Source organism: Brassica napus, chromosome C4 (genome assembly GCF_020379485.1).
Source record: "Brassica napus cultivar Da-Ae chromosome C4, Da-Ae, whole genome shotgun sequence".
In the NCBI taxonomy this organism is placed as follows: domain Eukaryota; kingdom Viridiplantae; phylum Streptophyta; class Magnoliopsida; order Brassicales; family Brassicaceae; genus Brassica; species Brassica napus.
This window is the reverse complement of record NC_063447.1, coordinates 46,678,759-46,750,383: the sequence shown is the minus strand read 5'-3', so window position 1 is coordinate 46,750,383 and position 71,625 is coordinate 46,678,759. Positions and strand designations below refer to the sequence as shown.

General features: G+C 39.3%; 5 protein-coding genes and 3 pseudogenes across 13 annotated transcripts; 6 read left to right on the top strand and 2 right to left on the bottom strand.

Annotated features, from left to right (window-relative positions):
* Window positions 1–471, top strand: part of LOC106393215 — a 2,942-nt pseudogene extending 2,471 nt beyond the window's left edge.
* Window positions 472–7,033: 6,562 nt separating this feature from the next.
* Window positions 7,034–7,919, top strand: LOC106392389 (annotated as a pseudogene).
* A 30-nt stretch (window positions 7,920–7,949) lies between these two features.
* Window positions 7,950–10,252, bottom strand: LOC106392388 (pentatricopeptide repeat-containing protein At5g39680-like). The gene has a single exon (XM_013833204.3). It carries the CDS (start codon window positions 10,243–10,245, stop codon window positions 8,101–8,103), a length of 2,145 nt encoding a protein of 714 aa, XP_013688658.2. The 5' UTR covers window positions 10,246–10,252; the 3' UTR covers window positions 7,950–8,100.
* Window positions 10,253–10,391: 139 nt separating this feature from the next.
* Window positions 10,392–11,934, top strand: LOC106392339. 9 transcript variants are annotated; one of them, XM_048756244.1, is made up of 5 exons: window positions 10,423–10,550; window positions 10,659–10,739; window positions 11,024–11,086; window positions 11,491–11,558; window positions 11,704–11,934. In XM_048756244.1, exons 1-5 carry the CDS (start codon window positions 10,434–10,436, stop codon window positions 11,744–11,746), a joined length of 372 nt encoding a protein of 123 aa, XP_048612201.1. In that variant the 5' UTR covers window positions 10,423–10,433; the 3' UTR covers window positions 11,747–11,934. The 9 variants fall into 9 exon arrangements, with proteins under 9 accessions (XP_013688613.2, XP_013688612.2, XP_013688614.2 ...); XM_022703659.2 differs by having other exon boundaries at window positions 11,491–11,582; XM_022703658.2 differs by having other exon boundaries at window positions 11,024–11,110.
* Window positions 11,935–16,426: 4,492 nt separating this feature from the next.
* LOC106393216 (BAHD acyltransferase At3g29680-like) lies at window positions 16,427–17,803 on the bottom strand. Its single transcript, XM_013833945.2, has 2 exons — window positions 17,291–17,803; window positions 16,427–17,242 (listed from the first exon to the last, which is right to left on the bottom strand). Exons 1-2 carry the CDS (start codon window positions 17,801–17,803, stop codon window positions 16,427–16,429), a joined length of 1,329 nt encoding a protein of 442 aa, XP_013689399.2.
* A 6,232-nt stretch (window positions 17,804–24,035) lies between these two features.
* On the top strand, window positions 24,036–28,885 carry LOC125586297 (annotated as a pseudogene).
* Window positions 28,886–35,431: 6,546 nt separating this feature from the next.
* LOC106395776 (expansin-A24-like) lies at window positions 35,432–36,912 on the top strand. Its single transcript, XM_013836137.3, has 2 exons — window positions 35,432–35,663; window positions 36,129–36,912. The coding sequence occupies exons 1-2, from the start codon at window positions 35,447–35,449 to the stop codon at window positions 36,743–36,745; spliced, it is 834 nt and encodes a 277-aa protein (XP_013691591.2). The 5' UTR covers window positions 35,432–35,446; the 3' UTR covers window positions 36,746–36,912.
* Window positions 36,913–37,653: 741 nt separating this feature from the next.
* LOC106393218 lies at window positions 37,654–41,611 on the top strand. The gene is made up of 6 exons (XM_048755936.1): window positions 37,654–38,916; window positions 38,968–39,192; window positions 39,294–39,371; window positions 39,713–40,141; window positions 40,217–40,476; window positions 40,564–41,611. The coding sequence occupies exons 1-6, from the start codon at window positions 37,654–37,656 to the stop codon at window positions 41,609–41,611; spliced, it is 3,303 nt and encodes a 1,100-aa protein (XP_048611893.1).
* The last annotated feature ends 30,014 nt before the right edge of the window (window positions 41,612–71,625 follow it).

Below are 71,625 nucleotides of genomic sequence, written 5' to 3'. Positions count from 1 at the left end.
ATATATTTGATTAAAGCAAATGGCTTTTGCTTTTCTTATTCAAAGAGATATTTCAGTGGAGCCACAAACAATCTCACGGCCTACACCAAAACCGCCAAGTTCACTGATATGCAAGTTTATCGAATCGGTGCCTTGATAGAGAAGTCAAGGTCTACTGAACCTTTGAGGATCACACCTGTGTTGATTGACAAAGATCTTGTCAATACAGTTCTGGCTATCTCATACGCTAAACAGCCTCATCACATTATCTCAAGGTAGTCATCTCCAAACTTTGTATGATTAAACCTAAGGCATGATGAAGTAGTCATTAATCCGTAATTGTGTATGAATTTTTGCAACATTGTTGCTGGATTTGTGTATATTACGGATGTTGATCTTGGTGAAGAAAGAATTACGTATCTCTGTCCATCCGCTGCTGACCTGCCTAGCAAGATATTCATCATGGGGACTTTGACATGGCACAAAACTTGAGGAAGAATATCTGTTAGTTATGAAGTTCAATCGAGATGCTCAAGTTTTATTCTTATATTATGATTTGTTGAATCAATGGAACTTTTGAAAGATGTATCTCCCACAACATTTGAAAAAGGGTTAATTTTTAGAATATCTTTTATTTTTATTTTTTTGCAGACATCTTTTAAGTATATAGTTATCTACAATACCAATTATAAGAATATTTAAATTAACTTTGTGATAAATTCGAATGTACAACTGAAAACACTTTTTAATACAAATCTGGAACGATCTAAATTTTTTATAAAATAACAAAAAAATTTAGATTTTTTGTGTAACAAAACCATTTTAAATAGATTCTACTATTTACAATTTTATTTTTCTAATTACGTTGAAAATGCCCTACTTTGGGTTTTGCTCTTAACTTTTTTTTGTTCCTCAAGCTCTCTTTTTTAGCACATATTGACCAAAACAACCAATCTAAGAAAATTTTGATTTGAGAAAGATAACAGAGTTCAAAAGAAAAGGAAGCCACTCAGTCTCAATCTTGTTCACTAGCAATTTCCTGGAAATTACGAAGGAAATTAGTTGCAACTGTGACATTAATTCGTGTTTGTCTTAGTCAACCAAGTCATGAATCATGTGACAAGAAATAAACGTCACTTTTGTATTATAAAGTTAGAAATGGAATCCAACGTTCGTAAACACCGATTCCTACTCACAGTGATGATCTTCCAACAATGGAAATCAACAAAGATGAGAATCGTCCAACAGAGAAAGATGAGAGAGAAAGTGTAACAAACTTTTACAAATTTCGAATGAATCTAAAAACGAAAAGTAAATTGATTTATATCTTTGTATTTCCCCTCTTCTTTGTGACGTGTCCCCTGTGACGTGTCTTCTTACTTCATTTACTATAACAAATCCTCCCGGTCTGCAAAACCTTGACCCAAGGTTCAAAAGCAGGAAACTTCCTCTCCACGTCAAACAGAAACTCCCATGTTGCCTCATCCTCCGGTTGGTTACGCCACTTGATCAAGACCTTCGTCGCTGCTTTACCCTGGCGTTTGACCATCTTCCTCTCAAGAATGAGCTCCGGTTCCTTGATCAACACATCAGAAACGACCGAAGGAAGAACCGTAGTTGTCTCCACATTACCCACAGCCTCCTTTAATTGTGAAACATGAAACACAGGGTGAATTTGAGAACCCGCCGGTAACTTCAACTTATAAGCTACACTCCCACACTTGTCCACTATCATGTAAGGACCAAAATACTTCGGAGAAAGTTTCTGATTAGAACGAACAACCACAGAGCGTTGACGGTAAGGTTGTAACTTCACGTATACATAATCCCCCAATTCAAAGCTCCTGTCAGTTCTGTGTTGATCCACAAACTGCTTCATCCTATGCTGAGCTCGTGAAAAATGAAACTTAAGCGTCAACAACATATCTTCCCTGTCACGCAAACATTGATCAACCACTGCTACTTTCGACTCTCCCGGTAAGTAAGGCAAGTGTTGAGGTGGTGGACGACCATAGACTGCTTCGAAAGGCGTAGTTTGAATCGTAGAGTGGAAGTTGGTATTGTACCAATACTCTGCAAGAGGCAACCACTTACTCCATAACTTCGGCCTGTCGCTACACATACAACGCAAATACGTTTCCACTCCCCTGTTCACAACCTCCGTTTGACCATCACTCTGCGGATGATACGCACTCGACATGTTCAGCGCCACTCCCTGCAAGCTGAACAATTCCTTCCAAAAGTCACTCAAGAAAACTGCGTCACGATCACTGACAATGGATTGAGGAAACCCATGGAGTTTAAAAACGTTGTCCAAGTAAACTTGAGCAACTGAAGAAGCAGAATACGGGTGAGCCAAAGCGACAAAATGAGCAGCTTTACTCAACCTATCAACCACCACTAGAATGACTGATTTACCGCAAGATAGAGGAAGGCCATCGATGTAGTCTATCAATATATCAGACCAAATTGACTCCGGAATCGGCAAAGGTTCCAATAGTCCTGGGTAAGCTGAAGTATCGTATTTGCATTGCTGACAAACACTGAAACTCCTGATGTATTGTTGTATGTCCTTCACCATTCCTTTCCAATAAAAAATGCCCTTAACTCGTTGATGAGTGACATCCCTACCCGAGTGACCCCCAAGGCCCGAACAATGTAACTATTGTAGAATCTTATCTCTGATTCCTACATCCATCGGTACCACAATCTTGCTCTTCCTCCTTAAAACATTCTGCGACCAGGAGTAATGCTTCCTCGAAAATGGTTTACTCTTTAACTCCTCAATGATTGCCTTTACACTACTATCCAACTCATACGCCTGTTTAATCTGCTGCATCAGATCACATTCAACAACCGACATAGCCATATGCAATACCTCCGATCCTTCAACTCTAGACAAGGCGTCTGCTACTACATTTTCTTTGCCTTGACGATATTGTATCTCATAATCAAATTCCAGAAGCTTTGGTAACCACTGCTGTTGAATAGGTGTATTCAAACGTTGTTCCAACAGATATTTCAAACTCTTCTGATCGGTCTTGATAATGAAGTGGTTTGGTAGCAAATAGTGGCGCCATTTCTGCACCGCAAACACCACCGCTAATAACTCTTTCTCGTAGATAGAAAGGTGAAGTTGCCTCCCTTTCAAATGGCGGCTTATGTAGGCGATTGGGTGGCCCCCCTGCATCAACACAGCCCCAATGCCATGTCCACAAGCATCAGTCTCGACAACAAACGGTTTGTCAAATTGTAGTAAAGCCAAAACAGGTGCTTCACATAAAGCTTTCTTCAGTATTCCAAAGGCAGTTTCAGCTTCTACCGACCATTCAAAGCAGTTCTTCTTGGTTAATGCAGTGAGAGGAAAGGCAATCCTTCCAAAACGCCAGCCAAATCTTCTGTAATACCCAGGAAGCCCCAAGAATCCTCTCAATGCCTTCAACGATGATGGAACGGGCCATTCTACAATTGCCCTTATCTTCTGTGGGCCAGTGGAAACTCCCTCCTTCTGAATAAAATGGCCTAGATATTCCACCTTATCAGTAGCAAAAGAGCATTTGCTACTCTTTGAAAATAACTTGTTAAGTCTCATCAACTCAAATACACTCTTCAAATGATCCACATGTGCTTCCTCTGAAGGGCTATAAACCAAAATATCGTCGAAAAAAATCAAAACACACTTCCTCAACAGCTCAGTGAACACAGTGTTCATCAAACTCTGAAAGGTGGCTGGTGCATTTGTTAAGCCAAAAGGCATAACCAAATACTCAAAGTGACCGGTATGAGTTTTGAAAGCCTCTTGTGAATATCAGTGGGATCCATTCTCACCTGATGATAGCCTGCTCTGAGATCGATCTTAGATAATACGCAAGACCCACCCAACTCATCCATAAGGTCCTCTATCAACGGAATAGGGAAGCGATCTTTAACAGTCATGTTGTTGAGACCTCTGTAATCAACACACAAACGCCAACTCCCATCTTTCTTTTTAACCAACACCACAGACGATGCATATGAACTAGAGCTCACCTGAATAGCCCCTGCCTTCAATAATTCTTTCACCATTTTGTCAATCTCATCCTTCTGATGCAAGGCATAACGATATGGTCTCTGGTTAATCGGATTAGACCCCTCCAAAAGTGGAATTTTGTGGTTGTGATTGTCTCTAAACGGAGGTAATGTTGTAGGTTCCTCAAAGATATAAGCATATGAATGAATCAATTCAGCAATAGGGCGAGAGTGATTCTCAACTGCATCTCCTTCCAAAGCACTTAGACTCCCCTGTACTGCTGAATCCTCCCGCTGAACCATGAGCATTGAGATCTGTACAATGTCATCATCCTCCAAATTCATCTTCTTTGCTCTCACTTCTCGAACAGACCCTTCCTTAAGCCCATGAAGTAACACAAACTTAGTTCCCTGTCTGAACTTCATCGTCAATTCTTGAAAATCGCAAGTGATAGGTCCCCATTGTTCCAACCATTGAACTCCCAACACCATATCACAACCTCCCAATGGAATAACCATAAAGTCAGCCGAGAAAGAATTATGGTGAAAGTTCCATTGAAAGTTATTAATTTTAGCACTCACACCCAATTTACGACCATCAGCCACTGCTACTTTAGCTGTACTCGCCGGAAGCAACTCACAACCCAACTTTGCAGCAATCTTCTCATCGATGAAGTTGTGTGTCGAACACGTATCAATGAGAACAAATAAGGTTCTTTTCCCAGACATTCCTCTGACTCTCATAGTACGATAACCTGAGATTCCAGTGACTGCATTTACTAAAATCTGAGCAATCTCTTCTTGATTCTGCTCTGCAATCATCTCTTGTTCTTCAGGTGTCAGTCCTTCCTCCTCTTCAACCTCCATAACGAACAGTTGTGTCTTTTTGTGCTTCATATAGTGGCCATGTGTGTACTTCTCATCACAAAAATAACACAGACCAGCAGCTCTACGTTTACTCATTTCTTCTTGCGTAAAGAACTTCTGAGGTTGAAATTCACGCGGTTTCTCCGGAGAAGTGATCAAGGCAGGCTTCCCATCTGGCTCCTTTTTGATAGGAAGTAAACCTTTTCCAGCAAACGCCGATTTCCCTTGAGTCCATCCGGACTGAAAAGGCTTCTTTGGATGTGCCTTCTCATACAACCTCCCCAGCATAAGACACTGACGAACTGACACTGGCTGAAACATACGAATATGCATCTGTGTGTCAGTGCGTAACCCTGCCAAATAAGCGCTTACAAGGTAATGCTCAGGTAGATTGACTCTGGTGCGAATCAACTCAAACCTCCCATGGTATTCGACGATACCATCAGTCTCCTGCAACTGTTTCAACTCCGCAAAAGGATCATCCAACAACTCCTCAAACCGTTCAGTTAACAGCATCAAATAAGTTGGCCAATCTTGTAACAAATTCCGAAGAGTCTCAGATTGTAATACAGCGCGATGCCAAGTAGCGGCGAGGCCATCAAAGTGCATCGAAGCTATACCAACTTTCAACTCCTCAGGCGTCTGTTCCATGTAAAAAATTTGATCTACCTTACAAAGCCAATCTTTCATCCCTTCTCCATTGAAACGAGGAAAATCCAGTTTCGTCAAACGCGTCATACCAGAATAGTGAGGAATCATTCCTCCGCGACCGCGACCCGGATCTGGATGCATCATCGGAGGAAAACGTTCCGGTTGACGGTTATCACTAGACGACGCGGTGTCTTTCTGAGTCACGATCAGATGAAGCGTCTCCGCGATATCGCTGATGTGTTGATCGAGCTTCGCGCTCAACTTCTCCGATTGATTCTCCAACTTGACCTCCAAAGCTTCGATTCGAGCTCCGAAAGCTCCTTCTGTTTCGCGAATCTTTGCCTCCTTCATCTGAGTCTGCGATCGAGTTTCCGTCATCGTCCTCCGTAGAATCGTCGAAGCTCTGATACCTTTGATAAGAGATAAACGTCACTTTTGTATTATAAAGATAGAAGTGGAATCCAACGTTCGTAAACACCGATTCCTACTCACAGTGATGATCTTCCAACAATGGAAATCAACAAAGATGAGAATCGTTCCACAGAGAAAGATGAGAGAGAAAGTGTAACAAACTTTTACAAATTTCGAATGAATCTAAAAACGAAAAATAAATTGGTTTATATCTTTGTATTTCCCCTCTTCCTTGTGACGTGTCCCCTGTGACGTGTCTTCTTACTTCATTTACTATATAACATCTAGTTTTTTCTGAAGAGAAGAAAATCACTATAGTTAATTGTGGAAATTAGTTATATATCTTAGAGAGACTTAACTGCTTCTATGTTTTCAGATTACGATCGTCTCAGGCTTATGTATACTTTCCGGTCCAAAGGGAAAAGTATCACGTTTGTTTGAAAATAAAATGTTTTGATGACTCTTCATTAGAAAAGGGCCTACTAAAGTGTACAAACCTGAACAAGAGAGAGTCAGAGAGAGAAAGATAGGGGGAGATAGGTGAGTATTCTTCGATGTCAAGGTTGGGATTGGGGTTTATAAACATTTTTGAAAGTCATTAAAGTTGGCTTCTCAGTTGAAAAAGGTTATTTTTTTGTCAAATTTTATTGATAACCTAAAACCAGATACATATGATCAAAACAAATTAGTTGGTGATTGCACTACTTTCATCTCAATAACACAAGCTGGCAGTTGATTGAGTACAATCTCAAAACAAAAGCTGATGGCCTAACTATTATAATCCCGAAAAGAAAAGAAAAAAACTATTACAATCCCGGAATCAAACACGCAAAATACTTACAACGACAACCTTAACTAGACAAGGCAAAAGCCGATCGAACAACATTAACTAGCTTAAGAAATAACAGTCAAAACAGTTATCTAAGCATATTCTTGCACGAAAAGGTTAAGCATAGAAAAATGATCTTGTCCCCAAGTTTGCCGTAAAAGAAAAACATGACAATTTGTAAATTTCTGAAACTAGTATTTTTAAAACTGAAATGTATCACACGGTAAGGCACGATGAAAGCGAGACGTGACATCCCTATTAACAATGATACCTTTCATATGTCCAGAATAAAATACACTTAAATCATAAAAATAGAAAACTGATCAAACTTTCCTTCAAATATGTCCAAAAGTACAACTCCCATGAAATGGTGCAGCACAAGAAATTTCCCACTCAACTTTTACTTATTCATTTCTTAGGCAAAGTTTCTTTGTGAGTTTCGTCTTTCCTAGTCTCTTCTTCCAGCTGCACCTTCCTCACTTCATGCATTTATATATAACACTCATATCTCCCACATCTCCTTCACACACATTTCATTTCATTTTCATTTGCTAAGTTTTTAGTTTCGGAACATAACCAAACTTATGACTGTAAACCACATATACTGTCTTATAACCATGGAAAAGAGTTCCTTGTCCCAATGCCAACACTCTTCTGCTTTCCCTTTGTTTGGTCTGGTGGATATCTTCCTCAACGTGTTTTCAGATGGGTTTCTTTCGCTCAGATCCTTTTCTCCAGGTGTTGCCCACTTCTTCAACACCAACAATATGTTTCCGAGAAGATGAGCAAAAATCTCGAGGTTCAGAGCTCAATCGCACACGATGATGGTCTTTGCATAGAAGATGCAGAGATGGTGATGCAAAGCTTAGGACTTATCACCGACACAGAAAGCTTAGGACTTCAGAAACGTTACACTGCTGAAGAGCTTTCTAATCTGTTTGAAGAGAAAGAGCCGAGCTTGGAGGAAGTGAAGCAAGCTTTTGACGTCTTTGATGAAAACAGAGATGTGTTTCTTGATCCAGTAGATTTACAGAGAGTTTTGACAATCCTTGGCTTAAAGCAAGGATCTAACCTTGATAACTGCAGGAGAATGATCAGCTCGTTGGACGGAAACAAAGATGGAAGAATCAATTTCCATGGATTTGTGAAGTTTATGGAAAACAATCTCTGCTAAAATTATAGTTTCTGAAGTGACAAATCTATCAACTTCTGTAAGACTTATCAAACTTTAATACCAAAAGCTACTATAGACTATTTTCACATACATGAATAGGTTAAGCCTGAAACCTATACAAAAAATTGAACTAGTAGACACTATTTACACCTATAAAATAATGACTAACAACTTTAAGTCTTCACCAGTAACCACAGCAAGAACACTGACCATTTTGGAAATGGTGGAACCGGTTGGAATCTCTGACAACTATCAACCGGTTTGAGAGCCTCGAGATAAGCTTGATCGCAGAGTGACAATCATCACATATCCTCACGTTCTTAGTCACGTACAGTGGCGAGTTCTCTGGCGTTTTCATCAGACCATACGCCACAGCTAGCTTCTCGCTGTGATAAGAGAGGTTGCTCTCACTCTGCTCTGCGTCTACATCATGGTAACCCCCGGCAACATCAGGAGAATACCCTAACGGCCTAATCTTCGACAAAACCTCCTTCACCTTTGCGTAAATCAGCACAATCTCCGAGTGTTGGTTATCCTCCGAAAGAAACGTATGCGTTTGGTTCCGTATACATATCCAGCTCACTCCAGGCTCCTTCTTAACTCGCCTCTCCTTCATCAACGAACGCACTCTCGCCACACCGTCCCACTCTTTTGACTTGGCGTGTATATTAGATAACAATATGTAAATCCCTGAGTTGTTTGGATACATCTCGATGGCGTACTCCGCAACCTTTTTCCCTAAACTGTAGTTCCGGCGAACGTAACAAGCGTTTAGCAAAGAACTCCATGCAACAACATCCCATTGGACCGGAGCTTCTCTCATGAAACTCTCAACCTCCTCAAACAATCCAGCCTTGCTCAAAATCCCAACGACGCATGTGTAATGCTGCAAATTAGGCTCAACGTTAAACCGTTTCATCAAATGGTGAAAGTAGTAACGGCCTTGCTCCACGAAACCCATATGGCTGCAAGCGTGCAAGACGCCGATGAAAGTTATGCGGTTAGGGACCTCTCCCGCTACCATCATCTCCTCAAAGACCTCAAGCGCTTCTTTCCCTAGTCCATGATGTGAGAATCCACATATCATTACGTTCCAAGTAATAACATCTCTAAAATTCATTCCTGAGAATGTTTTCCACGCGTCCTGGATGCTGCCGCTCTTGGCGTACATGTTAACCAACGCGTTGCCAACCATTACATGGCTCCTAAAACCGGATTTAACGACAAGGCCGTGTAGAAGGCCGCCGTGTTTCAGAAGACACAGCTCTGCGACTGAGTTCAACAAAACAGCAAAGGTGAACTCGTTAGGTGGGACCTCATCTCTGTTTTCCATCTTTGCAAACAGATTCAGAGCCTCCTCGTAAGACTTGTTCTGGAAGTAAGCGTCCATGATGGACGTGTTCAAGACGATGTTTTGAGCGTGCGTCGTACTACCGTCGTAAACTCTCTGAGCGTATAAGGGTTTACCACATTTGCCATACATGTTAATGAGTGCACCACTTACATTAACATCACCGCAGTGGAATCCAAGCCGTACCATTCGGCTATGAATCTGCCGAGCCATGTTTAAGTCTCTGAAGCTAGAGCAAAGCTTTAAAGAAGACATATACGTAACTTCGTCCCACACCAAATCTTCTTCAATAGCCATTTTTCTCAAAATCTCAAGGGCTTCTCCTAAAGCACCACCATGCTCTAAGTATCCACTGAGAGCGGAGTTGAAAGCAAGAAGATCACAATACGGAAGATCATCCAAAACTCTGATAGCCTCTCTTGCTCCAGAACACGAAGAATACATGTAGAGAAGAGTGTTGCGTACATACTCATGTGACGTCAAAGCGTGTTTAAGAAAACATCCGTGACACTGCTTACCTTCTTTGATTCTCCCAGAGCTTGAACAAGATTTAATAACTACAGTGGCTACGAACTCATTAGGTTTTGATTTGAAGGAAAGAAGCATGGTTTTGAAAAGCTTTAAAACTTCGGAGTCGGACCCGGAATCTTGATAGCCTTTCATCAACGTGCACCAAGAAACCACGTTTCTCTCAGGCATTGAGTCGAACAGCTTGCGTGCACGATGATGAGCTTCCCCGCGTTTAGCGTAGAGATTAATCAGAGAGTTGATCTGCCATGCGTCCTCAGGTCGAGATAATAGGTCCTTGACGATCAGATGAGCGTGAATGGATTCGCCAGTCTTCAGATAACTTGAGTTAGCACAGAGTTTCAAGAGATTATTAAGGCGTGGAAGAGCTTCGGTTGGTTTGGGTAATAAAGACGCGAGTTTATCCCATTTTACCTGCTGTCGTTCTATCAAAGACACGGCGGACATGGCTCTTCTCCGACAACAAGCTCTGTTTTTGAGCGCTAGGGTGGGTGTCCCATCAGATTTTCAGTTTAGACCATCTGTTATCTGGGTCTCTTAAGCCCCGTATTTAGTGTCTTTAGATTTTTTTTAAAAATAAATTACCTAATTAGTTAAGCAACGTTGCTTAATTAGACCCAGAAGAGACGGATCTTATGGGACGCGTGTCACACTTTCCCGTTTCTTTCTCTCTCTCGAAAATCATCTCCTCTCCTTCTTCACCGATTTATGCACCGAGATCCTCCAAGCTCACGGCTGGGGCTCAAGCTCAAGTATGTTTCAATCGCGATAATCTGATTCAGAGTCATATACTCAATCTTGGCATCTCTAATCGCTGTTTCTTTCGCGAAATTATGAATTTTGTGATTGGGTTTCACAAGAGGAAGAAGAAGAGAAGAAAGGAAGCTCAGAAGCAGCATGAGGAATCGTTGAGGCGAAAGCGTATCGAGGCTCGTAAGAAGGTGAGGATTAAGCCATTGCTTTTCAATTGAAACCTTTTCGTACTGGTTTTGTATCATTCATCATCTGTGCGTTATAGATTAGGTTGTAACATGAACTTCTTCTGAATCATTTTGATGAAAAGTTTGAGTTTTTAGTTTGCTTAAAGCTTGTGTTTTTATTTTGCTTAAAGGTTACTTACTCTCCCAGACTTCTTTCTATTGGCCTAAGATTTTTTTATGATAAGTATTTTTTTGGCCTAAGATAGTTTCTTGCTGTTCTGAAATATTGTATCTGAGCTTTGCAGAGGAAATTGGAAGAGATGATGGTCGCTGGGAATGCTGAGGAAACTGAAGATGTAGAAACTGAGGTTGAAGATGCAGAGAATAAAGAGGCAGAGCTTGATGCTTTTTTATAGTGATCATATTAGATTAGATGTTTAGTTGAGTGGCTTTTTCTCTGTCAATGTCTAGTGTAACGCTTGATGCTTTTGATGGTGATCTGATTAGATTAGAGGTTGAGTCTGAATCTATAGTGTAAAGTTTGATCTTCTTGATGTATAGTGTTTGTTTATGTCACTGTCTTTGTTTCTTAATTTTTCTCGTGTCTGAATCTTTGTTGTGTTTGTCTTGTTCTTCTTCTGTTTTTTCTTGTTCTGTTTAAGTTCTTGTTATGTTAAAAAGTTAAAATGTTTAAGTTCATGTATTTAATGGAGTTTAAAATGTTAATAATGTTTCATGTTCTTATGTTCATTTATCTGCTCATTATTTCCAGGTGAAGAAGAGTGAAAGAGTAGCATTATGTCTTATACAGGGAGACCAACAAGGGAGCCGTCATCTCAGGTAACATAGAAGCTTTCATCTCAGGTAAAACAATAATGGTTCCTTTATATGTTTTTATTAGGACATTTGAGTTATTTTGTCACGGATAAGAAGACTTTGTACTTGTGTCTTGTTTTCTTATGTCTTGTTTTCTTGTATCACGCAGAAGAAGACTTTGGTTATGTCACTCTGTTGTGAAGCAAGTCTAGTTTTTGGTCTCTTGTTTTGTTGTGTCATTGTGTTGTTTTGTAGACTGCTTTTTTTGTGTCACCCTCATGTATCACTTTTCTATTTTGTAATCTTGTGTACTCAAGGACTTGTGTATTCACGTGATTACTAGTGACTTGTGTACTCTGATTCTCTATATAAAACTAAACGACCAAACATTTTGATCTCATGTTCTACCGTCTCACCAAACCAAAGAGCAAACACAAGTTCATTTTCTCTCCTTCTCACCATACCAAACAACCAAAACATTTTGATCGCATGTTCTTTCTACCATCTCAAGTTTTTTTTTTTTTCTCAAGAACAAAATTGTCATCTTCTCTCTTTACTCATCTTCTCTCTTTAATCACCATATATGGCTTCTTCTTCTCAAAATACTTTAGATGAATCACTTGATGATACATTTGATCAAATATTTGATCAATATTTTGATCAAACCTTTGAGAATTTTACAATTCAAATTATTATTGTTTATTTTACTAATCTTTGTTTTCATGTTTTTATTTAAAAATCTATGTTTAAAATGTTATCTTTTACTATGTTTTATTTAATCAAAAAATTTTAAGTTTAATAAAAAAATATTTAATATATTTTTTTAAGAACTTATAATTAAGAGACTTGCATTGGACCATATAAATGTTCGGGTCTGTTAGCTAAGTCTCTTAATCTCACATTTATTACCTAATAATATTAAAAAAACAATTAAGAGTCCCATTGGATAATCATGCCTTTAGTTCCGGTTGGAACATATTTAATTTTATGTGACTATTATATAACATTAAAAATGAATATACAATTTGGCCAAAAAAATGAATTTACAGTAATACAAAATGGTTTAATAAACCGATTTTCCAATTCTAACATAATTATATTTATTTATAAAAAAAATTAAACTAAAAAATATGATCCTATGTTATAACTTATAACACATATTAGAACTCCGAAACATATTTTGAATTTATATTAAAATTTTTTTTACGTGGATAAACGTAAAATATGGTTGACATCTCAAAATACAGCTTCATATTATAATCAAAAATTTAAGATCCAAACTGAAATTCTACAAATATAATAAAAGTACAATAATGTAATTTTTAATATACTATTTATCATTTAAATTTATAATATTTTTAATGAGATAATACATTATGCGAATTACGCAAATAAAAGTGTAGTTGTTTATTGAATGACATGCATTTAATTTATGGAGCAAGTTAGGAAATATGATAATGATCTCAAATAGTCATTTTTAAATTTTTATCACCAAAAGAGTTTTAAGGAAAAAAATGACTAAAAGAAATTTTATTATAGATATATAAATATAAATAAAAAATAAAAATTATATAGTATCGAATTATATATTTTCAAGTTTAAACTTTTTATAATTCTTTTTGAAGCTGTTTTGAAATTGTTCTTTTCAAATTTGTTTTTTAAAATTCGAAAATGGTTTTTGAAAGTATTTTAAAATTTTTATTTTAAAATTTTTAATATTTATTTAAAAATATTTAACCTCACTACCAAAACTTCACATCTTAACTCTAAAGCATAAGTGTATATTAGTTAACACTATGTGTATACGCGTATTTACCGTTTAATGAAATTTTTTGAGCCTTTTTGGTAAAAAAAAAACTAAAAAAAGGAAATTTCTTTGAAATACAACCAAATAAATAAAATAACACCTTTGCACTGTTGTCAGAAAGCACATCGCGTATATTGTTAGAGTTCACAACGAATTTTAGATTTTCAGGCTCATTAGATAGTGCGTGGCTCTATTTTCAGGCTCATTAGATTGTGCATTACTCATTACCACTGTCCGATGCTATTAAAAATTAAGATCATAAAACCATGTATAAAAAATTAATACATACTGTTCAATGATAATAATAGTATAAATTACTATAGAATAGGATCATATAAAATTAAATTAACAAACACAATATTAATTATAAAAAATGTTTTTGAACAAAATTATTAATTAAACTTTTATCGAAAAATTTAATAATTAGTTTTTAGATAAAATAGCTAAGTCAATAAACGTTTCTTATGTCATATTTAAACAAAAGTAAAGTTTTATAAAATTAGCTTTAAAAATATTTTAGAAATTACATCCAAAACTATTGTTGTCAACCACTTCAATTACTCCAATTCATTAGTAATTAACAATTATCTATATTTTGTAACTTAAGAAATCCATGTTTTATCATAAATCCAGGTTTTTCTTTATCTTAACTACCACAAAACCTTTTATAGTATAAACTCATGCTTTTATTATGCCCTTGATCTTAAATAAAATGATGCCTTTGATTTTTAAAATTATTTTGCTGTCCTAAGCAAACGTTTTTTTTTTCTATAACTGAGGGCCTGCGGCATGGGCCTAGTCTCTCTACCTATGTTTTGGAGCACATAACAAAGACGCAAGTCATCAAATCAAACCAGAATATCAAATTGAAAATACATGTAATCGACATCCATGGGTTTCTTTGCTTTACTTATTTATTTTCTTTAATTAGTTGTTTCAGTTATTTGTTTGGGTTGCAAATAACAAGAGAATTAGTCTTCATAGTGTTAAGAAAACCATCTCTTTCATTTTCCATATTCCCAAGTTTATAGATCTTCCAAAGGTAGAAACCATTCGAATATTTGTGAATTCGGTTTTTGGTTTATATGCCCATGCTTAGTTAATGTCAAGGAGTCCTTAGGTGTTCCGGCCTAGAAAAAAATGTCCATTAAAGAATAAAGCATGCTAGGACTCAAAATGAAGTTAAAAGTAGGGGTGGACATATCGGTTTAGTTTCGGGTTCGGTTTGGGTTCGGTTGGGTTCGGTTAATTTGGGTTTTATAAAACTCAACCCAATTAAAACCAAAGTACCTTTGGTTTGGGTTCGGTTTGGGTTTAGTTTGGTTCGGTTTAGCTCAGTTTGCTTTAGATTTAGTTTGATTTTCTTTAAAAATCTATGAAACAAAAAACAATTTAAAGCTCGATGACAAAACTCTTAACCACGTCGAATGAATAAATACATAATAAGCAAAGAGCAGACTATTTGTAATCTAATTAGCGTAACAAAGACTTGTAAGCATTCCAAAACCTATTAACTAAAAGACTATTTGCATCTACCTTTTTGTTTTTATTGATCTTATAATAACTTTGTTACATAATTTAGAGAATGAAAATTGGAGAAGATGAACGAAACGAGATAGCTACGATTTAGATGCTTATAGTTTTTAAGTTTTGTTTTCAGTACAATCTTTAGGTATTAGTATTATTTAAATCATATTTGGATTTTTTTTTTAAATATATGGAAGTTAAGAAAAAATGGAAAACGAAACTTTAACTAAAATTTACAATATGTTAACATATATATATATTTATAGATAAAAATATATTGGATTATTGGTTTGGTTCGGTTTGGTTCAATTTGAACCCAAACCAAACCAAACCATTCGGGTTGAGTAAAACATGAACCAATTGGATTATGTAAAGAGCACGGTTTGGTTTGGATCGGTTTAACTTCGGTTGGTTTGGTTTGGATCGGTTCGATTTGAGTTTTTTGCCCACCCCTAGTTAAAAACCCCTAGTTAAAAAGATGATCAAGTGAAACACAGATGTGAAGAAACGAACTAATATTAATCCGAAATGATCGACAGAGTCGATCATCTGTGGCAAACGCTAGGATGAGCTAAAGAATTTTTCAAAAAGTACTAAGTTGATTTGAAATAAATGCAACGAATATTAATTTAAGCGGAGTAACTAAAAGCGTTAAAGTGATCTCCTATAAGAGAAGTGATTTGTATATGTGTCATCACTGCATTAACTTTCACAAAAAATGATGACATAGCTTAAAAGAAATATGACAAGACATAAATCTAATTATGACATGTAAAAAATACTATATTTAGATTTATGTTTTTGGTAATATTTCTTAAATATAATAATGATGATTTTCTATATACGGATTTATATTTTTGGAAAAGTTTCATAATATAGTAATAACTAATAAATTTTATATCAAAAATATTTTTTCTCAGTAAATATTCATTTTGGTAAGATTTTATGATACCTAATAATTTTTCTATATCAATTAAAATAATATGTTTATATATATAAATAATAATTACGAATATTAAAATTTTACATCAATATATGAATCATATTTTTATTACTAAAATAAGTGTAGTTTAAAATATATTTTATCAACGTATATAAGTTATTTTATTTAATGCATATATTATTAGAAATAATTTATATATTTACAAATAGACATATTTAAAAATGGTAATTAAATAAATAATAATATAATAAAGTAACTTTATAAATTTCAATTATTTTTATCAAAAGTTAAATAATGCAAAATTAAAAGGTCAAAGTAAACTTGAATAAATCAAAATAAAAACAATTACATTATGGTTTTATTTTTTAAACTAATAAAACTAAAATAGAAAAATAGAAAATTTTATTTATATATAACATTTTTAAATATTTTATATGGCGCAGGAAAACTCTAGTTTCAAATTATAAGATAAGAGGAAGAACAAACAATAGACAACTAATTCTTAACTCATACACTCCCATTCATTTTTAATAGATTCCTACTAGTTTTCTGTTCTGATTCTTATAAATCTCAAAGAGTGAGCCAAGAATAGTGTCCATACGTAATGGTGCATAGTTAGAGGCCGTTTTTGTATAAAGAAAGAAAGATGTTCATCTCACTCTTCTTCAAGCACAATCCCATCTCCACACCATCTTGCCCATTCTTCCTCTCCGACAAAGAGAAGAATCCCTTGGTGCGGTCAATGGTCACGAGATCAGTCTTAGCAGGTCTGCCCCACCCGAAATCTACTCCATATATCCCTAACCGGGGTGACCCTGCGATTGCCCCAATTTGTGCACCCGGTTTAATTTTCTTCACTCCACCCACATAGTTCATGCAGTGTGACTCTATCTCTCCCGAATCCAAACCATGTACTGCATCGCTTAGGATCTCTACGACCTTGACAAAACCATCTTCTTCAGAAAATTCCCTCGCTTCATATCCGAACAAACCTATTGGAAACACGCAGTTCCCGAAGTAAGTATCCGGAACTCGCGGACTTAACCGGTGCCTGAAATCCGCTGCGACCAACAAACCGACCGGTCTGTTTGCATCGTCTTCACATGCCTTCACCACGCAAGTCCAAGCGTACGCAAAAGCAATGACGTAAGTTGACAAGCGCAGCTCGAGTGGCCGAGTTGACTCGTTCTGGACTCGCTCCTTGAGTTTTTCTATGTTCTCTCGAGTTAGCTCAACCGTGGCACGGATGGTATCAGCAGTTATCTCAGGTGCCGGGGATGGCTTCAGCGTCCTGATGTTGTTGTTCCTGTACTTTGCCGACATTCCCAAGATCTCTTCCTCCCGTCTGGTCGGAACGTTGATGACCGTACGATCGAAACTAGGAGTTAGTTCCTCGGGTAGAACAGGTAAATTCTTAGTAGCTTCATGTTCCTGTAATCGACAAACGTAAGCCCATGATTTTATAAACATCAAAAATACCTTCCCGTCGACAGCACCGTGGTGCGATGTGACGCCGATGCAGAACCCTTGGTTTGGGAAAAACGTGATCTGCAGAGAAAGCGCAGATGCTGAATCATCTGAGGCTTTCAAAGACGGAACAAAGGAACGTAACTCTGCCGCCGGACGCAGTCCATCTCCTGAAAGGCGGGAGAAATCTGCCTCGGTCTCTGCCACGGTAAGCGTGACTGAGTCGCCCTGGGAGAAGAGGATGCAAGGCTTTGGATCTTGAGCGTCCCACGTAAGGCGGCCAGCGAGGGGAGAGTAGTGGTGGAGGGTGATGGAGAGAGAACGCTCGAGCTTGGGGAAGATCTGGGAGTAAAAGGACTCGGCTGATAACTCGTGGAGTCTGTAGAAGATAACTCGTTGCATTGTGGGTAAGTTTTTCCATGGCAAGTCAAAGAGAGTTAGTGGGAGACTGAGAGAATTGAGAGAGCCGAGTGCCGAGTCCGTAGAGGGGCTGACTTGGACAATCTTGATCACGTTTGTTGCCATTGACGATGGAGTAAGTAATCTCACAAATGTTGATCAAATTGATCATAGAAGTAATCTTAAGTGTCTTGCTAAGAAGTAACCACTCTCACTTAATAATTGTTGACGACGTCCCAACTAATTTTAAAAAAATGAAATAAAAAAGTAAGAAACCAGCTGGAAAGATTCTTATGGTCTCTGTCTGCTATTAGAGTAAAGAAAGATATTCAAAATATGACATATTGAATAGATTGCATGATGCTTTGTTATTAAACATTGAACATTTGTTTTGCTATCTTATTTAGGCCAGGATTGTTTTTCAAGTTTTTAACTTTTGATTTTTGATTTTTAATTTTTAGTTTTTGGTTTTTGGTGACAGTAGTGGACTAACTGAGTTTGGAACAACTCATTTGAAAAGGAATCACCGCGGATTCTTCCTTCGACGTCTTATTGCCCTGCTGGCCTGTGCTTTTTGAGTGTGATACTATTTTTCAGTTGTGTTTTTGGTAAGAGCATGTTATTTCGGCATTTTATTGACTGTTTTCACGTAAATAAAATTTAGTTAAACTTGTTGATGTTACTAAAATCACTATTTTCATGTGTTTTTAAACCTGGACGAACCGGCGGTCGGACTGGGTTAAACCATGAACTGAAAATAATTCGGGTTGAACCATGAACCGAAAATAATTCGGGTTAAGTTAATTCTAAAACCCAACTAAAATCGAACCGGTTAAAAACCCCTATCGAACCGTCAAAAACCCGGGAACTGGCTACCCAATGAACCTGCCAAACCCCGGTTCGTATATAAGCTAAAATTTTGTTAATGAAACAATTAATTTATCTTTAAAAAATTAAAAATAAAAATAAAATTTATCAAAGATTAATAAAGTATCGTCTCTCATCTTTTTATTTTGTCGTCTCTACAACTCATAAAATACAAGATTCACAAAGTTTAATATTCACATCAAGATATTGTTTTTTGTCTACTTCTCACTTTGTTTAAATTTTATTTCATGATCTTTTGTTTTGAAGACTTTAAATAATTGAAACATTTACGTTTATGAAATTTGTATTTCAAAATATATTTTTTTACCTAATGTGTATATAATTTATTTTTAAAAAGTGATGAATATTTAGAGTGATAAAATCTGCGAATAAATTTTAAATTGTTATAAAGCAAGGTCTGGTGAAAACCCATATTCGAAGGCCCATATTCTTATGTCTTTGTATTTCCTAGCCCATATTGTATTAGAGTTTCATACTTATGTAATTCCCTATATAAAGAGCTCCTTATTGTCTAATAAAAATACAGACTTTCCCCTTATTTTCGTAACACCTTATCAGCACGATAGCCTCTAGCCCTATGCCGCCACAAAATATTCTTCAACTCAGCTGAAAATCATCAAACCCTAAACGCAAAGGAATCTGCCTCGGAACTTCAAAGAGGCCGTTCTCTCAAACCGTGAGGACCCAGAAAACGATCAAGATATCAAATCGAAGCCCTCGCCGAGACAAATCCGTCAGTGCAAACTGATTGTTGATCTGACCACCGACGAGCCCTCACGCACAGATACAATGCGCGCCGATTTGATATGGAAACCAAATCCGATTCCAACAAGGATTTTCTAGCCGAACAACTCCTGTGCAAGAAAAGTTTATCATACCTTAGTTGATTCATGTTATCTTGTTGGCGTTAATGTTATCTAATGCTCCTCGTGTTGTTTCATGAGCCGAGGGAATTAAAATCTAATATCAACAAGGAGTTGAAGTCGAGAGGAGTTGCTGCCCGTGCGATCAAACTATCTTTTCCATTCAGATCAAAAGGAGTTCATAGGCGTTTTCGATCCGTCTCAGCTCAGCCTACAGACGATCTCAGTCCGATCCTAGCTCAGATGAACTCAGCCTCAGCTCGCATCCCGGACAGCTCGCGTTCCCGACAGCAAGCATCCCGTTCGTGATAACTCCAGCTCACAGACAGCTCGCGACCTCAGCCTCAATCCGTTCGCGATCCGATAGCAGTCAGCTCGTGTCCCGTTCGTGTTCCAGTTTGCGGTTCATCCCTTTGGTGTTCCGTTCAACAAACATCTAAGGTTAAAGGTAATTCGAAACCTAAGAACCCATAATCGAATATGGATTGTTTGATAAAGAATTAAAACCATAAAACCCTAATCTTTTATGAATAAAAAACCATAGGGTAATTGATCAAAACCCCAAAGAGTAAATCAAAGCTCAAAAATTCGATACCCTCAAACCCTAAATCGAGATTGATCTATTGATCAATTAAAATCGAAATCTTAAATGGTTTTGAATCTCAAATCGAATCCCATTGATCTAAGATCAAACTCGAAAACCTAAAAATCTAAAACACATTCGATTTTTGCATAAACCCTCATTCGAAATCTGATTGATTGATTAAAACTAATTGAATGTTGATTGAGATTGAATTTGATCATGTTGAAATCAAAATTACTAGCTTTGATAGTTTGAAATTGAAAACCCTAATGCTTGAAACTTAAAATCGAATTGATTATCTTGATCACATAGATTTGTTGCTAAGATTGTTTAAATCTCATACTCGAATCTGATATTGATAAATATGAATGAATTGAAATCGTATTGCTTGTTTTAATTGAAACCCTAACCGCCTGTTAGGATAAGTGTTTCCATATAACCTAGTCTTGATTGTTTGATATCGAATACTTTAATCTGAAACTGTATAATCCGGTTGAAACTGAAAATACATGCTAGGTTAATTGTTCTAGACTTGATCATACCTTGTGGCCGTGCGGCTTGTTGTATCATTCATACATAACCATATTGATTGATTGCAATTACACTTAGAATCTTATGCTAGGATGGTAATGAATTGATTCCATCAAGTAGCCGTGTGGCTTGATCTTTGACTTGGCCGAGAGATTTGTTTGTGCACTACTGTATTGATTGCATCATGCATATTTCGTATGAACTGATAGAAACCACCTAACATGCTAGGATTATTAAAACTTGATTGTATGATCTGTTTGTTAATAGAAATTGCATGTTTTATGTTTGGAAAGCTTATGCTAAACATTAAAATGAAAATCGCATGCTAGACATAGAAAATTAAATCGCATGTTTAGGTTTAAAATCTGATTTTTGTTAATCACATGATAGGATTGATAAAACCTAATTGTTTGATCTGATCTCTAATAGAAATTACATGTTTTAATTTTAGAAATCGAAACATAAACATAAAACTGAAATTGCATGCTAAAACCTAGAACCCCTAAGTTATTAGGGTTTTTGTCTTGGCCGATTTTATGCTTTTATAACTTGATATTTTTCATGCATAAATACATGTTTGAGGTTGCATAATTAGAGTAAGAATAGTTACATGTTCTTGTGTCTAAATCCTATTAGAATTAGGATTTGAAGTTTAACCTAAAATCTGATCGGATGTTTATTGGAATTTCCTGAAAATTTAAAACTTAATAAATTTAAATTAGAATTCCAGAATTTGATCATATGAAACCTAGGGATAAAATTTCATGATTAGATTAAAATTATTCATATGCTAATTGTTTAAAAATCGATTAGACCTAGGAAATTGAAATCACATGATTAAAGCCTATTAGAAATAGAAATTGCCTTGATCACATGCTACTGATTGAAATCTGATATGGTTGCTTGATCACATGATATGTTTAAAATCTGAATCGTATGTCTTAACCAAATCTGATCGCCTAGCTCGCATGCTAAGAAATTAAAATTTGGATTGATTGTTAAAGATAAAATCCGATTGCATGCAGCATGGAACCTAGATTTAATTTGCTCAGTCACATGCTCACATGATCCAAATATGCTCACATGATCCAAATCTGATTTGCTAGCTGATTACTTGATTGAAAATGATGTCTTGCTTGTTTAAAACATAGAGATTGCATGAAATCCTATCCGCATGATTAAAAGCTTGGCCGTAGGATCAAAACTTCATCATATGCTAAACTCGATTCGTTTACATTGCTTGACCTATATGTGTTTTTAAACCTTGAATCATATGAACATTGGTAGGATCGTTTCTCAAAGTCTTGGCCAAATGAAATCTTAGCCAAATTTTAAGACATGATCACTTGTTTAAAACTTAAAATCTGATCATAAAATTACTCCTTGACCGATATCTATAAGAATCCTTGAACCATTCGGATTTGGCCTGGCCGAAACTTTTGTTTGGCCTAATGAACAATCGCATGATCTTTAAAGCCTTGGCCAAATGTAGAAGCTTGGTCTAGCTTAAATCTTAATCAAATGCAAAGTCTAAATTCTCTTTGCAAACCTTTAAAAGACCCTGACCGAAGGTAAAAGCATGGCCAAATTGAATTTTCTGTTGGCCAAATATGAAATCTAGTCAAACTAATAGAATCTCTTGGCCAAAGCATTTTGGTAAAATCATCTTGGCCGAATCCCGTTGGCCAAAATTCCTTGGCCGAATCCCGTTGGCCAAAATTCCTTGGCCAAAGTCTTTTGAATAATCTGGCCGAATTTAAATCCCTATTAATCTAATCAGACTTAATTTATTTCTGGCTATTTGTTGCACACTTTGATTTATTTAATGCATGATATTTTCAAAATTATTGTCTAAGGGAACAAAATTTGATATTAAATTACCTAAGTTTGGGATTCAATACGAGATAAATGAACGTTAAGTGTTATTATCTCGAGGGGGAGAATCATAGAATCCCAAAATCCCTAAATAAGTTAAGCATCCACAACAACAATAGCCCAAATAGAACTCGGCCAAAATCAAATCTGAAAACGAAATTGCACAACAAAAAAATTATATGGAGATTAATGATTGGCAAACCGGCCATGCCATTCCGGTTAAGTATGCGACATTCTATTGAATGGTTTAAGATATGCTGCCCCTTTGAATAAGGGAATTGATAATATGAGTATTCACCATGATATTTCGAAAATAAGCAAGGAATTTCGTGGGCTTGATCACCCACGGATGGACTGATCATCCATCATATGTGACGACGACATATGGTTATACATATCCTTGTCAAAGTCTGCAATAAGTTTGCAAGAGTAATTGGTGATACCGGTGGATTTATGAATCCTTATAAGTTGCAGCAAAATTTGTTCGCATAATGCCAAAGAACAAATAGAGACTCTCCCATGAATTTGATAAACGGTCAAGAATTAATGTTCCCATATAGAGAACTTAAATAAGTTGCTCCACCACAAAGTTATAAGATAGGATCTGAAATTGAATTAAGTGTATACGTTGGATATAAATCTCCATAAGAATACATAAGGCCATGAGAGATATGATTAAGTCTAAGCCATGGATTAGATAAATCCGTATATCCAACATCAGGGAGAGAAATAATAAGCTGGTAAACGATTTCGAGAATGAATAATGATCCTCAAATATGAATATAGAATAAGAGTCCAAAGAATGAATCATTCTCAGAACTTAAACAAGTCAGTTGCTAGACATGTTTTATGCTCTAATAAAATTGATATTGGAATTAGTTAAGATAAGATGGTTCCATAAATGTATTACTCGAAAATGAGAAGAGCATAAAATTGAAATGGCAGATCTGAAATTAAGGTTGTCCAAAAGAAACCTTAAACATGACCATGAATAAAGATCAAGTGCCTGAAAATAATAAGATCTAAATGCATTATGTCATGTCTGGATTATAAATGGAACCGGTAAAATAATATCGACGTCGATGATGATATAATATTTGAATACAAAAGCGCTTGACAAAAGCGAAGATCATGAAACCAACGTCTATCATAGAGTGCACTCAGAGAAATTAATCAGAGAAATTGATTAAGCAAATTGATAATGCTATAAGACGTGATATATGAAATCTCTTAAGAGAAGAGATGTAGTCAAACCAGTTGGACATAAGTAAGTCTTTGGTGAGAAAACATAATAAGAATGGTGAAATTGCATAAGGTTCTCACAAAGACCTGTAATCAATTATAAAGGAGACATACTCCTATGTGGTGGATGCAACGACATTCTGATTCCTTATAAGTCTGGCAAATAAAATACATATCTATATGGTTCACTGGATAACAAAATTATGTGAAAGTTCCAGAGGGTATCGAACTACCGAACACATCAAGTTCTCTAGAACAATATTGAATATCTTTATGTGAACGACTTGAATATCCTAGGAACCTCTGGAGAAATTTCCCATAGATAGAATACATCAAGAAAGAATTCAAATTCAACATGAAAGGTTTTGGAAAAACAAGATTATATATTGGATTATACATTGAGCACCTTGAAAAGAAAATCCTTATGCATCAAATGACATACATAGATAACGTGCTCAAGAAGTTTGATATGTACTAAGCTTACGAATTGACAAGTCCCATAATTATAAGGTTCCTCAGTTTAGAAAAGATAATTTCGGCCCTAATGAAGAAAATGAGGAGATCTTTGGTCCCGAAATGCCATGTCTAAGTGCCATAAAGTTTTGACGGATTTGGCGAGCCATACAAGGCTAGATAAATAATTTGCCGTAATCTATTAGCTAGATATAGCTCATGATCGACCCAAAGGCACTAGAACGGAATTATACATATTTTTGTTATCTACAAGGAACTAAAGACTTGGGTCCATTTGATACTAACCTACCCGAAGAAGAGTAAATTATTTTGGTGATACAGGTTGTTTGTTCGTCCAAGTTCACTCAAGCGAGGATTTGGTGGATCTAATTATTAAGGCGTTACTGACATCCAGAGATGTACTCAACAGGGGGAGTAATACATGTTGTACTCTTTTTCTTTCACTATGGTTTTATCCCATTGGGTTTTCCTGGTAAGGTTTTAATGAGGCAACATCCAAAGCGTATTACAAACCACTTCAGAGATGGTCTTCCAAGGGTGAGTGTTATAAACCAAGGTCTGGTGGAAGTCCATATTCGAAGGCCTATATTCTTATGTCTTTGTATTTCCTATCCCATATTGTATTAGGGTTTCATACTTATGTAATTCCCTATATAAATGGCTCTTTATTGTCTAATAAAAATATAGACTTTCCCTTTATTTTCATAACATAAATGTGTTTTTATATTGATTTTAGATTTTAATTGTTATTTTTAAGTTTTTCTACACATTATGGCTATTTAAACATTTTATTTGATATGATCTATTTTTTTAAAAATATGCATATTATCTATAAAATATCATTAAAATTTACTTTAATCTAAGTAAACCCGATTTTCAGACTATACGTTTTACTCCATACTTTTTTCTCTTATTAGCATAAGTTTCTTAAGTTAAAATAGAAGATATAATATAATTTTTTATAACATGATATTGGTTTACAATTTATCGAAATTGCTTATAATTCAATATTCTTGGTTAACACTTCTATATTTATTTATATAGTATATATAAACTATAATTAGAAACCAGTAAATATTTTTTTAATTTCATATATAAAATACGTATAATCTAGAAATTATTACAAAACATATGCAATGATCACATTTATTATATAATGTATATAAACATACATATAATCTTAGATTATATTAATGTTATGCACCTAATTAAGCGGAAAAATGCTTAGAAGCCAATCTAGTTCTGCTTTGTGATTCTTAAGTAACCTAAAGTCGTTTCTCCTTTTGACGAGTGAATGAAAAGTTGATTCGTGTGCTTTCTGATTCAAACCGAGATCTGATTCCTCAGTATCATCATATCATGACGATCGGACATTTACGGTCGGAATCATTTGGTACGTGTCTGCTTCTCTTGCTTCCTGAAGGCGTGATTGCTGCTATCCCTCGTTTTCTTTCTCCAAGCGACGTTTACAACCTAAGCTTATGCTGCAAAAGCCTCTACGACCTTGTCCTTGCGAATTCCGAGAATATCTGGCTTGCCCAGTGTGAGCTAGTACAGGTTCTTCCTTTGTCCGAGATTGTCCAATGGCGAACAGGGATCTCATCTTACAAGACTCTTTGTCGGTTTCTTGCAGGGGTAATGAAGCCTCTTATTGGGGTCTGGGTGAACCAAGTTCTTGAGCTTGGGAATGTTGTTTACGTGATGCCTGGTTTCTTGTCTGTTGTTGGTTGCCGTATCATTCCGCAAGAAGGTGGTCCTTTGGGGATTCAGGAGGGTCGGATTACGTGGTCACCTGTGTTTGAGATAATCTCTGGTTTTGATGGCTCCACTAAGTTTTTCCTCCATGGAAGAGGCAAAGGAGGTTGCTTGTTGTACCCTGGTTCTGTTACGGGCATCGAAAAGAGTTGCAATGTGATCTCACTCGAGGTTGAGCAGAAGACGTTGTGCAGTAGTGAGACTAAGAGAGGAGACAAGGGTGGGGTTAAATTTCAGGAGCTCCATGCTGGCGATGGATTGAACTTGCTCGAACTAAGGCCATGTATGTCTACATGCAGTTGAACCATTAAGTGGGAAATTATTTCCCACGTTGTTAGACAATGAAGGGATGTCGTTGGAACGCAGAACCAAATGCACAAGTTTGGTAGGTATTGGGAGAACATGAACCTCGAAGATGATGAGTTTTGTTACAATCTTGCGCAGGGAGACCTAAACAAGAATTGGGAAAAGAGCAGTGCTTACTTCCATGGGGGATGTGTAGCTCGCCAGAGCTTTATTAGCTCTGGTGACAAATTTTTTTTTAGTCTCAAAGCCTTCTACAGCGAGGAGTCTTTATCCAGGGTGGCCAAAAATTGACCTAGCACGTTTGTCCTTTATAAACTGCCAGTCAAAAATCCCATCAGTGATGGTGACCAAGAGTATGCTGATTTGTGGGGAGGAACATTTGGGTGGCCACCTAGTAAATTGATTAATGATGAAACTGGACATCATTAGCTTTTTAAACTTCCAGTTTGTCTTGAGAATACTCGTTTGCACTTGGCTAGCGAAGTGTTCAATTATCACAGAGATTCCATGTTGTTCTATTTGCCATGAATCAATTGCTGATATACTCTTGATCCAAAAATTTATTCTCATATACTCTTCTCTTTTAATTCTTTTCTTTTTCATTTATTTTTAATTCGAAAAATAAGTAGAAGTCCAATTGACTGATCCTTGATGAATTCACTTATTTACGGAACATACCATTTAACCTAATTCAATTTTCTTCTCCTAAATTATAGATCCACGTTTCTTTTTCTCATTCTCTTTTATCTTCTTCAATTTTACTCTCTCTCTCTAGTGTTCTTCGTTTCCTTCTCATTTTTCTCTTCTTTTTCTTTCTCCTCCTTCTCTTTATTCTTCTCCTCCTCCGACTATTTCTCTTCCTCTTTCTTCTCCTCTGTTTCTGCTTCTTCTTCGTGCTCCTCTTCTGTTTTCTCTTCATCTTCCTTCTCTGCCGCCTTTTCCTCCTTCATCTCCGCTTCTTCCTCCTCTGTCTCATCTTCCTTCTTCTCTGCATATTCCTCTATTTATTCTTTTCGTCATCTTCGATCTATTTTTTTTGTATTTTCGATTTTTAAGATCCAGAAAAACAGATATCAAAATAGAACACGAAAGTAAAACTACAAACCCAGAAAAACAATTTTATCAAGTTATACTAGCGTGTAACTTGGTAAAACTGTATAACTAGGTTATAGTTTTACCAAGTTGTACCTTGACAAATGTACAACTTGGTAAAATTGTATAACTAGGTTGTAGTTTTACCAAGTGTAACTTGACAAATGTACAACTTGGTAAAACTAAAACCTAGTTATACCATTTTCGAGGTATAACTTGATAAAACTAAGACATAGTTATACCAAGTTTATATTTCGGCAATGGTGTAACTCGGTTCAACTTGGTTTTTAGTTTTACTAAAATTCAAAATTCAAATTTTGAATTTGATACCCAAAATTCAAAATTTAAATTTTCAATTGAGGAGGGAAAACGTAAGGGCAAAATTGGAAATCTCTTATTTCACTAAGAGTAGAGAGTATGTTAGAATTCGTAAGAGTATGCCAGAATAAATTTTGCCTCATCAAGAGTATCTGAGATTATGACTCGTTTGCCATCCCGTTCCTTACTAGTTTGGTACTTTCTATGATGTGTACACATTTCTTAATTAGCATCTCTCTAGTTTTTGTGCTATACACCACTTTGAGAAAGTCCAGCCTCCTATGATACTAGTTTGGTGTGGGTCATGCATGTTAGCTTATTGAGCTTCTGAAGTCAAAGTTTCTTAAATCTGCAGTAATGATGTTTTTGTGTGGTTATGAAAAGGCCTTTGGTACGTTTCAAAACATTTTCCTCCTTTCAATGTAAGTAAAGTCAATAGATTTTGTGTTCACTCCCTTTTTTTTTTCTCCTTTATCTGACCTCTTCACGATAGACTTCACTACGTGATAGTGAGCTGAAGCCTTCTGCTATTCCAGATTTAAGTTATAGGAGCTGTGAAGGAGATTTGCTTACTTTCTTATTACCAACGTACCTGTAAAAATTAACATATGAATGGTCACAAAAGAGGATAGCTCAGTTGGTAAAAGAGAGAAGAAGCAGATCTGCATCAGTAACTGAAGATGAGGTTTTTGTTTCTGCATTGCATGAAGATGTCTTCAAGGCCAGGCTCGTAGATGGGGAACCTGATCCCTGTTCCATGCGTTGATAGGTAGGACAGAGATGTCAACGACTCCTACAATATACATGTGTGGACATTTGAGTGCGATCACTGCTATTGTTGGACCACCAACATATCCACCTCCAATACAATAGATCTTCACCATCGTTTTTGAAACTCTCTATGCAAAAAAAGAAAGTCGAATCAAAACTTACAATTGCAACGCAGATTAGGAACGAAGAGCAGTAGATTCAATAGCAACTGACCCGATCTGGAGTTAATATTCAATATCATCATAAGCGTTTTTTATCACTTTTAGCGGCCATTGCGAATCTTATCTTTGATCCCTATGTTTTCAAGTAATAGAGCATCTAAAGAGTGATTAACACTTGAAGAGAAACAAGAAGTGGAGTATCTCATGAGAGATTATCACATTGTTAACAAATCTCAATGTTGGAACTTGTTTTTTGACGAAATGGTTTGAAACCATTTTTTGGTAAGTTTTCGGGCAAAAACGTTCGTTTGGAATAACCGAATATTGTTTGACACTATGTAGTAGTGTATTCGTATGTCAAAATCAAAGTTGGTTTGAGTGAGAAATGCTGGTCCAAAGTCATTTGATTTAGAAAACTTGTAAAATTAGACAATTTGACTATGTTTAAAAAATAATAAATGTCCCACATAAAAAATATGAGGTGAGAGTCCTCTTTTTGATATATGGAGAAGTAAGAAAATAGTTCATGACCATATAAATATACTATGGTATATTGGTGGAAAAATATATTCGATTAAAGTGTGTTTGCATATTAAACCGAGTTAACCAAATAAAATTTGGAATAAACTGGTTTGAAATTAAAAATTAATTTAATAAACAAGATGTTATGTATATTATGCTGATGCCATTATGGCAAGTCTTAAATATACTTGTTCTCCAAGCTTTACTTGTTCTCCAAGTGGCTTTGTCCACAAGCTATTGTACTCCTATATAAATGACTCATTACTCATAGAATAATACATACCAATTCCTCTTTCTCTCTTCTCTACTTATAACACGTTATCAGCACGAAGCTCTAGCGATCTTGAGTTAATAGGGTATAAACCTTTATTCTGATATATTTTTAGTTTATGTTGAATCTTTCTTCAAATCATGTTTATTATTAATTCATGGTTTGTAAGAGTGGATTCATAGTTCATACGCATACTTAATTGATTGAGTTTATAAGTTCTTAGTCGACCATATTGATTCGACCTTGTTTCAAGGAATGAAAATCATTGTATCTGATGAGATCGTATCGACGTTATAAGCTAAACTCAATCTATGTTTGAATACACTTGAGTAATTGCTTCATTACGGCTGCAATTTGTCATCATACGCTATTGTTCTTACATATGGATTCATATTATTGTTATTTTATATAGTTGCGTATAGTCATAACCAATAGCTATCTTAAATATTTTTATTGAATATAGCTGTATATTTATATCGTTTGTCTTTACTTGACACCATGATTATTTCTCAACCTTTTGCATATAATTAAAAAAAAAAAAAGCATATTGTTCGATGTTCTTAATGCTTAACATGTGGTATGTCATCGAGTCATATGTTTGATGGTTTAATTTTATGGCTGCATCCCATATTATTATTAGACTTTTTACGTTTGAAACCATACGGCTGCATATTTTTATTAACATTGTTATTAGCTTTTATTAGTATTGTTTTTTAAAACCTTAGCCACATAGCAAAATCTTAAAAATCCTAGTTGCGAGTGTGCTAAACCCTAAGCGTTCCGTCTTGCTTTCGTTGAGACTATATCTCGTGAGTGTGCTAAACCCACCTCTTTGTTTGATGAGAATCGAATATTTTATGCTCTTAAAAGCCATATGATTTAGTATATGTATTCTGGTTGCTAAGAGTAGTACGTGGTTGAATTGGTTTATTTTTTTTTTTAAACTGGTTAAAAAAAATGATTGAGTTATCGAGTCATTGTTAAATATCAATTTATCTATAGTTCTTTGATATTATATATAGATTTAGATATTTGTTAGTAAATTATGAATCACTAGTAGTCTTGGTATAGACTCAATTTTGAAATCAAATTAATTGTTACGAACATAATAGCCATATTTATATAAGCAAATTTTAAGTATTTCAGGATTATTTAATCTTTGTAAAAGTGAAGATACCATGTGAGATGTCGAGAAACATGAAAAGTTGGAACCCATAAAAGATAAGTATTTTCTTATTTTCCATGCTTTATATATAAGGTCGAGTAAAGTATAATTAGATAAAGTAATTTGCATAAAAGTTGGTATGAAGATCATATTTCATTACCATTTTATATATGGGGGTTTTAAATTTAAGGCTTGATTTTAAAATATGCATAAGTTTTGGAAAACAATCCACAGAAAGATATTATCACCAGAATGTGATTATCTAAAGTTCATTATATTTATGCATCTAAAGATTACAAGACATGAAGTCTGTAAATAAAGTTCAACTATGTTGGATGTTTAAAAGGAAAATTTCTCGAAGAAATTTTTAATGATGTATCTATATTGAAAAATATTATTTTTCACAAGTAATGTTGTCCAGCAGACACATGATTGAGAAAAGAAATTAAAGAAGATTATACTAATATCTTGTCTCATTGAGACTGAGAAATTTAATGAGCTATTGATGTTAGATGATAAATCACGTCTAGTTGATTATGATCATTTTCTTGAAGAGAATATGACATTTTATATTGAGAAAGAAAATCAACATAAATAGTATTGGTCAAGAAAGTGGACATAAAAATGGTTGTAGACGTGAATATGGATAAGGTCAAGATCCAAATAGTTTCTTTATAGAACTTATATTCTCACTTGAAGTTGAGAAAATAAACATGGTAATAAAGAAGAGATATGATTCATTCATCGAAAGATGAAAGAAAATTTTTGTGAGTACAATACAAGCTAATAGAAAGCTTAGAGTGTTCAAGAAGAGGATATATGAATGCTCCAGAAGAGTATATAGTATTATTGCACATAGAATGCAATTTAAATTCCCTAGGAATGCAATTTAAAGTTCTTAAGGTATTGTATTCTTATAAGTCTCAAAAATTTAGAAGGATCTAAGAAAGAATACATAACCAATGTATGGTATGTTGTTGATTCAAAAATGAGATTCATTCGAGATTGATAAACCTGTAGTATTATCATCTCGAGGGGAAGAGTTAAAGAAGCTCACATTTTATGATAAGTGAAACATCCATAAGATTATGTTTGCACTAAAACTAAGTTTGAAGAATCATTCTCAAAGTAAATCTCTCGGATTTTGAGACACTTATGTTGAGACAATAAGCAAAAGAAATGTTATATACATAAGTATTTTAGAAAAAGTATCTATAGCTTCTTATATATTGTACTACACAAAGATTAGTGTAATGAAGATAAATATATAGTAAACCAGAAGTTTACAAAATATGTGGCATGAACCAGTTAGACCATTTTGGTTCAGTAATGATGCGAAAAGATACATAAATATTTATGTGAATATTCATTGAAGAACCACAAGATTCTTGCGAATGATTTCACATATGTTGTTTGCTCATAAGATAAAATGGTAATACGGTTTTCACCAGCCAAATGAAGTTATTGGCATGAATAAAGAAGATATTAGTGGACTGATCACCCACTATGCATCTTTATAATAATGGTGAATCCACTTCTTAAAGCCTTTGATGACTATAGAAAAATCACTGGGACAAGTGTTAAACATTTTGAGCAACACTAATTCGCATCAAGCAAACAAGTAATCATTGGTTCTCCCCGTCATTGGTATTGGGTTAGAAATCAACCATTTTCCATCAAAGAATGTTGGATGTGCGATATACATTCCATTTGCTCCACCATAGAGCTTTAATTAAGATATATTCTCAAATGAGGTTGAAATTATATGTTGGATATGAATCTTCATTGATACTTAAGAATCCATAGCCATCCCTGAAGGATATAAGTAAGGCTCGATTTGAATGCTAAAAGTGAATTAGCATTTCCAACATAAAGAGGAGAAAATAAACAGCTGAAAAAGAAAATAAGTTGATATGAGTTATCGTTGATCCTCAGACTTAAAGAAAATGTAAAATATAAGTCCAAAAAATAATTCAATTATAGTGCTTAGTAAAGCAGTTGCCAGACAAATTTGCTGACCCCAAATAAATATAGTGATCGAGTCACATATACCAGCTGTAAATGCTCCAATAAAAATATATGTTCTATAAGAACAATATCAAACTGCAAGTCACGCCTGAAGCGTGGTAGACATGTGGTTCCAAAGATAAGAATCCTCACAAATGAAAAGGAGCATAAATTAATAATGGTCACGAGGAAATAAAGTTTTTGAATGATCTCCAGAAGAGACATTAAACATGACTGAAAGAAATTCAGGTACCTGAGACAATGAAGAGATCTCAATAAGTTATGTCATGTATAGAATAAAATGGAACGAATAGACAAATCGACGTCGATGATATTTATGCATGCAAAATAGCAGTTGATATGATAAATGAGAAAGATGATCATGAAAGAAAGTCTATTGAAAAGTGTACACAAAGAAAAGATTGGCCAAATCAAAAAGAAGCAATAGACAAAGATAAAAACTCTTGTGAAAGAGTGAGGTTTTTGGACCAGTAGTCCATACACTAGAAGGTGTAAAACAAGTGAGATAGAAATGAGTCGTTGCACCAAAGAAAGATCAATATGGAATTGATTGTGAAGAGACATAGTCTTATGTGGTAGGTGCAACTACTTTTATGTTCCTTATTAGTCTGACAATAAAGGAAAAACTTGAATTATACAACCCACTGGAAACTGATAGTCTCTAAGAGATAGAATCCCTAAAAGATAGAATCCCTGAAGGATTGATGATATCAAAATCATATTCGATCGAAATATGTTTATGGGATATATGAAATATTTGAAATTAATCAATATATCTTTATATTTATCAAGAGATTATAGATCAATAGAATCATTGATTTAAATATAATCAAAAACTCCCGAAGAGTTATAGAAAATTATATTTTGGAAGAAAGCTCTTGACAATACAATATTGTCTTTATGTATTCCAAATCGGAGATCTAAAATTAATTGTTATCATAAAGATCCTTGAAGGATTTTATTTAAGATGCTCATATATGTTTGGTCTTGAAGTACCATATTTAAAGTGTTATTGAGCAAATTACTAATCTTTTTAATAACCAAAAGATGTAATTTCATATGACAAGAAAGAAAGTCATAATAGTAACTTTCATAGTTACGAATGAGTTATTCGTATGTACGACACGAATGTCTAGACGATTGTATGTAAGAAGTTTGGTTTGAAGTCCAAATAGACCAAGAAAATATTGTCTATATCAAATAAGAAGTGTGGACCAGAAATCTATAGACCTTGAATACTCTAATGGAAAGAGTATTACAATATTCTCAATTTCAAAAGGAGATTTCTCTGATTGGAACGGAGAAGAAATGTGAAATATGTGTGGTTGTACTCTTTTCCCTCATCATGGCTTTTATCCCACTGAGTTTTTCCATGACAAGGCTTTAACGAGGCAACAAAGAACACACAAAAGATAGACATCCAAAGAGAATGTTACAATTTGGGAGATGAAAATCTATCATTGTTCTAAAGTTTTGGAGATAAAAAGAATACAAGAAATGGTCAGATCATGAAGACTCATGCACTACTGAAGAATGGCGAAGTTCGTTTCCTACAAGTTCGTTCGAGTAAATATTTGGTTGTTTCATTCACCAAGACGCTACCTTTGCTACTTTCAAGAAGCTCACTCATCTTATTGAACTACGTTGTCTCAAAGATCTCGATGTATGTACACATGAGGGGAAGTCATTGCACGCTGCACTCTTTTTCCTTTAACCATGGTTTTTTCTATTGGGTTTTCCTGGTGAGGTTTTTAACGAGGCAGCATCTTATGCGCATAATGGACATCAAGGGGGAGTGTTATGTATATTATGGTGATGCCATTATGGCAAGTCTTAAATATACTTGTTCTCCTAGCTTTACTTGTTCTCCAAGTGGCTTTGTCCACAAGCTATTGTAATTCTATATAAATGACTCATTACTCATGGAATAATACATAACAATTCCTCTTTCTCTCTTCTCTACTTATAACACAAGACAACTAGTCTAATACCCTAAGTATGTTTTGGGTCAAATTCAAATTAATTTTACGATTCAAAAATATCTTTGCCATTGATGATAAAACGTTGCCATTGACTTTGTCTTAATGGTTGATCTAAATTTATTATTTTGAATCAATGCTTGTGTACGTTTTATCATTAGTGTTCTTTGAAACAAGCATATAAAGCACTTCTCCGTATTGCATTGTAATCAGAGACATTCATTCATACAAATAAGAAAAACAATTTTCCCATGTCGAATAGTGATGTTTTTTTTAGTCTGAAAGTGCAACAAAGAAATATGTACGATAGATTCTATTTTTCGGTGATGATAAATAGAAAGAATGGTGCAATTGTATTCTGAGAATTTGATCGCTATGAAACCGTCACACTACAGAGCGTTTAAAGATTTAAGGAAAGAGATTAATCATCTCGACTCTGCAATTCTTCTTTATTCGTTTGTTTCGGTATTGTATTTTTTAATTTATGTTCTTATTATTTTTACAAATATCAGTCGTTCCTATTGTAGTAAAATAAGGTTCCTGCACTCACAACTCATGAGTATCCTATGCCCGTTTAAGCATAATTTTTTTCGCATCAAACTAAATAATAAATCTAGAACGCTTTGTGTAAGATAAAAATGAAAAAATAAAACTAGCGTTACACAAAAATATATGTTATAAAATAGTTTAGTCCCAGACCAATCAAAGACCTGACAAAGCGATTTATTAGGGTTAGAGAATCTAAATATGTCTACAGGCCACAAAAGCACCTTCCTTAGTGTCAGCAACATCACAGAAATCTTTCATCAACAAAAAAAACATCGCAGAAATCGAATTGAATCCCGAGAACATCGAGAATCCCCTAATTTATCAGCCTATATATACGTACATTTCCATCTATACTAACTAAGAATTAAGATAATTCAATCAAGGAAGGATAAAATCATGAAGCTCTTACAAAATATAATATTTGTTCAAGTTTTGATGATGGCAATGGTGATATGGATCGTGCCCATGACTTGTGGTCATGGTCATGGTCATGGTCATGGTCATGGTCATGGTCATGATCATGGTCATGGTCATGGTCATCACGCACCCGTAGCTGGTTGGCTAGATGCCCGTGCCACATTTTACGGTGACATCAATGGTGGCCAAACTCATCGTAAGTAGAATTGTTAATTTCAAGACCTGTATAAAATGTAAATTTTGCAGGTCCTATTTATATGTAATTTTATGCATTAACCAACATGAACACGTAGTAAATGAGACTCAATCTTTGACCTCGAGCCAAAGGGAGAAAGAGGAATTGAGTTTTATAATTATTATAATAATAATTATATGGTTGGTTAGGCTGCATTTTATAAAACGCCAATTTTTTTTTTTTTTTTGTATATACACCTACTTCTGTTATAAATATGTGTGGCATAAAACGTTTAAATTCTTATAAATACGTTTGTAAATTGTAAATGCATTTTGATTTTTCACTATAATTGACAAATCAAAATTAGAAAAATAGTTATAAACCCCATATAAAGCAAAAGTAAACACATGCAAACAAACAAACAAACCGAAGCTATAAATCTTACAAAATGAAAATACATACTCACTTGTCCCATTTCATTAACAGAGGGAGCCTGTGGATATGGTGATTTACACAAACAAGGCTTCGGTTTAGCCACGGCAGCACTAAGCACCGCACTATTCAACAATGGCTACACTTGTGGGGCATGTTACGAGATCAAGTGTGCGAATAGTCCACAGTGGTGTTTGCCCGGAAGCATCAAGATCACAGCTACAAACTTCTGTCCACCCGATCCCAGCAATAAGAAAGACAGCTGGTGCAACCCACCACAGAAACACTTCGATCTCTCCCAACCAATGTTCCTCAAAATCGCTCAGTACAAAGCCGGGGTTGTCCCAGTTAGATACAGACGTGTTCATTGTACCAAGACCGGAGGTGTCAAGTTTGAAATCAAGGGAAACCCTCATTTCGTTATGGTCTTGCCGTACAATGTAGGAGGAGCCGGAGATATTAAGGAATTGTGTATTAAGGGAACCAAAACCGATTGGATTAAGATGCAGAAGAACTGGGGGCAGATTTGGAATAGTGGTGTTGTTATGACCGGACAATGCTTGTCGTTTAGGATCACTACCAGTGATGGATCTACGAAAGATTTTATGGATGTGACACCGACAAATTGGGGATTTAACGGACAGGCTTTTGATGGAAAGATTAACTTTTAGAAAAAGTTGATGCGAATTTTGTTAGCGAATACTTGCAGTTAAATAAGAGGAGAGGGTTATTGATATATTGATATGTATTTTTTCCAATTTTTTAATTTTTTCATTGTTATTGGTGTAAAGCTTTTTATATTCTATGTAAATTCACACAACAAATAGTAATATTGATATATATATATATATAACTATATAAAATATTATAAATAGTTACATGTATATTTATAGATAACACATAGTTAAATATGGTTCATCTACAAACTCTTACTATGGAGCTGAAAAAGAGATCACACTAGTCTTCACCTAGCTTTAGATATGCAAAATGAAGGAGAAGAAAAATCAGATATGCAACTCACGGCTCCACAAGACCACATCTACAAAAAGAGAATGGTGCCATGCACCACCCAAATACCTGGGATAAGATAAGCAAGAGGAAAGTGACAAATATGGTTTCTCTACCCGCATTAGCATATGGATCTATAATAAGGAGGGTATATGACTCATAATAAAAAGAGACATGAACAAAGAAGAAGACTATATATGAAAGGGCGCCTTGGACGATGAATCACATACTAGAGTTGAATGTCACATCTAAGATGGTCTGAACATCCCGTTCCTTCAAAGACATCCTAGGACTGTGGATATGTTGCAAACCAGTGTTCATTAAAAAGGAACAAACAAGTCAAAATATACCGTGGACCATGCAAGTCAAAATCCAGGAACAAACAATATTGTGTCAAACGTTGACATACACATACACATAGACAAGGCTGCAAACGGCTACTTTCTCTCTCCTCTAGGGCGACACGCTTGGCGATTTCCCTACCGTGACTCAAACAGCTTCTCACCGGCGTCTCATCAGGCGTCGGCTTCTCGTCCAGTCATCAGCTCCATCTCCATCCCCCCCGAGGGAGATGAAGAAGAAGAAACCCAAAAAATCCTCACCCTCGAAGACGTCTCCGAAGACTTCTCCGGCGAAATCGTCTTTCCCACCAACCAAGGTTCCTGAGAAAGTTCCCATCTTTGTGGTCGACAATGAAGTTTCCGATGCCCAATTTGACTCCACAGTCGAGGCGGTTGCTCAACTCCCAGTTAGCCACCCAGATCCGACCTCTCAGTCCGAAGTCTCTCCGTCAGCAAAGAGTGTGATCGCCGTGCAGTCAGCGGATCCTTCTTCAGCTCTAGACGAAGAACTCACCAACAACCGTCCTGAGTCGAGCTCTAAGGGTCTTCCCCCGAGCTGCTCTGCAACACTTCCAGAAGCTTCAAAACCCTCCAAGGGTCTAGATCTGTCTGGAGCAACAACAAATGTAGCTATTGCTGATGCCAATGTAATTCATGTGAGCTCGCAACAAGCTAATGAAAAGGACCTTCCCTCAGCCAGAGAACACGGGGAGATTTTCACAGGAGGCCAAACATCGCAAGATATAGGTTCTGCTCCACCTAAAGATACCTGGTGTGATCTTGCTAAAGGAGTGAAGCGCCTCTCAAAAAAGGGAGAAGCTTTCACTCTTCCTTCAGGGGAAGCTTGTATCAAGATCCCAAATTCGGTTATTGAGAAGAACAGGAAATCATGGGAACCCTTTGTGCTTGGTCAGTTCTACTCCGATCCGCCTTCTCAAGGTACTCTTCACAACATTGTAAATGGAATCTGGAGCAAGCAATATCGTGACATTGCGGTCTCAAAAATGGAAGGCTTCGCTTTTCTATTCCGGATTCCAAACGCAGCGACCCGAGCCAGGGTGATTAAACAGAAACTATGGCAGATCGAAGGACAAACCATGTTTGTAGACAAATGGGAACCTGGTGTTGTGCCTACCAAGCCCGAGCTCACTTCAGCCCCCATCTGGCTGGAACTAAGAAAGGTCCCTCTTCAGTTCTTTAATGAGGATGGCCTGGAGCGCATTGCAGGACTGGTGGGACATCCCAAGTTTCTGCATCCCACGACAGCGAACAAAACAAACTTAGAGGTCGCCAAGGTGTTTACTATCATCGATCCTAGGAAGCCCGTCCCCAAGGCAGTCAACGTTCAGTTCGACTCGGGAGAAATCTGTAGAGTGCTTGTCTCCAGTCCTTGGATGCCACCGGTATGCGACATATGTAAAGAAATAGGGCACGCAGCGAGACGCTGTCCGAGGGCTCCAACGGCTTGTACATTATGCGGCTCGACAGATCATGTACGTGCGAAATGTACTCAAAAGTCTAAGTAAGAGAGACATGTCCGATAGGACAACCACGAGAGACAGGAGTCTAAAGGAAAGAAAACAAGGAGAGGGAGGTCTAAAGACAAGCTGAACTGGGTCCTGGTAAATCCACCAAATGATGCACATGTTCCTTCGAAGGAACATCCTGCTGAGCAGTCTTCACCGGTGGTTCCTCCTCAGCCCAATCAAACTGTGACGCCTATGCTGGAGTTTCCTCATCAAACCAAGCTGGGCACTGGAAAGGACATAGTTAGGGGGGGGGGGAGACCAGTGCCTCTGCGAGCTATCTTCTTCCTTCAATCAACAGAAGCAACTCTGGTATTTCCCGATATTCTCACTCAGACGTTCAGCCTGATTCCTCGGATGTTGAGTCCTCTGATTCGGAGTTGGAAGAGGGTGAATTCAGCAGATTCGAGCCTGATTTCGAGGTTGTGCGCAACAAAAAACGTTTCTCATGGCAGAAAGGAAACCGGGGCAGGGGCCCCAAAACCAATTAATTTTTATGTCGACTGATCTTTTTTGCTGGAACATACGCGGTTTAAATAAATACAGTCACCGCAGCGGATTACGTAAATGGTTTAGGAAGAACTCTCCTCTTTTTGGTGCTCTGCTTGAGACGCATGTGAAGCGGCTCAAGTTAAATAAATTTGTTTCGGATATATTCCTAGGCTGGTCTGCTGATCACAACTATGACTTCTCGCCTTTGGGTAAAATTTGGATCATTTGGCATCCTTCTCTTTTGGTAACTGTTATCTCAAAATCTCTTCAGATGATCACTGTTGAGATTACTTGGCCCTCCTCTCAATCCAATTTAATTATCTCTGTCATTTATGCTTCTAATGATATTGATGAGAGAACTAATCTTTGGGCAGAAATCTCTTCTTTAGCTTCTTCGCAGGCCCTGGACTCTAAACCTTGGATGATCCTGGGCGACTTTAACCAAATTAGAGAACCTGCGGAGCACTCAAAACCTCAGTCCCTGAATCTGGATAAGAAAATGAGGGACTTCAATCAGTGTCTGCTAAATGCTAATGTCGAAGACCTTAACTTCAGAGGCACTTCATTCACATGGTGGAACAAACAAAAGAATTCACCTATTGCCAAAAATCTGGACAGATGCCTTGTGAATGACGACTGGTACTTCAACTTTCCCTCTTCAGTTGCTTTCTTCGGTAGCCCGGAGTTCTCTGATCATGCAGTCATCTCTATCTCCCTCGATCCTGAGCGTGCTAGAGCCAAGAAACCTTTCAGATTTTTTAACTTCCTTACAAAGACCGCGGGGTTTAGGGATTTGGTCTGCGTCAACTGGTTCTCATTCAACATCACCGGCTCTGCAATGTATAGAGTCTCTAAGAAGCTTAAACTACTTAAGAAATGCATCAAAGACTTCAGTCGACTTAACTACTCTGGTATTGAGAGGAAAACGGCAGAAGCTCATGAAAAGCTTATCCAGGCGCAAGCAGTCATGTTATCTTCTCCCTTAACGATGAATGCTTCTGCTGAACTTCAGGCTTTAAAGGAATGGGAGGATCTGTCTAGTGCTGAAGCAGCTTTCTTTTTCTAGAGGTCAAGGATAAACTGGTTGGCCTTTGGAGATGGAAACTCAAGGCTTTTTCGCAGATACGCGGCGACCAGACAAGCCATAAATCATATCCACTTTCTGAATTCAGATGTAGGGGAGCGTATTGAGTCTCAAGAGGGTATTCAGCAGCTGTGCGTTGATTACTTCTTGAAGCTTTTGGGAAGTGAAAGCTCTCAACCTATGTTTATTCAAAGTGATCTTGATCTCCTATTTAATTTCAGATGTTCTGAGGAGCAGATCGCGGGGTTTGAAAAAAAGTTCACTAATGAGGACATAAAAGAGGCCTTCTTCTCACTACCCAGAAACAAAACCGGTGGGCCTGACGGTTACTCTGCAGAATTCTTCATAGATACGTGGGAGATAATTGGTCCGGAGGTGACTGAAGCAATTCTAGAATTCTTCAACTCTGGCTGCCTTCTCAAGCAGTGGAACTCAGCGTCTCTTGCCCTTATCCCTAAGATCCCCAATGCGTCCCATCCCTCAGAATTCAGACCCATCTCGTGCTTAAATACGGTCTACAAAGTAATCTCGAAGCTGCTCGCCTCACGACTCAAAGAGATACTCCCCCTGATGATTTCCAAGTCACAATCAGCTTTCCTCCCAGGGAGACTCTTGGCTGAGAATGTACTGCTTGCCACTGATCTAGTTAATGGATACAATACTCAAAACATTTCACCTCGTGGCATGTTAAAAGTTGACCTAAGGAAAGCTTTCGATTGTCTGAGATGGGATTTTATTCTTGCATCTCTGCGTGCTCTGGCCATCCCTGAAAGCTACATCAGATTAATTTCGGAATGCCTCTCCACTGCATCTTTCTCCATCTCCATAAACGGTGCTCTAGGTGGGTTCTTTAACAGCACGAAAGGAATAAGGCAGGGAGATCCTATGTCCCCATATCTCTTCGTTCTTCTCGCTGCTAGATTTGACACTGGAAATATTGGATACCATCCGCGAACAGAGAATGTGAAGATATCTCACCTAATGTTTGCTGATGATGTTATGATCTTCTTTGACGGCAACAACAACAGTCTGCATGGTATAGCTGAATGCTTGGACGACTTTGCTTCATGGTCGGCTTGTCCATGAACACTACTAAGACGGAACTATTCACCGTGGGCCTGGACCAAAGAGAATCCTCTTCTCTAGCGGACTATGGATTTCCATCTGGTGCATTCCCCATCCGCTATCTTGGCCTTCCGTTGATGTCACATAAGCTTAAAATTTCGGATTATGCTCCGCTTATCAACAAAATCACTAAGTGCTTCCGAGCGTGGTCTGTCAAGATCCTCTCCTTTGCGGGAAGACGACAACTCTTGAAGACTGTATTACTTGGCACCATCAACTTCTGGTTCTCAGCTTTTATGCTTCCTAAGGGTTGCATTAAGATCATTGAATCGCTTTGCTCCCGTTTTCTGGTCTGGAAACATTGAAAAGAGAGGCATTGCCAAGGTTGCGTGGTCAACGGTCTGTCTGCCTAAGCAGGAAGGCGGGTTGGGGCTTCGTAACCTCTCTGTTTGGAACCAAGTATTATGTTTAAAATTCATCTGGATACTTCTCTCTGATTCCTCTTCGCTTTGGGCTGACTGGCATCGCAGCATCCACTTATCTACTCAGTCTTTTTGGTCCATTGCAACTGTTCAAACTGACTCATGGGCATGGAAGAGACTGCTAAAGCTCAGACCTCTAGCGATCAGATTCTGCAAACCTGTGATTGGTAATGGTCAATCAACCAGTTTCTGGTTTGATGCGTGGACGCCTTTGGGTCAGCTGATCAAGCACTTAGGCCCTCTTGGTCCAAGGGCTCTAAGAGTCAGGAAAGAAGCAGTGGTAGCGGATGTTGACAAAGGCTTAACATGGTCTCTCCCCCATCCTCGCTCTCAGCAGGAAGTTGATCTACACTCTCATCTTACTACTATAGAGCTTCCTTTGTCTCATGATATTGATGATGTCTATGAATGGATTGCTGGTGATTCTCCTTCTCATGTTTTCAGTTCCTTTACCACTTGGGAAGCTTTGAGGCCAAGGCAGGAGATTCAAAATTGGCACGATGTCGTCTGGTTCAAGGGATCAGTTCCGAAGCATGCATTGACAATGTGGACAGCCAATTATGATAAGCTGCCAACAAAGGCCAGACTTAGTACGTGGGGTCTCCCAATATCACCTCTCTGCTCCTTCTGCTCAAGAGATTCAGAAACCAGGGAGCACTTGTTTTTGTCTTGCGAGTACAGTCTTGACGTCTGGAGCAACGTCTTCCACATATGCCACCTACTTCTCCTTTCAGTGACTGGGCTGAGCTTCTCTCTTGGATCCGAGCCCCTGCTTCTAAGAGATTATCTCTGCTTAGGAAGCTAGCAACGCAAACAGTGGTCTTTCATCTCTGGAAACAGCGGAATAACTTGATCCATAATCAAATTTCTCTCCCGGCAGCAGCGGTTTTCAGGAGTATTGACAAGGAATTGAGAAATGTTATCTCCTCAAGGAGGAAGAACAAGATATTCAGAGATCTTATGGCTATGTGGCTACGATGAGTCCCTGGTCTCTAGTTAAAAATGTTGAACCATCTTGTTTTTATTTCTTTTTGCCAAGATGGCTCAGACCAAAGATGATACTTTTGTAAAATCTTTTCTTCATATATGATGTTTAAAGTTTAGCAAAAAATAAAAAACAATATTGTGTCACTTCATTGAAGTCTCTCATTCCTTGCATCACCATGGGTGAGACAACATAGGAGGAATGATCTTCTATATCCAAAGTTTCATTAAAATTCCCTGCTATTAGCCATTGTTTATTTCTAACAATGGTTGAATCTTGTTGAAGCTTTAGACCATTCCAAAGTTCCTTCCTTTTTTTCTATTTTACTTGATGCATATTGAGTAGAAAAGTTCTTCCCCTTCCTTCTAACATAACTGAAACCCTGATCAACTGACCGCTTTTGAAAATTGGAGTAGCTCTCATATCGGGTCTCTAACATATTCTCATGAGTGTGTTATAATCATAATTCGATATCATACACCAATACTGTCGATAAAATTTTCTCACTTAAAACTTCTTTTACTCTAGTCTCCAGCAAACCTCCAAACTGAAACCCTTATCCATTATGGGAAAATCGCATTTTTAACCTTCAAGGTGGCAAAAGTTTGCACTTTAACCCTAGAAACTATAGCACTAGCACTTCAAACCGTCAAAGTAATTTCTTTAACACATTTAACCGCGATCATGACAGACCTCGTCGCGCCGTGACAAAACTAAACGGAACAGTTACAGAACAGTTAACACCGTAAAGGATCTGTTCACAGACATTATTTTTTTTAAACATGCTTAATTAAAGAGATTAAATCTGTTCCAACACGTGATAGAATTGATATCTGATATATAAAAACAACATCCCAAAATCGATTTTGGAATTAGGGTTCATGAGAGTAAAAATAGACAGAGGTTTTCGCGGAGGGAGAGAGAAGAAAAATGTCTCAGAGTTCGATTTCAACATCAAAATACAATGGTGTTGCTTGCCAATGTAATCGCCCAACGAAGATCAAGAGAGCTTTGACCCGAGAGAATCCAGGGTGAAGATTCCTATGTTGCAAAAGACGTCGCGTTGGTAATGGGTACGAGTCCTGCAACTTTTTTCGATGGTATGATGTGGAGGATCCTCATGGTGGGCAGCATCTAGCACTTCTGGAAGCTAGGGATATAATCCGAGAGAAAAAAGAGGAAATCGCGAAGTTGAGGGAGAAGGTAAGACCTCTAACTCATGACTCTGAAAATTTGGAGATTTCGAGTGAATTAGTGGAGAGAATGAATGAAAAAAGTGAAGAAGTTAAAGCTTTGAAGAGAGATGTGTTGATTCTAAGGGAGAGAAGTGCTGTTCTTCGTAATGTACTTGTGGCTTCATCGATTGGTTTTTCTGTGGTCATTGCAAGTATTATGGTGATGTCCAAGTATTGATGTTGTTTATGCTACTGGTTGCCTATCTCTTTTGTGTATTATGCTTATGTACTCATGTAAGACTTATGTTATCGGCTGTAATATTTTGTGTGTTTTTTAAGACTTATGTTAATTTCTTTAGTATCTTGTGTTTGTAAGACATGTTATTGGCTTTAATAGTTTGTATTTTTAAGAATTCTATCTGTGTTTGATTGTCAAATATAATGGGTGTAAAGAACATAACAGAAACTTAACTGAAAATCAGAACTAGTTTTCAAAGATACAAAAGTTGATAATGGTAGCAAAAGATACAAATTAAAGCCGATAACTAAGTTGTCAAAGATACAAAAGTTGATACAAAGATACATATGATAATGGTAGCAAAAAGATAGAAAAACAGTTTTAACCATCAGAAGAAGGCTGCCCGGTTTGGTCATCATTAAGTTGTATGTTTGGGTCTTCTGAAGTCGCAGGGTTAAGGTCAGACCTATGTCTTCTGAAGTCGCAGGGTTAAGGTCAGACCTATCATAAAATCAGTCTCCAAAAACTTCAAATGGGCGATCAGTAAATGGACTCCAAAATTTTCCAACGCCATGTGGTATGTTACCAGTTTTTCTTATCTTCAGTGGTGGTCCCCTTGGTGCCTTCTTCACGTGTGCTTTGAGGCGATTTGTTGAAACAAAAGGTTGAGGAGCACTGCAACTTACATCAGCTTCAGCGGCTGCAGTGGATTGTATAGGTTGAGAGCTGCCTGTCGTGGCTGGAGTTTTCTTCCTTCCTCTTGGTTTTGGTGGTAGTTTAGGCTGAATCTGAACAGAAAATTAAAACACAATTATATGTTAAAAATGAAACAGAAAGTTAAAAAATAGAAGTAGATACCTCATCTGTGTTCTTTCTTGGACGACCACGTCTGTTTTTTTGGCCCCTCCACAACCACTGGTTCATTCTTGCATCCTCTGGAAATTGGCCAGCTTGCTTACAATGACTACAATGAGGAACTCGTCCATGTCTAGTTGCTTTCCCGGCATTTTGCAGATCTTCAAATGGTTCCTTTCTCCTGTACCTAGTCCTTGGACGACCCCTTGGCTTACAAAATTCAGGTATGGATATTGGTGGCTTATGAGTCTTCTTGCAGAACTTGTCTCCATTCACAGGTTTATATTTTCTTCATAAGTCCTTTTCAAGACATCCGTGTAGTAATACTCTGCCACACACCGTATAGGATCATCTGGGTTATCATCTAGGACACAGACAACAAGTTTACACCACTACAAGAAAACAGCGTAATTCTGACGGACATTCTGACGGAAAATGAGATCCTCGGAATATTCCGATGAGTTTCTTCGGAAATTCCGAGGAAACCCAAAATTTGGGTTTCCTCGGAATTTCCTCGGAATATACCGATTAAAATGAGATCTTCGGAATATTCCGACGAATTTCCGAGGAAATTCCGAAGGAATATACCGGTTTCTGTTACAAATTAAATAATTTTTTAAATGTTACAGGTTTGTTATATCAAGTACCCCCGGGTTAGTAACAGAGATGATCCATGGGTCACTGTTACATCACTCAACCCGAGAGGCCGAGTTCAGGGAAGTTCTGAGCTGGAAGACCCACTACAACCAAGCACATCCGGTAACTTAAGTGCATCAGAAGATTTAGCTGCAGTTGGCCTTGTAGTCGATTTAACCGACTTTGGAGAGGAAGCCGTCGTTCACGTAGAGGATGAACCAGAGATTGGAGAGTTTCACCAAGATCCAGATTCAGATTCACCTGGTGATGATGACTCGGAAACAGAGTAGCATCGCTTTTTTTTCTTAATATAAGAATACCGAGGAAATTCCGAGGGATAATAGGATTTAGGGATTTCTTCAGAATTTCCTCGGAATAGTCCGAGACTTTTCCGACGATTTAGGGGTTTGCTTTTAGGGTTTCTGTTTCCTCGGAAAAGCCTCGGAAGTAGGGTTTTTAAACCGAAAATAACGTTTTGCGGTTTGAATAACACTTATATAACCCTTATTAAGTGTCTTAGACTAATTATGAAGTCAAAAATTTGTTCTTTACCCTATAATAAACACTTTTCTGATTGTATGAACGAAATCCCCACAACATAAGAGAAACACTTATACACTTTAATGAACGGTAAAGAGAATACTTATAATTCATTTTGAAATTTTGTTATTTCATAGTTTATGATCATCTATACAAAGATTCCTCAATGGTATGCATTGCATTTATATAAGAAATGATATAGGGCAAAAAAAATTTGATGTTTTGAAACCCCAAACATGTGTTCCTCGGAATTTTCTCGGAATTGTCCAAGGAAATTCTGAGGAACAATATCAACCAATAGAAATACATGCACATGATATTCTTTTAACCGGGAAAACCAGCCGCAAACCGAGGAAGTTCCGACGGATATATAAGTGTCCGTCGGAATTTCCTCGGAATATTTTCATTTAACCAGGAAAACCAGCCGCAAAATATTTTGAAAAATTGAAATTGAAAATACCGAGAAAATTCCAACGGATAGTTTCCGTCAGACCCTAGGTTTTATAATCACGAAACACTTCTTCTTCCCCATTTCTCTCTTCTTCCTCCACCGATCTCTCTCTTCTTCCGGCGATCTCCCCCTTCTCTCGCGACGATCTCTCCGGCGAATCCTCTCTATTCCTACACAAATCATGTAAGGACCCTATCCCACTCTCTTAGGTTTTATTTGTTAGGTTTTTAAGTAGATTTGATGATTTTAGAAGTTTTTTGATAGATTTTTGTTAGGGTGATTGGTTAGGATTGTGATTTGGTTGTCTAATAGGTTTAGAATTGTGATTTGGTTGGATAATTTGTTGTGTTGAATTGATTTAGAACTTTTTTATAATTTTTTTATTTTTTTTGTATTTATAAAATCGATTTTGGATTTTACAAAACGTTTTTTGTATATAAATTCGATTTTTGGATTTATAAAAGATGATTTCATATTTATAAAAATATTTATATTTATTAAAACTAATTTTGTATTTATAAAACATTTCTTTGATTTATAAACACTATTTTATTATTTTTTGTATTTAAAAAAGATATTTTTAAATATGTTTTTCAATTAATATTTATTAAAACTATTTTTAAATATGTTTTTTTTTAATTTATATATTTATTATAACTAATTTTAAATATTTTTTCAATTAATATTTATTAAAACTATTTTTAAATATGTTTTTTTTTAATTTACAGGTCTACTGGTGATCAGAGCTGGTCTCGACCTCGTCGTGCCTCACCACGAGGTCGTAGTGCTACGGGGAGACACTCTCAGGGTTCTTCCAGCCACTCTCGGGGTTCGTCCAGCCACTCTCGGGGGTCGAGCAGCCACTGTCGGGATTCTTCGTTTCCCGCTCCGGTTCTTACTCCTGCTGCTGCACCCCCTCCCGTTGCTGCACCCACTCCCGCTGCTGCACCCCTCCCGCTCCTCCAGTCGTTCCGGGAGTGATGACTGTTGCCCAGTTGGTTCAACAGCCCGGTCGTGAGCATCTTCTCTATCTCACTCTGTGTCCAAAGGGACGACGTCAAACATGGTAACTATAAGTCTTTTTTTTTCCTTTCATTAAAATTTGATTCATTATTAATAATTTGTTTCTTATATTAGGTTCAACCGATCCGGGAATGGGATCAGCGCATGGATCAACCGTATGATGTACTCGAACCTCAGCAAGGGACATCCGACTTTCACTCACTTCCCTCCCGAGGACCAGGAGATGTGGTTTCGTCAGTTTGCGGTAAGTATTCTAATTTTTTTACTTATATTTTTAATCTTTAATATAAAATTTCTACTAATTGTGTTTTTTTTTCAGCAAGAGTTCACCTGGAATCCCGATCACACGAACTTTATCCGTGATGCCTTCGTCCATAAAGTTATGGACAACTTTGGGAAGCATATCTACGAGTGGAAGCAGAAGTGGCTCATCAACGAGGTTTTTTTAATTTATTAAATAATTTTTTGAATTTATTAAACTATTTTGGATTTATTAAACTATTTTATATTTTTTTTATTAAAAGGTCCCGAAGTCGATCAACAACACGGTTTGGGAGGAGTTGTGTGTGCATTGGGATAAGGACGCGGCGAAAGAAATCTCCGTGACCAACTCCGCCAACCGCAAGAGCGATCGTGGCGGGAAGGGCATGTACAAGCACAATTTGGGTGCCCAGACTATTGCCACTCCGGAGGATCGCTTGGTAAGTTCAATTTCTAATTTCAGTCGGTTCCTAAGAAGAAGGGACGTTTGGTCGGTTTGGGTCGTCGAGCCCGGTCGGTTCCTCCTTCTGCACCACAGCCCTATGTTGATCCAGAAGGGCTTATGGACCAGTTGAAGGACAAAGATGACCGCATAGATGCGTTGGAGCAAAAGATGGCGGATCAAGAGGCGGGATGGGAGGCAACGAGGAAGCAGAACGAGCAAATGATGGAGATGTTGAAGAGGATGTACCCGAACGAGCAGTTCCCGTAGTTTCTTTTTTTTTTTTTCAAAAACTCCGAATGTTTTATTTTGGTTTGTACAACTTTGAATATTATCTAATATGTTTTCTATTTCAATTTTAATTTTATATTTTCGAATTTCAATTAAAAAAATAAATTTTTAATTTTAAAAAAAAATTATTTTTGAGAATATTCCGAGGAATTGTATCCCTCGGGATATTCCGACGACCACTTCCTCGGGATATTCCGACGACCACTTCCTCGGGATATTCCGAGGGACATATGTCCTCGGAATATCCCGACGGATACACTTCCTCGGAATATTCCGACGGCTAAGGTTTCTCGGAATATTCCGACGGCCGAGGTTCGTCGGAATATTCTGATACCTCTTTTCTCTCGGAATGTTTTCGAGGACCGTTCCATCGGAAAGATCCGAGGAGATACCGATGAACAGTTCTAGGAAATGTTTCTTCGGAATGTCCTCGGAATCTTTAATTCTTGGTATTCCCTCGGAATTTTCCGAGGAAATTCCGAGGAAATTTTGCTTTCCGACGAGAAATATCCGACGACCATTCTCGTCGGTATGTCCTCGGAATAACTCGGAATACCGTTATTCCGAGGACATACCGACGATATTTTTTGTCGGAATCCCGGTGTTTTCTTGTAGTGCAGGGTATTCCAGTGAGATCTCATTTCCGGCAAGCACATTGGTGAGTAGATAAATTCACTAAATAACCACACTCAAACTCATTAACTTCATACACAATTTTGATGCTGCGTAATGTCGAGCAAAACTGTTTGGCTACTCGAGCTTTCTCCAATAATGCCATCATGATTGGTGCAACAACAGTGTCACACTTCTCTGCTTTTAAAAATCTTCTTGAAACCCTTATCATTGCATGTCTGCTGATATCTTCAAGTAAATTAATTACATGCTTTGATTTTGCCATCTTTATCATCCTATTGAAACTCTCAGACAAGTTATTGTGCACGTCTGCACAATGGGACTCCTGAAGATGTAAGATGTCTGCCCTGAAGTAGTCGCTGACGTAGTTGCTGAAGCAGACGTTGTAGTGAGTGGTGAAGACCATGTGGAGTCAAGGTGCTGAGCTGGAGTCGTGTAGACTTGGAGAGCAAGAGAGTATCTTGGAGATATGGAAAGAGGAATAAACTTGAGGAGCAAGTTTATGACTTAAAGAAAGAAGAATAAGTGCATTCCAAGAAAAGGAAAGTTGTACTTATTGATATGGAAGATGTCCATACATGTTGCCTTGGAGACTAGGGTTTCGGGAACATGGAGAATAACTATAAGATAGCTATGGGGTCGTCTGTAGAGAGACAGAGACACAGAGGCTGATCTTATAGAGAGAGAGAAGCTCTTGGAAGTGTTCTGGGTCGTGCAGAAGCAGGGGATGAAGTACTTGACGGTAGAGAGACATAAGCGGGTAGCTTAGGAATCTTTCAGTAGCAGCTGTTAGGGCGTTAACAGGCTGGCTAAGCTGATTAAGCAGATCTTGTAATTGAGTGTACAAGGCGATTTCTAATAAAGCTATTGGTGTGTGCTTGTGTATTTTGTCTCTCTTGATTTACTTTCTGCATTACTATTGTTGTGTCATCTTGCACTTACAAGTGGTATCCGAGCGGGTCACCTAAGTTACTGGTGTGATCCTGAAGGTGAAGATGGACACGATTATCTCTGTGCAGAAGGCGATCGTGTTGAATGCGGACCAGTATGGTCATTGGAAGGCTCACATGAAGCAGATGATTCGAGGAATCAATGAAGACGCGTGGACAGCTGTGGAGATTGGTTGGGAGGAGCCTACCATAGTCACAGGAGGTGTGAAGAAGCCTAAGCCAAAAGAGGATTGGCTAGAGGCAGAACGTAATGCATCAAAATTTAATGCAAAGGCGTTGTCGGTGAGTTTTGGAGCTGTTGAAGCAGAGCAGTTTCAGCTGATTCAGGGGAGTATTTCGGCTAAAGAGGCGTGGGAGATCCTGCTGAATTCGTTTGAAGGAGATGAGAGTGTCAAGAGTACACGTCTAGATCATCTTGGGTCACAGTTTGAGAATCTCAGGTGGTCTGATAATGATTCTGTGGCGAGCTTCAGTGCCAAACTCAGTGCTATGGCGCATGAAGCTTTTGTACTTGGGAAGAAGTACAAGGAGAAGAAGCTGGTAAAGAAGTTACTACGCTGTCTTCCAACAAAGTTTGGAGCTCACAAGGCGGTTTTGCAGATGACTACAAACACGGATGAGCTCAAGTTTGACAAGCTTGTGGGTATGCTGAAGGCACAAGAGATGGAGACAGACAGTAGTTCAGTCTCTACATCAAGCAGTGCACCAAAGAGTGTGGCGCTTGTATCTGACAAAGATGGGGATAAACCTCCAGACCCTGAAGATATCATGGGTATGTTGGCTAGGCATCTTAGTAAGATGATGAATTGCTCAGGTGGGAGGAATCAATATGGTCACCAGGGGGGTGATCGTAGCAATGGTAGAAGGAGAGAAAGTCTCAGGTGCTATGAGTGTGGAGGGGTTGGTCATAGAAGGGTTGACTGTCCTGTAGCACAGAAAAGAGAACTTAAGTGTTCTGAGTGCAGAGGTGTTGGACACACACGGCGTGAATGTCCAAACTCAAAGAAGGAAAAAGGAGTTCCATTGCAGTCGTCTGATGATTCACAGTCTAAAGAAGATGGAAAGGTGATGAAGAATATGGTTGCACTTGGTGCACACAAGGAGAAATCTAGTGAATCCTCGGATTCAGATGTCAGTACAGACTCTGAGGATTATCACGTGATGCTCAACAAGTGGTTGAATCTCAAGAATGAGAATCTGAGGTTGCAACACGAATTGGTGCAGGGCCGTGAGCAGTATGAAGATCTTGCCGAAGAACTTGCTGCTGTAAATGAGAATTATGAGTCTCTAGAGAAGGAGGTTAGCAAACTGAGGGAGGTTGCTATTGATGAACGTGAGAGAGCAATGAGGCTGGAACGTGATTGGCTGAGAATCGCAAACAGATCAGGATGCTCAATAGTGGATCCAAAGAGTTGGATAAGATACTCTCGATGGGTCAACCAGCCAAGGCGAATTGGGGACTGGGGTATCGAGGAGCTGAGAGTACTAAGGAAGTACAACAGAAGGGGCTATCACATTTTGTGCATGGGAGCACATCAAAAAGTGGAGCCAAAGGAGCTTGTCAGGAAGTACTTCGGGACGTACGATAGGGAGTAAGGAAGGAAGTTCTACAGCGCGCAGCTGTGAGTAACAAGCCGAAAGTAGTACATTAGTGCAACAACACGAAGGTCAGACAGGAGGTTCTGAAGAATGGTTGTGCAGCTGGTACAAGGAAGGAGACTGATCGGTGCATCAGCAACTGTGTCAGGCCAAGCAAGAAGCAACATCGGATGTGCTGTTGGTTCTGTGGGAAGGTTGGACACAAGAAGGTGGAGTGTTTTGCTCGTGAGAAGAGCAGAAACATGGCCAAGAAGGTGAACAAGACGTTCACTAAGCCCAGGAGGGTTGAAAAGGTGTCCTTAGCCATGAGTGGCTTACTTGATGAGATCAAGGATGAGACATCAGAAGATGGATGCAGCTCTGGTAGGAGTGATCTTGAGGTTGATCAAGAAGCATCAAGTCTGGAGCCAGGACACGAGGTTGTTTGTGGCACAAAGGGGAAGGAGATCGAAGTGCGCCAGGAAGTGGTGCGAGATGATCTTCAGGTGTGTGATAGTGAAATCACTCCAAGACAATAGCAACGAGTACAGAGGGCACTCGGTGCGGATGGGGAAGGGCTCATGGTCAAGGAGATGACACATGAAGGTAGCCAGGTCCTCAACAGAAGTGAGTCGAGAGGTAGCTCGATAGGTGCGTCAGATCGTGATGCAGTACTAGTTATTCCGCTGCAGCAGGGGCTGGGTCATGATTATACATGAAGAAACAGACGAATGGGTCTGTAAGGCTTGACATCTAAGCATCTGTGTTTTAGCTTAGTATGCAATCAAGCAGGGGGAGAATGATGATGTTCTGGTACAAAGAATGCATATCTCATGGGGGAGAAAAGCATGGTGTGGTGCACATCTCGTGGGGGAGAAAAGCACATTTGGTATGAAAGTTTCCAGGTGAGGAACGTGGTTGCAACGTGGTTGCTGAACCAGAAAAGTGTTGTGCTTGATCGGCACACAAAGCTAAAAGGAGGAGATTGAAGATGTAAGATGTATGCCCTGAAGTAGTCGCTGACGTAGTTGCTGAAGCAGACGTCGTAGTGAGTGGTGAAGACCATGTGGAGTCAAGGTGCTGAGCTGGAGTCGTGTAGACTTGGAGAGCAAGAGAGTATCTTGGAGATATGGAACGATGAATAAACTTGAGGAGCAAGTTTATGACTTAAAGAAAGAGGAATAAGTGCATTCCAAGAAAAGGAAAGTTGCACTTATTCATATGGAAGATGTCCATACATGTTGCCTTGGAGACTAGGGTTTCGGGAACGTGGAGAATAACTATAAGATAGCTATGGGGTCGTCTGTAGAGAGACAGAGACACAGAGGCTGATCTTATAGAGAGAGAGAAGCTCTTGGAAGTGTTCTGGGTCGTGCTGAAGCAGGGGCTGAAGTACTTGACGGTAGAGAGACATAAGCGGGTAGCTTAGGAATCTTTCAGTAGCAGCTGTTAGGGCGTTAACAGGCTGGCTAAGCTGATTAAGCAGATCTTGTAATTGAGTGTACAAGGCGATTTCTAATAAAGCTATTGGTGTGTGCTTGTGTATTTTGTCTCTCTTGATTTACCTTCTGCATTACTATTGTTGTGTCATCTTGCACTTACAACTCCTCCTTGAAGAACGCACGACACCATCTCTCGGGTTCTGTGTCAAGTAGAGCACTATAAGCAGGAGGATCAAATGCCTTAACCAACTTCATCTTATCTTCATATTCTCCCTGAGTAAAACTGTAAGCAACTCCCCAAAGCAGATTTTTATATTCATATCTTGAGAATCCTCTCTTCTTCCAATTTGCATAGATATGCCTTGCACACATACGATGCTCAGAATTTGGAAGTTATTCTTTATAGTAATCACAAGACCCTGTGAAGATGAAGACCATAAGCATATACAGAAGGTCTGTTTTTTGATACTCGTAACATCGTGTCTTTAACTTGCTTGTATCCGTGCTGACCCGTCATGTTCTAGGCTATGAAGGCTAACAACGAGTTCGCGGCGACTTTAGAGAGGCGTTTACGGGATGTCCCGCACTCTGACGAGCTTTACGAGATCAAGAAGGTCGTTTGGGAGCTAAAGCTTGGTTTGAAGATGGCTCATGATCGAGAGCGCGCTAACGCTGCTCAGCTGGCTGCTACCGAAAAGCTAGGGAATGAGGCTGCTTCGCTCGAAGCTCATTTCCGAGTTGTGAGTAACGAGAGGAAGTCAGCCCTCGAGCAGGTTTATTTTTGGAGGCGAAGATCGAGTCTTCTTCTAGTAAATTTTCTGATGATCATCGTCGCGCAACTTATGATGCTAAGAAGGCTTTAGCCGACAACTATTTAGATGTGGTGATATCTCTGAAGGAGAAGTGGGAGAAGAAGAAGGCTGCAGCTGATTGTGAAGCTCGTCTTAAGGAGGTTATGGCTAATATAGATCTCCTGAAGGAGATTGTGAATAATAACTTGTTGGCTTCGGATGAGTTGTTGCGTCTTCGAGCGAAGGAGATCGAGCTCAGGTCCGAACTCGATGTGATGGCGGTGTCGGATTTTTTTTGTTGGGAAATTGGATCTTCCTCAGATTTCTAAAGATCTGCCAGAGGAGTTCTTTGCGAAAGTTCCTTCTGAGGTGAATGAACCTGGTGACAAGACGAAGCGCGCGGGCGATCGGTTTGAGGATGTCGAATTTGACGCTGAGGAGTAGTTTCAGGGATTTGATCTTTTCTTTTGTTTTTCCCTTCTGTTTTAGTCACATTATTCTTTAATAAAGAACAGGACTGCGAGTCTTTCAGTTATCATTACTATTTTTATTCTTGTGTGGGCATCTTTTGAGGCCGTGGTTCGATTTGTCGTAGATACTCTTGTCGACGCATGTCTGATGTAACAAAAGATTTTCTTAACAATTTTTGCCGCGTTTGTTGGCTGGGCTAGCTGTTTCCGAAGACTTTATCAAGGTTTTGGTCTGCAGCCAACTGTTATAAGTATGCGAGGGATTGCGTTTTTCGGATATAGGATACCGAATGAGCTCGAAGTGCGGAGCATAGAAAAAAATGGATTTTATTAAAATATCAATTGTCGGTATATTACAAATTTGGGACAAAGATGGTAGCTTGACTTTCAATTTGAGGTAGATGTTGTCCTGCTAGCGTACTTCGGGTGTTCCGGCGTGCATCTTTTGAGCTTTGCGGTAGGTGGGCGACTGAACTCGTGTTGTGAGTTGCCTACGTACCCTCGGCGAGGGATCAAGTCATAACGTAGTTCGATTGTTTTCCTTAGAAGTAGGGTCGTTTGTTTGGTCATTCGTGTACATGTGTACGTCTGTTCGGGATCTTGAATGTTTGATTCAGGGATGCTGCTCGATATCCTTGAAGCTTGCGAGGTAGCACATTCTGGAACTCTTTTGACTTCCTCTAATAGTTTTGATCCCTTTTGGAGTTGGGAACTTCAGGCATTGGTGATAGGTTGAGGGAACTGCCTTCATGCTGTACAGCCAGGGTCTTCCAAGGATTGCGTTGAACGGGGCTGGACGATCTATCACGATGAACTTGATGATTTTCCTTACTTCTCCGGTGGTTACTGCGAGTTCAATTGATCCGAGGGAGTAAGTAGTTTCTCCTGCGAATCCGATTAGTAGGGTCCGTTCTTGTTTAAGGAGGGCAATTGTGAATCCCATTCTTTTGAACACGTGGTAGAAGAGGATGTCGGCCGAGCTTCCGGTGTCGATCATGACTCGAGATAGTTCGCAACCGCCAATGTCAAATCGTATTACGAGAGCGTCGTCGTGCGGTTTGTCGAGATCTGCTGTCTCGTTTTCGTCGAAGGTTATTGCGTGGTCGGGAACTGATAGGGGCTCTTTGATTCCTACGTTGTTCTCGGCTCTTCGTTGGTATGCTTTGATCGAGTTAACCGAGTTGCATAACTTAGATCCTCTGTAGATAAAGTCGATTCGGTTTTTGTTGTTGTCATGAGCCGGGAAATTCCATTCTTTGGTTGGTGCTAGTAGGTAGCGTCTTTGTCCCCAAGACTGGTTGCGATTAAGAGTTCGTGTGCTATCTTTTTTCCGAATTTGTGGAGCAATCGGTCTCTCTAGTAGTTTCCGGATTTTGGCCATCTTATTCTTTCGCATTTGGATTGTATTGAGCAAGGCTGGAAGGAGGAGGGGCTTTGTTGAGGTTCTCTAACGTGCGGATTGTTACCGTGATTTCGACACACACTTTTCCTTTAGCCAGTCCTTCGACTTTATTAGGGATATCCTTTTTTGGTCCCCATGAAATCATGTCGACTCTTTTCTTTGTTGTTTGGGGGGGGGGGGAGAGCTAGGTGATTCTAGCCCGGTTTCCCTAGTTCTTTTGTTCGAAGAGCCTTTAGTTTTCCGATTGGCTTTCAGAGTTGCTGGCGCTTCCTCTTCATCTCCAGTATCTTCGCTGGTCTCTTTATTTTCGTTTTGATTGCAAAGTGCTGCTCGACATTCCTCGGTCGAATGACCCTTACGTTTATGGAAGGTGTTGGGGAAAAATATTCCATGAAGAGTTTTCTCCAGCTTCCAGGTTCCAGGTTCCTACCTCCAGGTCCCGGGTTATTGCCTCCAGCCTCCGGCTTCCAGGCCGAATGATTTATCCTACCTTAAGATAAATGGAAATCTTTCTTTAATAAGGTACCAGCTTGGACAAGAAGGAGTCTCCCTAGATCCGAGAAAAAGAAGAAGTATTCCAATACATATGACCTCCCTTAAGAAAAAAGGAAATATTCTATTATCTAAGGATATAATGAATATTTCCAAATCCTAAGAGGGATGCACGACCTCCACTATAAATAGAGGTTTATAAACCTAAAGAAGGGGTCCACGACGTCCATGACCAGAGCTCATCAACTCCACAGCCGCCAAGGCGAAATTTCACACCTAGAAGACCTTCTTCTTCGACGGGCCTATGATGGGCAGATCCCGGCGATTACTATCAAACAGATGAAGATATATGCTCACTGTAGCACGTCTACAACTCTACTTACTGGCTCAGGCCACGATCTCCAGCTCATCAGCAGGGTCCCTCCATGCTCACTGAAGCACCTCGACACATCATGGTCACTGCAGCATATCGATAGGTCTACCATCTGTTCCGGCCATGTGCCCCCTAGAACAGATGACTCCTACCAACTACAGAGCTACGTGCTCCCAAGGCTATGTGCCCATTAGGCATGTGCCCACTAGAGCCCCGTGCTCCCTAGGCTACGTGCCTCCATTAGGCTACGCGCCTCCATTAGGCTACGCGCCTCCATCAGGCTGCGTGCCTCCATCAGGCTCCGGGCCCATCTAGGCTCCTTCCCTCCAAATACATGAATTACGAACGGCTTGATCCCCCCTGAAGGGTACGTAGGCAATTCCCACTGAAGGATGCAACTATAAATCCAAGTACCTTCCACGGTTCCACACCTAGGCGCTCAGGGACCGCCCCTGGTGGTCGAACCATCAACTACAGATCAGGAGGCATCCAAGGACCGACCCTGATAGTTGGAACCATCGATCATAGATCAAGAAGACCCTGCGATCTTCACTATCGGTGGGCGGCCCCCGCCTAACGACCAGTCTCCCCTGCTACTACTAAAGAACCGACGACATATACTGGCCCATACCCATATGTCAGTATCCTAAGAGCAGGATCTCCTGGTTTATCAAATATAGAAGCAGGAGAATACACTCAACGACATGTCTCCTTCCTCCTATCATTCCGTAGAGCTGAGCACGGATCGCTTGTACCCAAAAATACCCTAACAGTTTGGCGCTAGAAGGAGGGACAGTCATATACTACGTGACGACGTGATGGGTAGGAGGAACATTACGTGTATCTTCTCAAAATATATCAACCCCAGCCACCTGGGGGCAAGAAACAACTTCTTCTCACCAGATCCATGGTTCTCCCGGCTGGAAACATCTCTCCAAGGGAGGATAGCACCAGGCTAACATCAGTAGCAAGATCCAATAAGGGAATTACTTACTAGTTCCTGCTAGTCACTGCTGGTCCCGGGCCTAAACCACAAGTCAGTCCTCTACAGTCGTTGGTTCCTGCCGGTTCCGGGTCCCAACCTCAAATCTGACCTCTGCAATCTTTGGTTCCTGCTGGTTTCGGGTTTTAACTATATATGAAGCCTCTACAACCTTTGGGCCTGATGTGAGCAGTCATCACCAACATCAATATCAGCGGGTAATCAACCGAAAGCAATATAGCAAGCCCTAGACGCCACTAATGCTTCCAGATAGGAGGAGTCAGAAGAGGAATTCCTGGAAATACTGCAGGCATACCAGACAACCATTAAGAGGTAACTGGAGAACCACTTTTCTCTTTAGGTTCTAGAATCTAAGTGGTAGTGCAATCCTAGATAAGCATGATAGCTAGGGGGATACAACGCCTTAGAGTACTTGTCAAATTCGACTGGAGTTGCTCCGCAAAAGGAACCATGCACACGCGCCGGAACACTGCTGCCCCGCCTTCTGGAAAAGAGCCAGAGAAAATGCAAACTCAACATCAAGGAGTGCTGGTCTTCATAGCCTCCACTCATTTGGAAAAAAAGGGAGTAAAAGAAGCCGGAGAACACATGTTCCCGCTACTATTCATCCAAACGGAAAAGCCAAACCTCTGGGTTCCGGGTTCCAGCTTCCAGGTTCCGGATCCCAGCTTCCAGGTTCCGGATCCACGGTTCCGACCACCTTACTACCGCTTTTCCTGGCCATGTACCCTGATATACCTCTGAGGAAGACACGACCACGAGGAAAGCAGGGGCAGATGAGCTAAGCGTTAACCCACGGGGCTACATGCATCAACAACTCCCATCAACAAGCCCATGGCAATGGAGATTCAAGACAAGGCGACGAGTCATCAAATGACGTCCAGAAAACACTGAGAGTGGCTCACCCAAGGGGAAGCAGAGAGCAGCCTGGACGTTAAAAGACATCGTGAAGCGCTGAGAGTGGCTCACCCAAGCGGGGGCAGAGAGCAGCTAGAACGAACGACGCCTGCGAAGAAGGAAATCCAAGGAATATGAGAAAATCAATATTCGTGGACGGTCTGTCATCTCCTGAATACGCGATAGAATACGCCAACCCCGGCTATCCAAACAACGGATTCCGACTCTAAACCTAGGTCAATCCTTGTCTATAGACCAATCTGGGTCCAAAATCACATGACACCACGTCAACCCATACTCTCCGAGCCCAGGACGGAGAAGTACTGTTGCTTTACCTGAATGAACGGAAGCACACAGGGAGTGCCGTCCTGGTGCAAAGAGCAAACATGTTGCTCCATACGCCAGAGGTACAAAGGTCACTGGCAAGGCAGACAGAGAAGCTGACCAGCATCCGGGAACCTCCATATTTCAGAAGGGTCTACCCCAAAATCTTCGGGTTCCAAGAGAACCAGTTCCACAAACTCCGAGTTTCTAGGGGACGAAGCCCAAAAACCTCCATGTTTCAGGAGGATAAATTTCCGAATCTCCGGGCCTCAGGAGGATATCTCCGTGATCGACGGATTTCGAGAAGATACATCCAACATGACAAAATGGAAAGACTTGAGACCAGCTAAGAGTACCAGAAACTGCAGGACCACGCGTCCCAACAAAATTTCTATTACCACGAAGTTGTCCTATAGATCTTGAAGGCACTCCGAACGGTTCCACAGAAGGCAACATGTGCTATCTCAACCACAGCCCACGTCTAATCGACATCGGGAGTGGTCCATCTCCGGAGGACAGAGTGCGATGTTGTATTAAGTCAATAAAGACTCTGGGTTCGAGACAACAAAACAAATATTCACCTCCGGGTGCAATATCTACAGGTCCAACATGATCAGAATATGAAGCCCTTAAGAGCTTTAGATTCCAGAGAAGAATCATCAGGGACTACGAGTTCCTACACGATGTACGTCGATACCTCAGGGTAGTACGACAAAGAATCAGCCTCCACACCTCAACAAAGGGTCTCGTTCCTCCCGAAGAAGGAATGAGAAAAATCGTGGTCGTCACTCGACTACTACCTAGTACAGAACTTCTCCATCCTAGAGTCAGGGCGTATGTTCTTCAGAAGATCATTCTCCAGCCGATATCCAATCATCGGGGCATATAATCAAGAACGAAACCTACGAGTCCTGCCATCCATCGACATGCAAGGCCAGGATCCTGAATCTTCATGGGTCAATCGACCTAAACCAGCCACAAGCATGGGAATATCCATTAGATACATGTCTATCTCAGGGAAATGGACTCTCCTCGAGGTTCAAACACGGCCCATGCCTAAGAAGAACCTGGAAAAGGAGACTTCAGAGCGACGTCCTGTTCACGCCAAGCCCAAAGGACCTGCCACCGACAAGCCGGTGTTGATGCCCACTGAAGCATCGAGCGTTTCTCCATCAGGTCTCGCTCCAACCAGAGAGAACTACTTCAGGCCACGAGCCCCCTTAAACCCGTAAACATCTACTAGACCCCGGTCTGTCCCGGGGAAATTTGTTCTCCTCTAGGTCCGAACACGGTACAGACCTGAGAAGAACCTGGGAAAGAAGGATTACTGGAGCGATGTCCTGTCCAGGGGAAGCCTGCTGAGAATGAGCAACTCCGGTTGACTTGAGTGCACAGGTTATTCCCCGAGTTCGAGGACGAAATCGAGAAATAAGGGGCAAACTGGTTGGGAAAAATCATCCAGGCCTCGGGAAGGACATTGGCCTCTAGGTTCCTGTTGAGAGAACTCCGGCTCCGACCCCTTGTTGGGGTCGAAAACGGTTATGACGAAGTTAATGTCCAAATCCCCGCAAAGTACAAGTATGTCTTTCTGCAACAAATCATGCTCGGTCAAGAAAACGTCGCAACGTATGTTCCCGAGATAAAGCTTCGTTTTAATTCTATTTAGATCAAACATAAGCCATCGGAAACATACCCAGACCAGCTACGAATAGGTCCGAGTATGACGATCAGAACATGGACGAACCAAGCTCGGTCATTACGCAACTACCGCACTTGCACGCTGTCCGGTCCCTACGTAGCGACCGAGCTCGAGCCAAGCTTGGTAACTACGTAGCGCCGAGCGTCCATTCCACTCGGTCGCTACGTAGCGACCGAGCTCGAGCCAAGCTCGGTCGCTACGTAGTAACCGAGCGTCCATTCCGTTCGGTCGCTACGTAATGACCGAGCTCAAGCCAAGCTCGGTCGCTACGTAGCAACTGTGCTCTTCCGAAACGTCTATACGACATTAGTCCATGCATTCTCATCTACCCTTCGATGCTATCTCCCGAAGACCGTAGCGAACCCATTTCATGTTTCCCGCCATTATAAGTCATCGATCAAACTTTACGGTAAAAACTGCGGAAAGTTTGTTCTTTATCGAAAAAAGCTGTAATAAACGCTTCGAGTCAGAAGACGGCCCAAAGGGATCTAAGACATGACTCGAGGCCCACTTACGTTTTTTTAACTAACAGCCCGTAAGCCGCATGACGGTTTGCGCTTGGTTCGCAAGGAAAGATAAATGTCAAGTTTCCGCGGATAAATACGAAATTTTGAAGATAATTACGAAGATCGGAAAAAATGGAATATCTCCATTTTTATGCTATGACGGCTTAAGGGCAGAAGAGGAAAAGCGTAAACCGACCTAGGAGCCAGTATATAAGGAGTCCTAGGCGAGAGGCATGGAGAGAGACTTTTTTCGGAGCAAACTTAGCACTTAGAGCGATTTAGGCATATTTCTGTTTTTGTTATTTCGAGATGCGACTCAATTAGGTTTAGCCGTCTTAGGGTTGCTAGAACTAGGAATCTCGCCGACGGCTCTCGAGCCCAGGCATATACCTTCTTGTAATACTCAAACACGGATTCGGAATAAGATCTATCTTGCTCTCTTTTTACGATTGTTGTACTTTGTCGTTGATATCTCGTGTTCTGATTGCTTAGCGTGTGGTATTAACAGATCTCCGGAACCTCTGGAAAATTAGGGTTTTCCTAGTTTCCTAATTTAAATGGAAATCAACAGTGCGAATTTCAGTTTCCACACCCCTGCATCCATCCCTACCTCCAGATCAATAAAAGGGATTACCAGATCCTATGATCTTGCGCATAGGTGGAAACCCACACATATGACGCATTGAAAATATTTGACAATCGCAGGAATGGGCTAGCACAAGCCATAGTATGCGGTCAAATATAGTACTCCTGCTCAAGAGCCTACTCCCATGAGGGATACAAAGTACGTATAATGCAAGGTACTGCCTGAGGAGCTTACACGCTTACTCTCAGGCAGGGAGCATATTACATATAATGCAAAGGTACTGCCTGAGGAGCTTACACATTTACTCTTAGGCAGGGAGCATATTACATATAATGCACAGGTACTGCCTGAGGAGCTTACACGTTCACTCTCAGCCAGGGAGCATATTACATATAATGCAAAGGTACTGCCTGAGGAGCTTATATGCTCACTCTCAGGCAGGGAACATATTAAATATAATGCAAGGTACTGCCTGAGGAGCTTACACGCTTACTCTCAGGCAGGGAGCATATTAAAAACAAACGCAAAAGTACTGTATTCAAACTCAGAGTTTGTACACGGAGCGATAATGGATATGAGACATAAAGCAGGAATGGGTCTGTGCAAGCCTAAGTATGCTGTCGAAACTACCTAAAACCCCTGTGCAGCCTAAGGCGCATCGGGGTCCCTAGAGTACTATTGTGAAAAGTGCATGTATTGAAATGCTACGAGCTACACAATACAGGGAACACATGACGGATATTCATTGCAAAAGTACTGTGAAATACAGGGAGCAATCTAAATCCTTCTTCTCCAGACGTGGAAAGCAGGGTAAGCCTGGCAATTGGGTCATAACACCCACACCAGCACCCTCTAAGCCTGTCAGTGACTTCCTAAAGAAGTAGAATACAGCATAGGAACTCGATAGTGGCCAACTTCTGAGTGGCAGAATGCGAAATCCAAATAGGTACCGGGAGTAGACTTGCCTAGGAAGGCGGAGTACAGTCCCTGCAAAACCAATTATTCCGGGTTCTTACGAACTCCGGGTCTAAAGATAACCTCAAGGTTATTAGATAAGAACCCCCAGGTTATTAAGAAACTTCGGGTCCCATGCAGTCTCTGGGTCCTGAAAAGATCTCAGGGCCTGGAAAAGGTTAATCTCCAGGTTCTTATATAACACCGGGTTCAAAACGACCTCCGCGTCCAAGAGAAACCTCCGGGTTCAAAACAACCTCTGGGTCAAAAGATAACCTCAGGGTTATTAGATCAGAACCCCCAGGTTATTAAGAACCTTCGGGTCCCCATGCAGTCTCCAGGTCCTGAAAAGATCTCAGGGCCTGGAAAAGGTAAACCTCCAGGTTCTTATATACCTCCGGGTTCAAAACGACCTCCGGGTCCAAGAGAAACCTCCTGGTTCAAAATGACCTCCGGGTCTAGAGCAACCTCCGGGTTCAAAATGACCTCAGGGTCCTAAATACGACCTCATGGTCTAAAGGTACCTCCGGTGATGCGCCCTTGGGTAGCGCACCGGGCAAAACTGACATGTATGGCTTGATCATGGGAAATAGTAAAGATATATGTTCATTGTTTGATTCATCTCTTCTAAACCATGAGACTTCTACGCATAAAATTACTTGTAGAATGTTCTCAACTCAATTACGGAGATCCTCGAAGAAGAATCAGATCAAACAGAGTTCATATGTGACAGTTATGCAATTTACAAATCAGGTGATCTTTAGTTTTCGCGAATTCAGACCACCCGAGAAGCTGGAAATGGCTAACCTTCTTTCTGATGAACCAACGACCAATTCAATCATGCCAAAGGTTATTATTCATGTTATAGATGTCCAAAAAAGTCTTGGGCTTGATGGTTTTCAAAAAGATTCAAAAATAGACTTGTTTGGGCCAGATGGAGAAACCGATAAAATATTGGCTAAGGGAAAAGATGGATTTCGACCAGGCCTCAAAGGGACATGTCTTGGCCTATATCTGGAGCATATTATTCACTTTTCAAAGTCTTGGTCGTGGCTATATCAAGAGGCAGACCAAGTTTCAGTCAAAGACTTTATTTAGTCAAGTCTTTGTTTCTATTTTCTATGTTTTGTTTTTAGCACATTCTTCTATGAATTTCTACAACTTGAAATCCTATAAATAGGCTTATAAGACACGAAATAAAGCAACATTTCCCCCCTTTTATTGAGTTTATTTCTTTTGTTCTTTGTAGAAAACTTCTTGTTTTTTGGTGTGGTTAGCTCCAAGCAAACTTCTCTATTTCGTTGGACTTGTGCGTCATATCAAGCAACGTATAGAAACCCTTCTTTTGTTGGCCTTGTGTTTCATATCAAGCAACAACTGAAGTTTGTTAGTATCAAGAAACCTTCCGCCCCTCTTGTGTCACCGTTCAATTCATCAGTTCTCCCTTTTGGCGAGTTCATATCCCTTAAGTCCGATTGAGTGATCCTTCTCTAATTTAGGGCGTATCAAGTGGTATCAAAGCCACTCATTCGGTACTATCTATTCATCTTCTCATCTTTCATTTTTTAAACACTTCATCTTCTTCTTTCTTTCTCAAATCCGGGCCACTACCTTACCGATCGCCATTCTTCTACAAAAAAAAAAGAAAAGAAGAGATCTATCAAAAAAAAAAAAAAACAAAGTTTGATTTTGGATAGGTGGTGGAGGAGAAATCTTCTGGCTGAGTAGAATCCAGCCTTGGAGTGGTTAATACGGATTTCAAAACCAAATTCTCTTATCTTCCTATCTTGTGTTCATCTCTTGTTTGCTTGAAGAAGCCATTGGGTTACTTGATTTGTTCTCTTAGAAATTTGAGAGGAGACTCTTGAGTGACCACTAAAATCTGAGAGAAACACTTGTGTGGGTGAGATAAACACTTGAGAGTGTGAGGATTATTTTTATCTGTTAACCTTTTGTATTGAGAATTTTCAGGTTAAGATGTTTGGACTTCAAAGGAAAAGTAGCAAAGAGAAATCCCCACGACAAACTGTCTCTCAATTTCCATTTAAATATTCTTTAAATAATTTTGATGAGTTTGTTAGTGTGCAGGAACAACTAGACATAAGGTGCAAGGATCATATCAAAACGACCAGAGATGTGGCTGATCCAAAAAGGCGATTACTTCAGTTTGATGTCCAAGGAATTTGTGACAACTTTGAGAAGGGAATGATGAAAGCCCTCAAATACATCAGAAAGAGTCATAAGAAGAGCACATCCGCACGTGCACCTATAGCTGAGCCATCATTGATCATCAGTGAAAAACCTAAATGTAAATCTGAAACTCATGTTGAAGAGTTTAAAGATTTTTCAGATTCTTTACCCATCTTTGATGAATCTGATGAAGAGCCAATAGAAAGCTTGTTTTCTTGTGAGAAAAATTGTGATCTTCCTTCTCTTGAATCTGAGTTTATGAATGATAATGAACAGACTATTGTAGAACTAACGGTTTTGCAACCGGAGCATCCGAGTAGTCTTGTTTTGTCTCAACAGGTTTTTGAGGAAGAGCCACTGGACTATCCACATCAAGGACCACGTCTTGACACTAGAAACCCCTTGGTTGAGAATCTAGGTCCTATATTTGATGAGGAGGACGAACATGTCCCAGTCTTTGATGAAGAAGCAACAAGCATCACCTCCATCGTCATGGAGAGCCATCTATGCTTTGATCCCAGCACAACTCATGCCCCTTTGTCTCCTGATCTTCAAGAGCACTGTGAGAAATCTGATTTGATTAATTATCTGCCTAATATGTTTGTAAAGATCAGTTCTCATGATGTGATTCGTTTTGGTCTTGACAAAATGAAAGATTTTTGTGTTTTGAAAACATGATTAATTCTTTTAAATTGTTTAAACCTGAGAAACTTCTTGATCAAAAATGTTTTCAAAAAGGAAATGGCATCAATTCTGAATTTATTTTGAGTTTTGATCAGTTCTTAAAGCATAGCAAAGGCTTTGATCATTTTGAAAAATCTCCTGAGCTTGATTTGAAACAAACTGATTTTTGTGCTAGAAAATCTTTTGATTCATTTGTCTTCAAAGAAAATAGCTTTAATCTGAGTTGTTATAGATATGCACTGATAACTGGTAACTTGTTTGCATCCACTTGTGCCTTGGACGAATTCTTGGTTAAGAAGTTGCTGGAACAGAAATCACTTAGAGCTAAAACCGATTTTTGTTGTGATTCTGTTTTGAAATCTGATCTTGAACTTTTGTATTCTAATTCTGATCATGTTAGGCTCATTTTGAAAATGTCCTATGATATTTCATGCCTTGAAAGCATTCTGATTTACAACACATTCTTTGATAAAAGTACTGATCCTTGGATAAGTAATTCTCGGTTTGAAATTGATCTTTTGTGTTCTAAATCTAAGAAACATGCGCATGTTTTGAATTTTTTCTTTAGGAACTGCGCTATCACATGCCCTGACACCATTCTGGTGTACAACACTTACTTTGATAGGCTTCATGATGATCTGAACCGTGTGCTACATGTTCTAGAGAAAGAAACTTTGGTTTCTAATCTGAATAAGTATTTGTCTTGCACATATGATCCTGGTATTTTAATGTTTGTTTTGAGTGTCCAGGATAAACATGATCAGTCTCCAAGAGGTTTCAGGAACAGAAGCAGAGATCATGCTTATCAGTTTGAAATTTGGAGATGCATGTAAACGAGGAAACCAACTTCAAAACTCCAAGGAAGTTTCTGCCCAAAATTTTCCTTCTCTGAATTTTACATGTTCTTTAGATTCTTTTTGCCTGATTCATTTCCTTTTGATACAGGTAAAATGGATTTGAGGGCAAATCATTTTCAAGAAGGAGGGAATGATGCGCCATTGGGTAGCGCACCGAGCAAAACAGAGATGCATGGCTTGATCATGGAAACAGTAAAGATATATGTTCATTGTTTGACACATATCTTCTAAACCACGCGGTTTCTACACATGAAATCACTTGTAGAATATTCTCAACTCAATTACGGAGCTCCTCGAAGAAGAATCAGATCAAACGAAGTTCATATGCGACAGTTATGCCATTTACAAATCAGGTGATCTTCAGTTCTCGTGAATTCAGACCACCCGAGAAGCTGGAAATGGATAACCTTCTTTCCGATGAACCAAAGACCAATTCAATCATGCCAAAGGTGATTATTCATGTTCTAGATATCGAAGAAAGTCTTGGGCTTGATGGTTTTCAAAAAGATTCAAAAACAGACTTGTTTGGGCCATATGGAGAAACCGATAAAATATTGGCTAAGGGAAAAGATGGATTTCGACCAGGCCTCAAAGGGACATGTCTTGGCCCATATCTGGAGCATATTCTTCACTTTTCAAAGTCTTGGTCGTGGCTATATCAAGAGGCAGTCTAAGTTTCATCAAAGACTTTATTTAGTCAAGTCTTTGTTTCTATTTTCTATGTTTTTTTTTTAGCACATTCTTCTTTGGATTTCTACAACTTGTAGTCCTATAAATAGGACTTATGAGCCACGAAATAAAGAAACCTTTTCCCCCTTTTATTGAGTTTATCTCCTTTGTTCTTTGTAGAACACTTCTTGTTTCTTGGTGTGGTTAGCTCCAAGCAAACTTCTCTATTTCGTTGGACTTGTGCGTCATATCAAGCAACATATAGAAACTCTTCTTTTGTTGGACTTGTGTGTCATATCAAGCAACAACTGAAGTTTGGTAGTATCAAGAGACTTTTCGCCCCTCTTGTGTCACAGTTCAATTCATCAGTTCTCCCTTTTGGCGAGTTCATATCCCTTAAGTCCGATTGAGTGATCCTTCCCTAATTTAGGGCGTATCATCCGAGTTCCCAAATGACCTCCGGGTCCTTATTCAACCTCCGGGTCCTAAATACAACCTCGGGGTCGAAAGCAACCTCCGGGTTCAAAAACACCTCCGAGTCCAAAAGAAACCTCCGGGTTCAAAACGACCTCCGGGTCTAGAGGAACCTCCGGGTTCCCAAATGACCTCCGGGTTCAAAACGACCTCCGGGTCTAGAGCAACCTCCGGGTTCAAAATGATCTCCGGGTCTAGAGCAAACTCCGGGTTCAAAACGACCTCAGGGTCTGAAGGAACCTCCGGGTTCCCAAACGACCTCCGGTCCTTATACGACCTTCGGGTCCTAAATACGACCTCAAGGTCTAAAGCAACCTCCGGGTTCAAAACGACCTCTGGGTACAAAAAAGACCACTGGGTTCAAAACGACCTCCGGGTCAAGAGGAACCTTCGGGTTCCCAAATGACCTCCGGGTTCAAAACGACCTCCGGGTCTAGAGCAACCTCCGGGTTCAAAACGACCTCCGGGTCATAAATACGACCTCAGGGTCTGAAGGAACCTCCGGGTTCCAAAATGACATTCGGGTCCTTACTCAACCTCCGGGTTCCAAATATGATCTCAGGATCTAAAGAAGAACCTCCGGGTTCCCACATGACCTCCGGGTCCAGATATGATCTCAGGATCGAAAGGAGAACCTTCAGGTTCCCACATGACCTCCGGATCCAGATACGATCTCAGGATCTAAAGGAGATACTCTGGATTCCCACATGACCTCCTGGTCCAGAAGTGACCTTCGGGTTCATAAAACACCTCCGGGTTATAAACGGCCTCCGGGCCAGAAACGAAGGTGCATGGACCCTTCGTAGGAGAATTTATATCGATAGAAACCAACCTAAAGGAGGTGAAATGCGATACCTGTCTGAAAGTTTACGAACTTATAGACAGATGTTGATAGTGGCCTACTTACGAGTGGCAGAATGCAACATCTAAAAAACGGCATTGATAGTGGCCTATCTACGGGGGCAGAGTGCAATGTCGCACACGATTAAGAGCAGCCTACTCACAGGGGCAGAGCTCGATATAACACCTTAGGACCCTTGGGTCCAAAAGGGCTACATCCTAAAACCGATGGGTTTGAAGAAGGGATTCACCCTACAGCCTCCGGGTTCCAGAACGAGAGTCCATCCAGCCTCCGGGTTCTAGGACGAGAGTCCATCCAGCCTCCGGGTTGGAGGACAAAATTCCATCCAGCCTCTGGGTTCCAGGACGAAAGTCCATCCAGTCTCCAGGTTCATGGACGAAAGTCCATACAACCTCCGATTTATGAAGAATCGCACCCACGAGCCATGAGTTTCAGAAGGATGTATCTCTAAATCTTCAGATTCTAGGAAAACATACCCACGATCCTCCAGGAAAGCACGACACAAGACCATCCTAGCATTGCTTGTAGCCTACCTCCGGGGGAAGATTGCAATATTACATAGTTGAGAGTGGCCAAGAATCAATGGCAGAGTTCAACTAGTGGTTCCACCTTCTCCATTCGGCATGGACACTACTGCTCACCGCAAACAACATGTCCAAGAATTCTACTCCGGTACCAAGAGTCAACTAGTTTATCTCCGAGTACCAAGACAAACATGCTGAACGTCCCCCCTGCCAAAAGTCAAGGTACAATCCCGAGACGAGGCAAGAAGCTACAGCTACAACATCAAAACCTCAAGGAGCATCAAGTATGCTAAACGCAATAAGGACACCGGCACGAAGACCTGAATGAAAGTCCATTACAGCTTTTACAAGCTCAAGAGGCGCAAGCAAGGCTAGTAGAATCAAGCATGAGGATCCTCTGTTTCGGCCTCCGGGTCTTATTAAACCTCCTCATCCCCTTAATCCTTAGCCTCGCCAAAATTCTCCCTAGTAGAATTCTTGGGTCCTGGCCCATACACTCCTCCACACGATTCATGGAACCAGAGAGCCTCAAGAAGTGCAAACAGAAGTCCTGCCTAAACTAAGGCCGAGTATAGCTACAGGAGCAGCACAGGCATCTAGGGTATGAGCAGAAGCGTCACCCTTTATGCAGACGTTCCCGGCTTCTCCATCAAACCTTCTGCCAACTCCGACCAATCCCCACCATGGGGGTGTTGGAGTAAGCTTGAAGTAACTTGAGATGAAAGTTACATAATCCTAGTGTGTTATGGAAATCTATAAGGACTAGGAAATATTGATTTATTTAAAACCTAATGAGTTTAGGAAATTATGAGTTATATATAAGGAGATACTAATGTGTAGCATAACTTATGAGTTTTGAGATTGAGAGATTGAGAACTTGAGCTTTTGAGTTATTTTCCTCAAGAGATTAATAAGAGAGTTATTCTTATTATTGTGATCTATTCAATTCGAGATTCTACACGTGGTATCAGAGCTTCTAGACAACGATCAAACTTACAAAGAGACCGTAAGTCATGGGGGATATAACGACGATTTCAACAAAGGGAAAAGAAGGCGGACCTTCTTCTATCAGTTGCCCTATGCTTAATGCAACCAATTACACCGTATGGGCAATAAGAATCAAGGTCATGCTGAAGGTACACAAAGTATGGGAAGTTATTGAGCAAGAAACTACTGATGGAGATAAGAACAATATGGCAACTGCATTACTGTTTCAGTCCATACCAGAAACACTAATCCTACAGGTCGGCGAGTTAAATTCAGCAAAACAGGTATTGGAGGCCATAAAGTCACGGCATATGGGCGCAGATAGGGTTAGGGAAGCTCGACTTCAAACCCTAATGGCTGAGTTTGACAGATTGAAGATGAAGGATACTGACAAGATTGATGACTTTGTGGGAAAATTATCAGAGATTTGATCAAAATCTGCTGCACTGGGAGAAACCATTGAAGAATCCAAGTTGGTTAAAAAATTTCTTTCAAGTCTCCCTCGGAAGAAATATATAAATATTGTGGCTTCCTTGGAACAGGTTCTTGATTTAAAGACCACGAGTTTTGAGGATATTATCGGGCATTTAAAAACATATGAGGAACGTGTCGCAGAGGAAGAAGAAGAAGAAACTAAAGACAACCAAAAGCTTATGTATGCAAACATGGAGAATCAATCTGCCTCCTCAAACTTGAACTCAAATCGTGATAATCAGGGCTACTACAGAGGACGAGGTAGAGGAGGAAGATACTACAATCAAGGCAGGGGACGAGGACGGTACAACGATCGTTATCAAGGTTATCAGGGTGATTTCGATATGTCAAAGATCACATGCTACCGTTGTGACAAAAACGGTCACTTCGCGTCTGTGTGTCCTGATCGACTGGTTCAGTTGCAAGAGGCAACCGAGACAAAAGAGAATGACACGCAGGAGGCCGAAGAGTTAATGATGCATGAAGTCGTTTACTTAAATGAGAAGAATGTCAATCCAAAAGATTTTGAAAAAGATCTAGATAATGTTTGGTACTTAGACAACGGCGCAAGCAATCACATAACGGGCAATCAGAGCTACTTTAAAACTATTGACCAGTCAATCACCGGAAAAGTACGATTTGGAGATGACTCTCGCATAGATATAAAAGGGAAACGCTCTGTATTATTCTGTACCAATGACGGAGGAAAGAAACTCTTGGCCGACGTCTATTATATACCGGATCTTAAGAGCAATATAATCAGTCTCGGGCAAGCAACAGAGGCAGGTTGCAATATTAGAATGAAAGACGACTATCTTACACTACGAGAAAAAGA

Coding starts and splice junctions, on each gene's coding strand:
- LOC106393218 (XM_048755936.1), top strand. CDS start 37,654: ATGAAGAAGAAGAAACCCAAAAAATCCTCACCCTCGAAGACGTCTCCG. Junction 38,917..38,967: donor TATGCGGCTCGACAGATCAT/GTACGTGCGAAA, acceptor CATGTCCGATAG/GACAACCACGAGAGACAGGA. Junction 39,372..39,712: donor GATTCGAGCCTGATTTCGAG/GTTGTGCGCAAC, acceptor AAATCTCTTCAG/ATGATCACTGTTGAGATTAC.
- LOC106393216 (XM_013833945.2), bottom strand. CDS start 17,803: ATGGCAACAAACGTGATCAAGATTGTCCAAGTCAGCCCCTCTACGGAC. Junction 17,243..17,290: donor ACGGTGCTGTCGACGGGAAG/GTATTTTTGATG, acceptor TGTCGATTACAG/GAACATGAAGCTACTAAGAA.
- LOC106392388 (XM_013833204.3), bottom strand. CDS start 10,245: ATGTCCGCCGTGTCTTTGATAGAACGACAGCAGGTAAAATGGGATAAA.
- LOC106392339 (XM_013833158.3), top strand. CDS start 10,434: ATGGGACGCGTGTCACACTTTCCCGTTTCTTTCTCTCTCTCGAAAATC. Junction 10,740..11,023: donor GTATCGAGGCTCGTAAGAAG/GTGAGGATTAAG, acceptor TGAGCTTTGCAG/AGGAAATTGGAAGAGATGAT. Junction 11,559..11,703: donor CAAGGGAGCCGTCATCTCAG/GTAACATAGAAG, acceptor TGTATCACGCAG/AAGAAGACTTTGGTTATGTC.
- LOC106395776 (XM_013836137.3), top strand. CDS start 35,447: ATGAAGCTCTTACAAAATATAATATTTGTTCAAGTTTTGATGATGGCA. Junction 35,664..36,128: donor CAATGGTGGCCAAACTCATC/GTAAGTAGAATT, acceptor TTTCATTAACAG/AGGGAGCCTGTGGATATGGT.